Genomic DNA, 72089 nt, shown 5'->3' on the forward strand with positions numbered 1-72089 from the left:
GGTCTTCAATCTCGTTCGATCTTCACTCGAAGTACAAGTCTATCCATGTGAGAAATGTTCTGAAGTCGAACATGGAAAGACATCGCTTGATTACCAGCCAATGATGTAAGCTGTTAACAAGCGCGAGAGGAATCACCAATAATGATAATGACCCTCAAGGTACTGCAGTACAATTCACGTGGTGTGAATAAAGGACTTGGCGTCGAACACCACGCAAAATCTTTCGATTGAAGGTCATTGATGTAAACCTGTTACCGGAAGTGAGAAACTTGCCATTGAGGCATGCAAGCTTCAAAGTACTGAATGGGGTGTTCCTAGATCAACTTCTTGGATAATGAGCTGATGTCGACAAGAAGTGATTCGTCACAGGAGGGCCTTAATGAATCCCACATCAATGACATGGAACGGAGCAAATGATTTTAATAGAGGTGAAAATGATCTGGTGATATAGGGTTCAGGGTGGCGGTCATGAAAGAATGGAGTATAAATGTATTGTAGTGGGTGAGACACAGGTGAATTCTCTGAATGACTTCTCTTGAACATATCGACGACATTGACATGATGGATTGGTAGAATTAACGCCAAATGTGGATGGTATGATGGGACCATGGTGATGTGACCAGTGAATGAAACAACCCAACCCGACTCGGATGCGGAGTGGAAGTGTCATGTTCAAGAGCGACTTGCTACCAACAGAGTTTCTTCAAGTTTTCTTCCCAATTTTTCCCCGGTCATTGCTGATCAGTACCTCTTTATTTTTATCAAGCTTGAGGAGGATAACATATGCTTGTTCTATAATTTTCCCTTCGGGCAAACCCATCGCTATGTTTTAACAAGCTTAGCGATAGTGAAACTCGTTCTCGTCTGTAGACAAGTTTGTCGCTATTAAAATTTTAACGAGTTTAACGACAAAGATAACTCGGTCCTTTTCAATTTTAGAGAGTCTGAAAAGGAACATAAAGTAAACTCCAAAATTCATTTTTCGTCATCTAATCCCTTAAGTCTGAAAAAGTATAAAACAATACAGAAGGGATGAATTTTCGATACTTTTAACGAGTCGAACAAAACAAGCGCTCGATCTTTTTGTGTAATAATCTCTCAGGTCCAAAAAGATTAAAATTTAGAGGAGAGATAGCACTTCCGGTCCCTTTAACGAGCTGGAGAGGCCAATGGCTCGACAATCTTTTCATATTTTACGAGTCAGTTGAAAAGAGCTTAAAGGAGACTCGTCTTTTGAGGAACGAGTGATAAAATGGGTAGCAACTGATTCCAGGTAAGGTTTGGAATTTCGCAATCACGTCGGTGTTACAAGGGTGGCTAGTGAGATCACTCTTCGCAGCTGTTCCTCAAAATGGGTAAACAATCAAATGGAGGTGAATGATTGGCCAATGCAAAAGTGGAGGTGATGGTGCAAACACGACCAAGGCTTTAATGGCTGAAGTACTACATTCACGATGGTTATTTACCGGGGAATAGTTCATTTTTTAATGAGCTTAAACGCGGGGGGAAACATTTGCTCATGGCTTATGTTTATTTTTTAATGAGCTTGAACTATGTGCTAAAACTACTCGATTAATCCAGTCGTATAATAAGAATGTCTCATATAAAAACGGCAATTTTTAGAGTTTTGCCCCACATCCTTTCTTAATGCAAGTTAGGAAACGACCAATCCAAAAAATAGATAAATGATCGCTCTTTGCTTGCATGCCAAAAGGTTTGCATGCCCCCAGGTATAAAATAGAGTTTCAAGGTTACCCCTTCTTCTTTCCGCCAAAACATTTGTTTTACCGAGAGAGGTCTACCTCTTACAGGTTACCAAAGATTGTTCTATTCACAGTGCAAACAAAACACTTCTTTGGCGATGTCTACCGAAATAGACAAAGGTGAGTGGCGATGCCCGCCAACTCACATAACTTTGACAAGAGAATCTTATTCCAGTCCAACTCCCTCTTCCAATCACGGATGGGAGTACGGAGGTCATATACTCTTGCGGAAACCTACCCTATACCCGAAGTTTTCCTGCCGAAGCAGACGAGGATTCACCTGCCTTAGTCGTTGTCGTACTGGTTTGACATCTGGATACATCTTAATTTCGTATTCAACGATACTCGAGTCAATGCCTGGCATTTCACTATATGACCAGGCAAAGACATCTCTGAATTCGTGAAAAAGAGCGTCATATATTTCCAGTTCTGAAGGAGAACAACATTTTCCAACATAAATATTCTCTACAACATCTGCTTTGGTCGAGATATTTATGGTGATAGTATCTTCAATGTTGGACAAGTTTCACTCGGAATCCACCATGTTTACAGTATTTGATAGAAAATCAAATACTGAAGGATGATAAAGGTCATCAGGAGTATCTTCTTCGCAATCCAGAAGAAGGCAACGATGGTGGGAATCATTCCATGGTGCTCCTTCAACCAGGGAAAATTTTAAGAACCCCCCCTAAATTTATAAATATAATAAATGGGCGAATCTCCATGGTATATAGGAAAAATGGAAGGCGATTTTATCAATAATATAATATGTATATATAATTTTTTGGCGAATCTCTCACCAGGCATGGTGAATATTTTACTCAATTATAAAATCTTGTAAGATCTTGGCGAGTCTTTCACTAAATAATAAAACTTTGTAAAGTCCTAGTGAATCTTAGCATAGGCTACATGCTGGTTTAATTCCCCCATTTAAATAGGCTACATTCCAGGTGAATACCATGGGTCAATACCATGTGCCATTTTGGTGAATACCATGGGTCAATACCATGTGCCATTTTTAATTTTATTAATTCTAATATTAGGGTTAATAATGGTTTTTTGCATGGTATTAATAACAATCTAGTCCATGGTATTTGTCCCATAGTATTTTGGCCATAGGTTTCACCTAAATATAACCCATTTTTTGAGTGTTCGTAAATATAAGGTGACTTATGGAGTAAATATAAAAAAATGTTTTATTTGTTTACCATACCTCTCGTTTATTTATATTTTAATTAATTTACCATACCTCTTTTACAAATATGGTATTTGGCCCATAGGATTCACTTAAATAAAACCTCTTTCTTGAGCCTTCATAAATAGAAAGAGGGTTATGAACTAAATATAAAAATAGGTTTTATTTATTTACCATACCTTTTGAGTAAGTATAAAAAGACGTTTTATTTATTTACCATACCTCCACTTTACTTATATTTTTATTTGTTTACACCCTTGCATGTATATAAGGTGACTTATGGAGTAAATATAAAAAATGTTTTATTTATTTACCATACCTCTCATTTATTTATATTTTTATTAATTTACGATACCTCTTTTATAAATATGGTATTTGGCCCATAGGATTCACTTAAATAAAACCTATTCTTGAAAATGGGTGAATGGATTCACTTAAATAAAACCTATTCTTGAAAATGGGCGAATGGAAGGTTGTAAGTCCTAATTTCAAGGGCTAAATTTACCTTTTTTACCCTCTCCCTTAAAATAAGGTGGGCTATTTGAGGTGATTTGTAAAAATGTACTATGTTACAAAATATTCGCCCACTAAAAATTTAAAACCCCTTAATTTCGCCAAAGGGCGAACATTCGCCCCTAAAATTATCCTTGCCTTCAACTACCATTGATTGGACAATTCCTTAGTCGGTGACATGCACTCGCGACCAAGGACATGAAGGGGTACCATATTCCTCAGACCTATCTATCCAAACACTTGATGAGCATTGATATGGGTTTGCCATCCAGGCTAGAAACATTGATTGCTACAATATTTCTGTTGGGCTTGGAGGCAAAACCATTACATGATCCATGTCTTTATCGTTTTCTGAGACAGGGAAGCATTTCCACACTCAACTAGATTTGTTCCTGGATTTGGAAACGGATCAGTTAACACTGCGGAGGTTTTTGAATTCTTGAAGAATTTTTTAAGCTCAGCTCTGTGTGGACAATGTGTGGTCCAATGATCCTCATCGCATATAAAGCATGGACTTTTTGGTTTCCTATTTCCAGGAGGGTTTGCAAAAGATTTTTTAGGTGATGATTCTTCTTGTTTCTTCTTTTTCCCTTTGCCTTTCTTCTTGCCCCCTGGTTGATTGGTTTTTTTGCCTTTATCTGTCGATACAGCATTTACTTCCAAGGCAAGAAGTTCATCTTTTGTATTTTGACCTGAAATATTACGGGCCTTTTTGGATGTAGCCTTTGTCGATTTCGTGTCTGTTGTGCCAATCACGCCATCACTGGCATGAGAGTCATTGTTTGATTTAGGAGGGGGAGGAACTGAGAATTCCGGTCTAGGGGCGTCATGTATTTTATCGTAGAGCGTGCCAAACTGAGTGTAAATCAAGTCCAAATATTGCGCACGAGTGATAACTTGCTCTTCTGTTACGACTCCCCCTTTTGCCACATCTTCCGTGATGGAAGGTAGTAATGACTTGATAAACCATTCAGCTAAGAGCTGATCGGGAACATACGTTTTTACCATTCTACGACGATGTCGCCACTCATGTATATGATCAGATATGTGAGTGGCCGTCGTCTGTTTGAAGTTTGTAAGGAGTTTCGTTCCCATTTCGTACCTTATTGGTAATTGAAAATGGGTTAAAATGGTTGTGGATAAGGTACTGAAGTTGTCGAATGAAGCTCTAGGCAATTCGATGTACCATTTTGTTGCCGGACCAGTTAACGTCCTCTGAAAAAGGTGAAGCCTTATCAAATCATCATTTAGGGTGTTTGATGAATACCACAGATGAAAGGTCATCACATGATTCGACGGATCTTCACCCAGATTTCCATTAAATTTAGGAATATCTGATGGAATTTTATGCGGAATCGCTGTCCACCAAGGGGCGTAAGTGATTGGATCGTTTGTTAACCGATTTAAATCAGGTAACTCTAAAGTTGCCACAAAGGGTAACTGTTGATTCAGGTTAGGTGAAGCATACCCAGGATAAGATGGGATTGCCTGAGCAGTTGGTCTTTGCATACCGGCATAATGCATTTGATGCTGGTAACTTTGGTAAGGTTGGTGGGCATGGCCATTGTAAAATGGTTGATTTTGACCGTTTTGAATATACGGCTGTCCACTATTTGCAAAGATTTGTTGCTCAGAACCTTGGTATACTTGTTGGAATTGCGGTTGTTGGTATTTTACTAGCCATGGTTGTGAAGCCATGTGTTGTTGCCCGATATTAATAGTTTGACCAAGATGAGGGGTAATTGTACCCATCTGAACCTGTGTCATTCCACCAGTCAGCAATTGTGGTTGAGTTGCAGGGTCAAGGGGCTGTTGCATTACAACCTGAGAAACCTGAGGTTGGCACACAACAGGCAGCGCTTGAACTTGTGACACCGTCACAATAGCTAGCGTAGTTGGTATATTTGACATAGGTAGGCTTTGTTGCATCGAATATACAACTCTTGGTTGTTGAGGTAGTATCAGTACCCAACCGGTTGAAGTAATTCCAGCATAACCCGAATTTTGTTGTGAACTCCTGTATGGTTGTCCTCCCGGAGGGGATAATGAAAGGGCATACTGCCCCACATACGGTGGTAATCCAGAACTCAAGGGAATGGTTTGCCCTTGAGGGTCGGACTGCCCAAATTGACCTCCAAATGGATTGATTTGTTGAGACTCAACATAAGAGTTTCCGGATATTATTCCGGATGAACAAATAGGAACAGACCATACTGTCAAAATGGCCCCTGAGTGGGCTCCTTCTAGCGATTGAGAGCTAGTTAGGAAAAATGGTATACCGGCGAACATTGTTGGAGTGATAACACGGGGTTCTGCCATCGCTGTGTCAGACGACACAGTCCTTGATGTCGACGGTTGTTCAGACATTTCTAGTCTATCCAAAACAAGGATAATTTTAGGGGCGAATGTTCGCCCTTTGGCAAAATTAAGGGGTTTTAAATTTTTAGTGGGCGAATATTTTGTATCATAGTACATTTTTACAAATCACCTCAAATAGCCCACCTTATTTTAAGGGAGAGTGTAAAAAAAGTAAATTTAGCCCTTGAAATTAGGACTTAAAACCTTCCATTCGCCCATTTTCAAGAATAGTTTTATTTAAGTGAATCCATTCGCCCATTTTCAAGAATACCTTTTATTTAAGTGAATCCTATGGGCCAAATACCATATTTATAAAAGAGGTATGGTAAATTAATAAAAATATAAATAAATGAGAGGTATGGTAAATAAATAAAACATTTTTTATATTTACTCCATAAGTCACCTTATATACATGTAAGGGTGTAAACAAATAAAAATATTTAAGTAAAGTGGAGGTATGGTAAATAAATAAAACGTCTTTTTATACTTACTCAGAAGGTATGGTAAATAACTAAAAATATAATAAACTAGACCTATCGTAAATAAATAAAACCTCTTTTTATATTTAGTCCATAACCCTAGTTCTATTTATGAAGGCTCAAGAAAGAGGTTTTATTTAAGTGAATCCTATGGGCCAAATACCATATTTGTAAAAGAGGTATGGTAAATTAATAAAAACCATTATTAACCCTAATATTAGAATTAATAAAAATAAGAATGGCACATGGTATTCACCAAAATGGCACATGGTATTGACCCATGGTATTCACCTGGAATGTAGCCTATTTAAATGGGGGAATTAAACCAACATGTAGCCTATGCTAAGATTCACTAGGACTTTACAAAGTTTTATTATTTAGTGAAAGACTCGCCAAGATCTTACAAAATTTTATAATTGAGTAAAATATTCGCCATGCCTGGTGAGAGATTCGCCAAAAAATTATATATACATATTATATTATTGATAAAATCGCCTTCCATTTTTCCTATATACCATGGAGATTCGCCCATTTATTATATTTATAAATTTAGGGGGGGTTCTTAAAAATTTCCCTGATCCAAAAGATTACCTAGCAATTCTACAGGAGCTTCCGCTGGCGGTAGACTAACTTCTAATGACGAAGGATACAAAGTGATCCCGACTCCAAATTGCGATGGAGTACTAGATGGAGGATCTTCCACAATCTCTTCTATGGAAATCAGACCAGGTGGAAGGGGTAGACCGTCAGGTCCGTAAAATATTTCTGGTGCCGAAGAAGGTATGGAATCGGCAGCGACAGATGTTTGAGGAGCAAGACTCTCCGAACTGGTTGTAAATGGAATTGGTTCGGTAACAAAAGTGTTTACCCTCAGACTAGGATCAGTACTACTGTCCTTCTGTGGCTGCTAAACCTCTTCTATAGAGGTAGGGATTCCAGAAATGTTTGGAGTAACCGGAATCTCTGATGTTGTTGGAACACTTTTTATAACTTTAACAGGAGATTTGGAACCGGTTAAACGAGTTCGCTTTGTCCGTACTAGCTTTGATTCCGGAGACAAAGACGGTTGACTCGTAAGCCTCCGCGAATGATGGGGTTTCAATTGACTTTCTTCCACGATTGCGGATTACTCGATCAACTAAAAATAAAGGGGAAGTATGTTTCCGAATTAAATGAATTTTAGACGCTTTGACACAAATTGTTTTTTCAATTTTTAAGAGTCGAGAAAAAACAAAAGATGACTCTAGTCTCCTTCAATTTTTAATGAGCCTGAAGTGACAAGTGCTCAGATGGACCTTTTCTGTTAAAGAGTCTGAAAAGGAACGAAAGCGACTGCTCTGGAAATCTAGGTAGAGGGATTACAAAACCAATCGCAAAACTGCAGAATACTTTTTACGATACGACAGTCAATCTTCCCGAATGCTGTGTTCAGTGCATTGCGATCGATAGGGCGGCAGACATGGCTTCCTATGGATAAAGGATTAAGCCTATTGTGGTCTCCCAAAATATACTCGACGATACGTGGGAGCACAAGTCTGTACTGGCACTTATCACCTCAAAGTGGAGGAATCACCCAACCATCAGTGAGAACAACAGTTACCAGGCTTTACGACGCTAGAATACGTCTCTAGCCTAGACTTCTAAATGTTGTGCGTTAAGTTCCAAAGCGTTGTTAAATTCATTGAATTTGTTTTATAGTTGATCTTGTTTATGAAGTTTTCCTTTTAGGTTCACTGCGAGATGTAGATGTAATTCCTAAAATGCAATCTAAGATGATAAAAAATCTTTTTATCTTCTTTGTGCAATGAAAATCCTAGCTACTAAGGAAAGAAAGACAGAATCTTTTCACAAAGAGCAAAGAGCACACTCTAAATGCACTTTCCTAAATCAAACCAATCATATTGTCTATATGCAAATGCACATGCATGTATTTGTTTTCGACTTTCTTAGTATATGAATGATAAGAAGAAAGTTGATGCACAAATCTGAATTTCTTTTCAAGCGACAAATATCAACAAGTTTCTTTTCGAAATAAAAAATGGAGACGATCACAACACCTTACGATTTTGAGATGAATACTTGTTTTTGACACTAGAAAATTACAAATTCAAACCAAAAACAATAGTAATAGGATAATCGACCAACAACAGCAATCAAACTCTTTCCTATGATCGAAATCGACACTTGCGACAGTTTCAAATCAAAGGACGAGAGTACGATTATGCTACTTTTGCAAAGGAGAACTGAAAATGACTCAACAAACACACAAAAACATTTACAGTTCTTTTTTACAAAGGAGGCGGAATAACAGCAAGGAAAAGGGGTTTCAAATAGACATATACTAATCACAGGCAGCAAAATTCAGGAATAGAACTGGAAAGAATGAATCACAGAAACCAAAACTGCACAAAGCCTAGTCTGATCAGCGCACCTGTAACACAGGGAATTTGAAATGCAGCGCACCTCCTCCACTCGGGAAGTGCACTGAAGTTCAGATTCTCTAAACAGTACCTGCGCTGGGCCAGAAACGAGACTCTGTTTGGGTTCCGGGTCATAGTTTGCAGTTCAGTTCATGGGTTTTGGCTGAGCAAAAGGTAATCAGTAATGCAACAATCAGGGGTAGATCTAAGGAGGATCTAAGAGCTATCACAAGGGCAATCAGAGAGTTTGTGAATCAGTTGTTTAAATCATAAACAGATCTGGTAGATGGATTGAAGTAGCATTTTTGCATTTGATATGGCAAATGCAGTTCGAATGCTACCTGTAAGTTTATGAAATAGACAACAAGGAAGATAAACAAACAAACTAATTCGTCCCCAGTGGAGTCGCCATTTTGTTACAGGGAAAAGTGTCTACTCAGAACTTTTTAACCACTAAGGTGTGACAGCTGCCTTAGAAACAAACAGAGTAAAGCTACTTTCATTTTTCCTTTATGAATTATAGATAGAGAGGAACAGAAAGACCAACCTCTGTCTTGCGCTAATCTCCTGATTTGATTCCTCTCTTCCTTGATAGTCTTTCGCTACTTGTTCCCTTACACGCCCAGCTTCTCAAAGTACCTGTAAGATCACAGTAGCATAGCACTATACAAAGACATGGATCTATAATTATAAACAATCTAGGATCAGATGTAAATTGACCATTCAAATGCAGCAAACATGAATGACACAAAAGTATGGAGGAAAACTTGAATAGCTTTTATTGATAAACAAGAAAGAGCCAAGAGGAGTTACAACCAGTTGTTCTAACCCAGCATCAACATCTCAGCAAGGAAGCCCCTCTTCACCTCATACAAAGCTTAGATCACCCAACAATATGATGTTTGTCTCAAGAAACCAACAACAATTCCTTACAATATGTAAAATTCCAGCCTCTGGATCTCTGGGATGAGGGATCCATATATAATATCTGTAATGGAGATGAGTCAGCTTATGATTTGATTAGTGTCTTCCCTCTGATAGTTCTTGCTTCCACTTGGAGATTGATGATCTCTTACTCATCCTTGGTCGAATTCAAAGAGGCAAGTGTCACAGGAGAAGTTTCTGGAAGCTTCCATTGCCTCTCCACCTCGCAAAATGTCATTGCCATTTGTCATTTCTCACCCATCGCATTCCATAGAAGGGCTTTTTGAAATGAAACGCACCCACACAATGTATTTGGGTGAGATGCAACGCACCTGGCCTGTGGAGCAGCTAAAATGATCATGTTTTGACCAATTCTGAGTAGTTTTTCATGGAAAACTTCTGGGAGAAGCTGTAATCTATTGACCTTGTTCCTTTAGGGGTTAGAACAACACTTTTAGGGACTTAGGAGCCCTTGGTTTATGGACATTTCATGTTTCGGGTTGTAGTGCCCAAAAATGTCTATAACAAGGTGTATCCAGTCTGAAAATGTATGAAACATGGTACCTGGAGGAGAGAAGATTGTAGCCCAGTGCCTACGTACTAGTATCTTAGCTAGTACAAGAGCTAAGGGGGTGGTAGCTCCCTTCCAGTAGCAGTTGAAAACTTTGGAGCATTATAGCATGTAGCAGCCTGCGTACTAGTAAATGGATCGACTAGTACAAGAACTATGGGGGTTGTAGCTCCCTTCCAGGAGAGACTGGAAAATGAGAGAGAGTTGTAGCTCTCTACAGGTAGAAGCCTGCGTACTGGTATAAGACTAGACCAGTACAGAAATATTGTAAAAGGTTTTTCTTATTAAGAAGAAGATTGAGATGACTTGCAGTAGGTAGTTTTCACCCACATTGGGTTTCCACCTTACATCATAGTGTTCATGTGTGCTTCTTTTGTGTGATGATTTGTTCTGTTTTACTGCTTTGGTTTACTATTCATATGGTTAATAATGTTCTAATGCACTCATTGAGGGTCAACTAACTGAATCATAAGTAGTTGTGGAAGTAGCATATATGAATCTGAATATGGAAATGAAAAAGTTTTATTGATGTGATAATACTAATTCACCCCCCCTCTCAGTATTATTTCCAACATGTACTAGCTTTAAATGGATGTGATAATGTTCAAAAGTGTGCATACTTGGTAATTCTGTCAACTACCACCATGATGACACTCTTTCCCTTAGACTTGGGTAAACCTGTGTTAAAATCCATTGAAACCTCCTCCCAATGTTGGCTTGGAATGGATAAAGGTTGTAATAGATGTAAGGTATTAATTGTTTCAACTTTATTTTGTTGGAAAACCAAACGTTTTGCTACAAACTTTTGAATATCCGATTTAAGGCCATCCCAAAAAAATTCATTCTTAACCCTATGGTAAGTTTTTAAAAATCCTGAGTACCCTCCTAAGGGAGAAGTGTGCAATTCCATAAGCATCTTTTGTTTGAGTTGGGAATTCTTACATAGGTATAAGCGATATTTGTACCATAATGAATCATTTTTCTAGCTAAATGTATTAGATGTACTAGAATCTTGTTGTAACTTTTGAATAAGTTCCCACACTTCTTCGTCATTCTTCTATTCTTCCCTTGCTTCGTTTATCTAATCTAGTTGGATAATAGAAATGGCACACAACAATGCTTCCACATCCTCATCCTTTCTTAAGTGTGCATCTACCACAACATTTTTCTTCCCTTTTTTGTAGATGATTTCAAAGTGTTGGCATTATGATACAGGTATGATATAGGTGTTTTCCTTGATGGAAACTCACTCAGATGACAGATCATAGTGCAGCAGGTCAAGAGCAAAGAATTTATGATTAGAGAGAGGTTTACGCAGGTTAACCTTGATGAAAGTACATATACACATGGGTTAGTAGAACAAAAGGCGCGTATACGTACACACGCAGTTTCACAGAAGGAAAGGCGTGTACATGTTGGAAAACTAAGTTTTGGCCTGTGGTATTGGTCCATGATATTTTGGTACTAGTCCATGGTATTTGGTCAGAGGTATTAACCCCAGGTATTGGGTCCAAGGTATTGGTTCTACATGGTTTTGGACCATGGTATTAAGAGAGGCCTAAACCTATATAAGGAGAAGATCATTGGGCCAAGGGGTGCAAGTGTGCAAGTGATGAATATCTGATGAAGTGTGAGATCTAGTATGCTAGTTATGGGTCTATGATGTGTTGCTTGATCTAAACTAAGGAGGCACCTATACGGTTGATAAAGGTTGATGGACCAGGATCATGAAGACTAAAATGCATTATCATTATATGGTATAATCATGAATAGATCTGAATACTGATGCATGTCTTATCCTTTATATCTTATGTTCTGGGTATATCTGAAGTTGAAAATTGCAGCGAAAGTATAAGTAATTATTTTCAAATCTGTACACGGGTTCTCTCTGGTGAAAGGGCATATACACACTGGTTTGACATAGTCAAGTAGCGTATACATTATGAGACTTGATATTTCAAGTTGTTGTTGGTTCTAGTAATTGTTGCAGAGTTTTGGGCTCTAGTCTGTGTTCTCGTGACTGTGTGTTGATGACAGGGTTTCAATGATTCAGTTGTTGGGTGATTCAGAGTTAATGATTGTATTGCAGTGGTGATTGTTTTGTATTTATTGATCCAGTCTGAAATTTTATGAAACGTGGTCCCTAGAAGAAAAGAGAAGGTTGTAGCCTTCTGTAGGCCAGCACCTATGTACTAGTACATCAGCTAGTACAAGAGTTAAGGGGCTTGTAGCTCCCTTCTAGGAGAATCTGGAGAATGAGAGAAGGTTGTAGCCTTCTGCAGGTAGAAGCCTGCATACTGGTATAAGACTACACTAGTACAGAAACATTGTAAAAAGAAGTTTCTTATTAAAAGAAGATAGAGACGAATTGCAGCAGGTGGTTTTCACCCACATTGGGTTTCCACCTTATATCATGGTGTTCATGTGTGCTTCTTATGTGTGATGATTTGTTCTGTTTTACTACACCTATTTACTGTCTACATGGTTAATAATGTTCTGATGTACTCATTAAAGATCAACTAACTAAATCATAAGTTTACGGGATATACTCTAGTTACATTAAACATAGTTGCGTATACATGCGGGTTGCCTTAACTGAAGTAGCATATATGAATCTGAGTATGAAAATGAAAAAGTGTTTGATTTGCTAATACTGATTCACCCCCCCCCCCCCCTCTCAGTATTATTTCCAACAATTGGTATCAGAGCAAGTCCTTCAGAAGAAGCTTGATCGCTTGAAGGAAGATCCATCAGGATGAGTAATCAAGAAAGAGAGGCATCCATCAGGCCACCAATCTTTTGATGGGAACAACTTTGTCTACTAGAAGATAAGAACCACAACATATCTACAATCGCTTGGAATGGATGTTTGGGGAATCATGGAGGGAGGATATACATATCCATCAACAATTCCTATAGATACAATAGAGAGAAAGTGATATGAACTCAATGCCAAAGTTGTTACTATCTTATTGGGAAGTTTGTCACAATTAGAATTTGTCAAGGTCATGCAGTTCAAATCAACCAAAGAAAGATGGGACAAAATCATTCTTAGCTACAAAGGAGATGATTAGGTAAAACGTGTTAAGCTTCAAACTCTCAGAATACGGTATGAAACTCTTAAGATTCATAATAATGAAAGCATAGCTAATTACTTCCTATGTATAGATGAGATTGTCAATTGTATGAGGAATCTGGGTGAACAAATTAAGGAAGTTGTCTTAGTTGAGAAAGTTTTGAGATCCTTGTCTACTATATTTGAATTCAAAGTGTCTATCATAGAAGAAAAGGAGGATCTGCAGAAAATCACTATGACACAGCTTCATGGAATCTTAACTGCTTTTGAGATGAGAAAAGGAGGACCATCAGATATGAGAGAAGTCGCATTTAAAGTGTATGGAAAAGAAAAACTCAGTGAATCATGATACATTTCAAAAGAAGAATATGAGGTAAAGTTTGTCAAAAACCTTGAATGGGGATCTGGAAGTTTCAAAGGTAAGCTACCTTTCAAATGCTTTTCTTGTGGTAGAGTTGGTCACTACGCTACTAGATGCCCTCATAACAAATAAAAGATGTCTGAAGAAGGTAATAGAAGTTATTATACTCATGATAAAAATAATGACTCATCCAATAGTGATGAATACATTAGACTTCTCATGGCATATGAAAATAAGGACGGAGAAACAAAAGAAGTTACCAGATTAAAAGAACATCTAGAGGCAATAACTAGAGTAAGGGAGCAGCTGCAGGATGTAGTAAAATATCAGAGCATAGAAATTCAGAGACTTGAGTCTAAGATCCTCTCTCTAAAAGAGATCTTAAAGAATCAAAGAAGCAGAATAAAGAAGCTTTTGAAGAACAAGAACATGAAGTGCTCGAATTAAGGAAACAAGTGAAAGAAGGAAGAAAAGCTGAAGAAAACATAAGGATGCAATAAATGGAAAAGGAATAACAACATAAGGTTGAGGTAAATATCTTAAAAGGTAAATTATAAGAAAAGGACAAACTGTTATGATTTCAAGATAGTACTAAGATTTTGGATGATATTCTTAGTAGTCAAAGATCCCTTGCTATCAAAACTAGTCTTGGATTTTATGAATCTATTGAAGGTGAATCTAGCTCACAAGGTGAGCAAGGAACTCTAATGAGAATTCTAAAATTCTCAACAAGGATATGAGAGGAAAACCTCATCGACAGCCAAGGAAAGAAATTCCTCAAAGAAAATCTTTTACTCCTAACTATGGAATTGATAGATGATTATTTCCTCTGATGAATAATGTTGAATGTTATGTTTGTCATAATCTTGGACATGTTGCAGCCAGATGCATAAGTAGAATGGTTCAAGACCATCACACAAAAATATCATCACATTCCAAGTACTTCAAGGGATATTGTTTTTCTTGCAATATGTTTGGCCACAAAGCAATTGATTGCAATAGAAGGAACATGAAACATGTAAGATGTTATGCATGTAACAAGCTTGGACATAAAGTAAGGGAATGCAGGAACAAAATTTGAACTCCAAAGCAAGAGGATCATACATCATCACAATTCCAAATAGAAAGGTGTGGCATAACTCAGTTAGCTGACATAACAGACACAGGGGAAACTGAAAGTGTAGACCTTCAGAATTCCAATTTTCATACGCAGATATTATGAATATAAGTCGCATATATATGCGAGTTAGAGGCTGTAGAGTCGCGTATATGGAGCTCAGAAGAAAAAGCAGTAGAAAAGACTCAGGAAATGGTTCAGTCATGGTATATGATGGTTATCACAGGCTCAAGGGGAGCATATGCTTCGAATAATGCATTGTTGGCATTATGGTTAGAAGTCTTTGGTGATGATGCTTATTGACACATCTTGCTATTGATTATTGATTGGCCAAGAGAATGGATTGCAGGTTACAGATCTGGATGCTAGTGACAGATGCTTATAATATAGATCATATATGATGTACGATAGTTGCTGATGACTATCATGAATCAGAATGTGCTCAAGGGGAGCATGGACGGATTGGTACATATTGGTATGTACAAAGGGGGAGCTCAATCAGAGATTTCAACAGGTATTCAGGGGAGTATGGACAACAGAAGGTATATCAAGGAAGAGAATATCTTGGTCCGCCCTTTTCCCTTGATGTCAAAGGGGGAGAGTGACTTGGTGTGATTCTTGCCATCACGTCCAAAGTGGGAGATTGTTGGCATTATGATATAGGTATGATATAGGTGTTGTCCTTGATGGCAATTGACTTAGATGACAGATCATAGTGCAGCAGGTCAAGAGCAAAGAATTAATGATTAGAGAGAGGTATACATAGGCTAACTTTGATGAAAGTGAGTATACACACGGGTTAGCAGAACAAAAGGCGTGTATACGTACACACGTAGTTTCACAGAAGGAAAGGCGCGTACATGTTGGAAAACTAAGTTTTGGCCTATGGTATTAGGTCCATGGTATTTGGTCCGAAGTATTGACCCCAGGTATTGGGTCGAAGGTATTGGTTCTATGTGGTTTTGGACCATGGTATTAAGAGAGGCCTAAACCTATATAAGGAGAAGATCATTAGGCCAAGGAGTGCAAGTGTGCAAGTGATGAATATCTGATGAAGTGTGAGATCTAGTATGCTGGTTATGGGTTTGTGATGCATTGCTTGATTTGAACTAAGGAGGCACCTATATGGTTGATAAAGGTTGATGGACTGGGATCATGAAGACTAAAATGCATTATCATTATATGGCAAGATCATGAATATATTTGAATATTGACGCATGTCTTATCCTTTATATCTTATGTTCACGGTATATCTGAAGTTGAAAATTGCAGCGAAAATATAAGTAATTATTTCAGATCTGTACGCGGGTTCTCTCTGGTGAAGGGACATATACATGTTGGTTTGACATAGTCAAGTAGCATATACATTATGAGACGATATTTCAGGTTGCTGTTGGTTCTAGTAATTGTTGTAGAGTTCTGGGCTCTAGTCTATGTTCTGGTGACTGTGTGTTGATGACAAGGTTTTAGTGATTTAGTTGTTGGGTGATTCAGAGTTAATGATTGTATTGTAGTGGTGATTGTTATGTATTTATGGATCCAGTCTAAAATTTTATGAAATGTGGTCCCTGGAAGAAAAGAGAAGGTTGTACCCTTCTGTAGGCGAGCACCTACGTACTAGTACATCAGCTAGTACAAGAGATAAGGGGGTTGTAGCTCCCTTCTAGGAGAATCTGGAGAATGAGAGAAGGTTGTAGCCTTGTGTAGGTAGAAGCATGTGTACTAGTATATGACTGCACCAGTATAGAAACATTGTAAAAAGAAGTTTCTTATTAAAAGAAGATAGAGACAAATTGCAGCAGGTGGTTTTCACCCACATTAGGTTTCCACCTTATATCGTGGTGTTCTTGTGTGCTTCTTATCTATGATGATCTGTTCTATTTTACTGCACCTGTTTACTATCTACATGGTTAATAATGTTATGATGTACTCATTAAAGATCAACTAACTAAATCATAAGTTTACTGGATATACGCTAGTTGCATTAAACACAGTTATGTATACACACGGGTTGCCTTAACTGAAGTAGCGTATATGAATCTGAGTATGAAAATGAAAAAGTGTTTGATTTTCTAATACTGATTCAGGTGCCCCGCGCACCCCCCCGTCTTAGTATTATTTCCAACACAAAGACATAACCCAACATCTTTGTGACCCATTTTTATTGCTCTTTAGAGGATAATCTTTGTTCTAAAAAGTATTTAAGGCTATCATGATCTGTTTTTACCTTGAAGTGTCTTCTCATTAGGTAGGGTCACCATTTCTTAAGTGCATGTAGTATTGCCAACATTTCCTTCTCATAAATAGCTTTGTGTAAATACTTTGCCTTGATTGGATGACTTTCAAAAGCAATGGGTCTTTCATCTTACATTAAAATAGCACCAATTCCATTTCCTAAAGCATCACATTCCACAATAAAGGTTTTTTTGAAGTCTAGTGTAGCTAAGACCAGTGCTTGGCACATTGCCTCTTTAAGGTTCGAAGGCCTTTGTTGCTTCCGGAGTTCATGAAAATGCATCTTTCTTCAAGAATGTTGTTAGAGGTGCTGCTATTTTCCCATAATTCTTAACAAAATTTCGATAATACCCTATCAACCCAAGAAATCCTCGTAGATGATTTATGGATGTGGGGATTTTCCATTCCTTAATGGTTTTAATTTTTCTAGGGTCTATCTTAACTCCTTCATGAGATACAATATGACCCAGATATTCCACCTCTTGTACTCCAAAGAAACATTTGGATCTTTTTGCATATAATTGTTTCTCCTCCAATAGTTGTAGCACCTTGTCAACATGTTCAGCATGATCCTTCCAAGACTTGCTATAGATTAGTATATCATCAAAAAATGCTAACACAAATTTTCTAAGGAAGGGTTTGAAAATGGAATTCATCAAACCTTGAAATATAGAAGGTGCATTGGTAAGGCCAAAAGGTGTGACCAAAAATTCATAATGACCCTCATGAGTTCTAAATGTTGTTTTCGAAATGTCTTCAGTCTTCATTCGGATTTGAGGATATCCTGAATGAAGATCCAACTTGGTGAAGTAAATTGATCCATGCAATTCATCCAATAATTCATCAATGACGGGAATGGGAAATGTTAGTTGAGCTGGTGAACTTTGACTAGGTTGAATTATACCAGCCTCTAACATTTCTGCAACCATATGTTCAATTTCACTCTTTTGGGGGTAGGGATACTTGTACGGTCTGATGTTTGGAGGAACACTTCCTGGAATCAAATGAATAGCATGATCATGATCACGAATAGGTGGGAGACCTTTGGGAGTCTCAAATGCCTTGGAATGATTGTCCAAGACTTTTTGGAGATTTGGAGAAATAGATGATTTCGATGTGGAAACATCTAGCAAACATAATTGTGCAATTACACCTCGTTGTTCCTTTTTTAGAAGCTTTGTCATACCATTAGAGCTGATTATCTTTCTTGGTTTCCCTACAATACCCCTTAATTCAACTTCCTTCCTTCCGTAGAAAATTTCATGAAAGGTTCTTGAAAATTAAAAGCTATTGTACCCAAGAATTGTAGCCACTGGACTCCTAGTACAACATCAGCACCACCCATTGGAATGGAAAGAATTGGGCTATTGAATACATATTCTCCCATGGATAGCTTGATATTATGGCACTTCCAGAGAAATTTATGGTTCCTCCACTTGCAACCATCACTTGACACTCTGATGCTAGATATAGGAAGCAATTCAATTCTTTTGCTATCTTACAATGAATAAAATTATGGGTACTTCCTGAATCAATCAACATTATTACCTTTTTCTTCTTGATATGTCCTTCTATCTTGATAGCTTTAGGAGTGGTAATTCCAGCCAATGAATTACAAGATATGGCAAGATTCATTACTTCTTTATCTAGGGTTTGTTCCTAGACTATATTCTCTTCTTTTGACATTTCTTGTTCCTTTTATTCCTCCTCTTCACAATCTATGTAGAATAATTTCTTCTCAGCACACTTATGACCTTTAGTGTATTTTCTATCACAACTGTAACAAAGCCCTTTTGCTCTTTTTTCTTCCAATCGTTGTGGTGCAACCTTATGGGTTGTGGAAGGCTAGGGGCAACAACACTTCCATCTTTATAGTTGTGAGTGGTAGGCTTCCTGGTTGCCATAATTTTGCTTTCCATTTTTCTTGCTAACCTGAATGCCTTCTCCAATGAATCATGTTCCCAAAGGCAAACCTCATGTTGGATATTATCCTTTAAAGTCCCTAAGAACACATCAATCCTATGCTCCTCTCGAACATATTTTACCCTTATGTTCAATTTTTGGAAGTTGTCAATGTGCTCCATCATTGAACCCTTTTGTTCGAGACTTATCAATTGGCTAAAAAGGGTGTTTCTTTTTGTATCCTCATAGTGTTTTGTCATTTCTTCTGTAAAAATTGCCCAAGTGACAATATGTTTACGAGAAAAGCCATTGATACCATACAAACTGATTTGGTTCCAAATATAAAGTTGTAATACCTACCTTTTGTGTGTTTTGCACATTATGGAGATCGAAAAATTGCTCCATCTATAGTATCCATGTTGCGGGATCCTTTCCATCACACTTCCTCATATCAATTTTTGGAATATGGTGGTTCTTCGATCCAAAATTAGAGTCTATGAAATCATGATTAACATTTATTTTGTTCTCATTATGAGTTTACTTTACTACCCTTTCACCATTAGTAAGCATTTCTTGTAGAAACTTTATCAAATTTGTCTTCAAATCTTCCATGCATATCTTGAAATCTGTCTTCACATCTATCTTCAAATCATCCATCTTAGCTTCCACGTCATTCATCTTAGCTTCCACACCATACATCTTAGCTTCTACATCTTTCTTTAAACCATCCATCTTAGATTCTGTTACTTTTTGTGCGTGTGACATTTGTTGCACTTGGTCTCGTAATTTTGATATATCATGTTGCATTTCTTCCTCTTCTTCATGAGTCATGCTAGAGCTTTCAGGTTGCTTACTAGGTGTTTGCATTTTCTTTCCTATAGGCATCAATTACCAATAATAATTCTTTACTATGCCCTTTGAATGCCTTCAAACTAATTTTTCAAACCAAGCTTATGCAAAAATGAAAAGAAAAAAACCTACACACCTTTTTTTCACTTTGTAGGAGCTCGATATTGAATTTGATGTATCTCTGTAATTTCGGATCATCCAGTTCTAAAATTGCGAACTACAGTAGCCCTCTGTGTGTTCTTTCTAATGCCACCAGTCTGATCAAATTTAGATTCTCCAAGAAAGAGTTATGCACAATCTCCGAAGATGACTTGATTATATACCATTTTAGAAGAGCGAACTTGTATGAAGTGCCACGTGTCACTGTTTTGACCTTTGGATCTCAAAAATATACACAAGAAAATACAGTCCATCCTCTTTCTGTAACTTCTTACGAAATTTTAATCTTATTCTCAAAACCAAAGTTATGAGTATTTTACCCAAGTCACCTGTTTGGAATATAATTCAGAAGTTTGCAAAAAGGACAACTTCCTCAGATCATATCTCCGCAAATAAAGCATGAAAAGCTCTGAAATTCGGACTCAAGGTTTAGAACAATTTCGTCCCAAATGGGTTTTTGTTTTAGCATCTGAAATGTTGCAAAAGAAAATTTATAGCGCAAATACCATGATGACCTGTTTGGAGCAGTGAAACCCTAGAATCCAAAGCTCTGATACCAAATGTTATGAAACCAGCTCACAAAAAGATAGAAAAGATAGATCAACGCCTTAGAATTCAGCCTCTTCAAGGGGGAAACCTCCTTTCTATATATAGGAGTCTATGGGGTCACAATATAACCAAGCCGACATAACAATAATAATATAAAGGCACAAAAATAACAATAGAGAGATTCTATGGGGCACAGTAATAACAATATGGGGCACAACAATATTAATAAGGGATACAACTACAATAATAATGGGGGAATCACTAGTATTATAGGGACCTAACAAGGTCTTTACAAAGAGTTGGAGTTCTACCAGTGTGTTTCCAAGTGTTGTAGAGGCTACAACCACCCTCCAAAATTTTTCCTTAGTTTGTTTTGGAGCCTTCCTACCAACCTTACACAACACTTTTTCTTGCTTCATCAAGTACTCAAGCTTCAATGTTTTCCTTGCACAATGGCAGCCTGTCGATCACAGTTGATCCATTCACCTCACAGGCTGCTCACCCGGACTTGGTCCAGCTGGAGGCTGAGCAGCTTCCCCTTGAAAATTATGCATTTATGGATGGCAACCAACCTTACCTCCAGGAATTGCGCAATTCTCTCTGATAGCCTGTTGGGCTCCAAGATTGCACAATCCTACCAACCAACCCTCCCAGCAGGATTTGCACAAATTTTCCTAGTAGTAGGCTATTCAGCCTAGGATTTGTGAAAATCTAGGTAGAAGTCAGCTACTCTCCCTAGAAATTGCATAAATCTCATGGGCATCTAGCCCAAATCCCAGCCAAAAATGTGCATTTTTCTCCAGCAGTCAAGTTGTCTCTTGCATGTGCAGTTGAGTTGACGAATTCCCTCCGGGACTTAGAAAAATGGACTTGCATGCATGGGCTGCTTCTCCCATGGGATTTTCTTGAGCAAGGTCTATACAGAGGGTTGAAGTTCTACCAGTGTGTTGCCAAGTGTTGTAGATGCTATAACCACCCTCCAAAATTTTTCCTTAGCCTATTTTGGAGCATCCCTACCAACCTTACACAACACTTTGTCTTGCTTCGTCAAGTACTCAAGCTTCAGTGTTTTCCTCGTACAAAGGCAGTCTGTCAATCATAGTTGATCCATTCACCTCATAGGCTGCTCACCCAGATTTGGTCCAACTGTAGGCTCAGCAGCTTCCCCTTGAAAATTGTGCATTTCTGGAGGGCAACCAACCTTCCCTCCAGGAATTGTGCAATCCTCTCTGACAGCTAGTTGTGCTCCAAGATTGCACAATCCTACCAGCCAACCCTCCCAGCAGGATTTTCACAAATTTTCCCAGCAGTAGGCTATTCAGCCCAGGATTTGTGCAAATCTGGGCAGCAGTCAGTTGCTCTACCCAGAAATTGCATAAATCTCATGGGCATCTAGCCTAACTCCTAGCCAGAAATGCGCATTTTTCTCCAGCAGTTGAGTTGTCTCTTGCATGTGCAGCTGAGTTGACCATTTCCCTGCAGGACTAAGAAAAATAGACTTGCATGCATGGGCTACTTCTCCCAAGGTAGCATGCAAAGGCATCCCTTGTTTCAGGGATCTATGTTCAGCAATTAGAGGTTACATGCAAGGAGAGATTCTGAAACCTCACACCAAGTGTCGTTTCCTCCTAGATTCGTGGCATGCACATCATAACCTCGATGTTATCAAAACTCATCAAATGGATGTTGTAGAGCTCATTCCTCACATCAACCTTGCAGCTATGACATCCCACATCACATATAGGAGTAGTCGGCACATTCAGCTCAGTTGTTTTGGGGTAAGCCCGCTTCCCATGCCTTGTGTTGCATTTCTGTCACTTTTTGTGTTTAAGTTGTGGGAGTATTGTTTGCTTGATTTCTTTGAATGCTTGTTGTCATTTACATATATACTAGCTTGTCCCAGCTCTATTTCAGTTTTCATTTCTATCTCACTGCTATCACATGCATGAAACTATTTTTCACGGACGTTCGCCCAATCAGCGAACTACCTCACCCACATGCATGTTGATCTGTTTGCTAAATCTTTCATTCATGTTTTGCATGCACTGTCAATCACCTCTGATATCACTTAGTGTCACCATGCATTCATTGACTTACTTGCTTTCAGTTTCCCATCAGCGAGTCGGGCCAAACTCTGCCCAGGCTCTGCCTTCACTAAGGCTACATTGTGCAATATGGGAAAGGAAGGCTCATCTTCCTCTCCAGATTTGCACATTCCTGCCAGGACTGGCCTCCTGGACTGTTTTTCACATTTCTGGAGGACAGTGGCTACTTGGCCCAAGAAATTGCGCAAATTTGTCCCTAGGCTAGTAGTCCTTCCCAGCTGGAATTGCACATTGCGCAATCCCAACAGTCAGCAGACAGACTGGACTTTGCATTGTGCAATTCTAGTAGTTAGTCAGTCTCCCAGTAGTCCATACTATTCCTTGTTAGTCTTGGCAGTCAGTCTCCCGACTTCCCGACCAAAATTATGCAACCTTCATGATCATGCACCCAGGTATGTTGCAAGTCAGTTCTCATGTTCATTTTGGTTTCGACTGATAGATTTCTTGCCATGAGTGATGCCATTTATCCAAGTATCATAGGTGTTCATCTACCTCTCAGCAGTACATGTACAATGGTTTCTAGGAGAGCAGAGGTGAAGACACCGTTTAGAGAACACATGGGGATGCAACCAATCAAGTGTCTATGGACTTGCTTACCCATGAATACATCATGTTGTTCATAGACAAGGACATCAATATATGATATCAACATCATCACAGCGAGAAACATCATGAAAAGTAGTTGACGACAGCATATCAAATGCAACGAATGCAAGAAGAGGGTTGTTGACAACATGGAGGCAGAAAAAAAGCTCAAGCAGATCCAGTGATGATGAAAGAAACTTTGGAGACTCCGGCTATGAGGTGATGGCGTGAGATGAAGATCATGCGAAGATAGAGAATGGAACAAAGAAGTAGTTTCATGTGCTTAAGCAGCAACTCAGGAAGAACATGAAGCTGCACAGATAGACGAATGAATTGCAATAGGAATAGGAACAACAATGGGCGCAACATGCACTCACAGATGAAACTGCACCTGCACAAATTAGGGATCCATCCCAGCAACTGACATAGAGTAGACATGGTGAGAAGTGTTGTTGATCGCATCCAATGGATTCAGCAGCATGCATGTCAATGAGCGCACGCATGCAATCCAACCCATTCAACACACTCACCAAGGCGAAGACAAGAAGCAAGTTCAACTAGGGCTGAACATGTACTTCAGCAAGTTGATGCGTATGAACACCAGCACACACTTGAAGATCAACATGGACACTATGCATCAGTTTGTTGTTGGTTCAATCGCACCCAAGAAGACCATGAGCATTTTAGCAGATAAGTTGGATGAAGGGGTTGAACCAATGCACCAGTTGCAATCGAGGCAAGACTTCGCTTCAGTAAGATGTCATCATGAGTTGCATGCACACCATCACAGATGACCAAGCTTGGCATCATCTCACCACCTTCACCATCACAAACATGTCAAAGAGTTAGTCTCGTCACGTCTGACCGAGTGTCAATGATGTCTTGCAAGGCTTTCTCAAGCCATGTTGTCTCATGTGAGTACATGTGCATTGCAATGTTGTGTCATGTCAATTGTCAGTCAAGTGTCAATAATTGGATGTAATAGTCATAGAGTAGGTGAAGAGTCATGAGGGTAGTTGAACTGTCACAAAGGGGAATGTCAAGGGTCACCCCACCCTTTGCTATAAATAGTCCCTCATAACTCATTGTATAGGCTTTTGTTCAGCCAAGCTTCTACTAAGACTATCTTGAAGAATGCTTGGACAGTATTGTAACCCACCTTGGCTTCTTCACACCATGGAGCTAGTACATCTTTTTGGAGGAGCAAGCAGATGTGGCTGTAAAGTTCCACTATTGGGGGTAGTAGGTTTACATGGATGTATTGTATGATTGTGACTTACACTTCTTTATATAATAAGAGACATCACATTTTCATGCATATGTTGTTATTGTAGTTGGACTGCTCTAGTTGTTTTAATGATGTATGTTGTTTAACTTACATACTTGTGTATGAACTAATTCACATGAAATTATATGAATCTTGTTGTTAATGTGTTGCATTTGTTGTTAATGTTGTCACTGTCCATGTCAACTTCTCTGTCGAACATCAAACCGACCTTTCACTTGTACCTTGCCATAAAAACTGCCGCACTCGTCTTAGACTGATCCATGAGTCTTGTACATGTTATCTTACCTTATATGATGTGACAGCCACATTCGAGTGGACTGCTCCATCGGAAGCTGTGCATGTCCTTTGTGTGGTGTGTTCCTAGCTGAGTTGGGATTGATCCCTTTCAACCTGGAACTCACCTTCACCTCCTCCCCCCTTCATAGTGTTGGAACCTCTCATACACCTTTTTTGACTCACTACATCAATCACACCCTTGCTGCCGATAGATTTATTCTGCCTGCCTCTGTGCGACATCACGGTCAAGGCATTACCTTATGACCCACTTCTGGGACTCCTACACCAAACTGTCTGAGGTCTAATTGGGACTTCTTACTGGGGAGATCCCCTTGACATGTTTCTGGGTCTAGCACTGTCAACAAGTTGGTTGCTAACGAAGTATCTAAACTAAAAAGGAATTCAAGTGAGGCATCCACTAGTAATAAGTCCTTTAAGTCGTTCTTTAAGAAGAATACCAATCAACTAGACAAGTCTACTCAAAGTTCTAATGTAGTATACAATGTTGAGAACCTGGGTATCGAAAAATACTATACGTTTCATCAAGGAGTGCATTGTGAAAAAAGTTTCCCACAACTAAAAAATAATATGAATGTTTTGGTTGCCAATGTCTTGGAAAAAATTTCAGCAGAGGAATAGTCCAAACAAATCCAAGAGGATAATGAACTATCTCCACTGTAGCATATTACAAGTGTTAGTGATTCAATTTTCACTTTTGATCTTATTTTGAATAATGATAGATAAGGTGCTAGTGAGCCCCCAACAGGTGAAGCTCCTCTAAAACAACAGTCCAAGCCATGCAATTTAATGAGAAAAAGACCAATTCCTGAGAAGAATGTGAGGAAGAAATCGTTGAGGAAAATTTTACCTCCTAGCAATCCTTCTTAGAGCTCATAGAAGAAACCCAAAAGTGCTAAACCTCCTAAAAGCACTTCTGGGAATACTAAGAACAAGTCCATCACCTTTGAGGCATTGGATAAGGTTTCACCAACTACAACATTAGCACAAGCTACCAAGGATGAAGATAGTGTGTGTGTAATAGGCTATAACATTCTCAAAGACATGAAGAAATATCGTGCTAATATTTCCATTTATGAATTAGCAAAATTAGTGGGTTAATGAGAATTGATCATCCAAGCCTTCATCAAGCAAGACAGTCACTACTTCCAAAACCATGTTCAGTAAGTCAAATACTATACTTCAATATGTTTTTAATGCAGCTAATGTAAATCCAAGATATTCTTTCCCCCCTTTTCTCTTCACATTTGAAACCTTCAATTACAAATTCCATAATTTCCTTCTTGATTCTAGTGCATCCACAAATGTTATGCCTCAATTAGTTGCAAAGAAAATTAATACAAAATGGGATAATACTAACTCCAGAACCATACAATTACTTATAACACAAGTGCAAGAAATTGGTGAACTAAACAATGTTATAATTTGTTTATCTCTGATGATAGAATTCACCAATGCATTGACATTGTTATTATGGAAATTCTGGAGGCCTATGGGTTACTTCTGAGTAGAGATTGGTCTAGCATGTTGCAATGTTATTTTGCTACTGGCTAATCCCATTTATGGCTTCCCTACAAGTGCAATAACAATTAGATTTGAGTTGAAAGTGAATATTTTATGAAGTATATTGTAACTATGCTTGAAGCACATAATAAGCCAATTAGTTTTGAGCAAGAGATATTCAGAAATTTCTTTTTAGAAATTGATCTTGGATGTTACCTTACATAGCCTTCTTTCATACCACTAGACACATAGTTGGAACTCCTTCCTTGAAATCCAACCGGTGATAATGACCCATATATTATAGATGTAAATATTACTAGTGTAGAAACCCAATGTTAATGACATTTGTACTATGTATTTTGATGGTTTGAAGACATAGGAGGGCTCTGGAGCTAGTTGAATTCCGGTTGAATCTCAAAAGAAAAAACATCTAATTTCATGTTGATTAGAGTTTGAGTGCATGAATAACGTTGTAGAATACAAAGCACTCATACTTGCATTAAATAAATTCATAGACCTCAAATTAGAAGCATTAAAGGTAATAGGTGATTCGAATATAGTCACGCATCAATTATGAAACACTATTCACCATGTTTCACCTAATCTTAAAAATTGTCAAAAAGAGGTATGGTGACTTATATTTTCATTTCAAGAATTCGATATTAAATATGTTCCTAGGATTCACAACGCAGTCACAGACACTTTAGCTAATGTAGATGCTATGTTATCACCACTTAGAGATTGTTTTTCTGTTGAAATTATTTATAAGCCATCTATTCCTGATAACATAACTAATTTTCATTTGTTCAATGATGACCAACAGATACTGAATTTTATAATGAACTGTGATGTGTTTAAAGGTGCAGCAATCGATGAAGATGAGCACAAGAAGTTGGTGCAAGATATATTTTAAGCACATAATGGAAACCTCATGCCCAAGGGCATGGTGTCATTGGAAAATCTCTATGACCTATAAAATCATTTCAGGGGACCAACGAACATGAAAATGCAAAGTTCCACATTGTTGCAGGAACAAGTTAACTTGGGCACCAAAGAAGATCTAAAGTATGTGATCCTAGATACATGTTGTTCTCCTCAAGAACAACAAGCCTTTATTTGTCTTTTTGAAAATTTTCAATATATATTTGTGTGGATGTATGATGATTTGAAAACTTATGATACATAAATTATCTAGCACGTGATACCCATAAAAGAGGGGTTTAAGCCATTTCAACAAAATTGGAGGAAATTTCATGTTGTTCTTGAACCCTTGATATAAAAAGAAATAAGGAAGTTTTTGGATGCTCAGATCATCTTCAAAATTCATCATTCTGCCTAGGTATCAAACTTGGTTTCAGTCAGAAAAAAGTCCAGTGAAATACACTTGTGTGTATATTTCTAAAATTTAAATTGGGCTTCTGAAGAGGAAAATTACCCTATGCCATATAAGGAACATATCCTCTAGACGGGATCCAGATCAAAAATGTTCTCGTTGCTTGACATATTTTTAGGATACAACTAAGTTCTAGTACCAAAACCAGATAGATTAAAAAAGAAATTAAGAACAAAATATGGTACATTTTCATTTAGGTGGATGCCATTTGGACTTATAAATGTTGGAGCTACATTTCAATGGCCTATGGACATCACCTTCTGTGGATTAATTAGCCAAAGGGTGGTTGTTTATTTGGATGATGTTACATTGTTTTCAAAAAAATATCAATGGCATCTTCGACATCTAAATTAAATCTTTGAGCGGTGTCACAAATATGGTATATCATTAAATCGTAAGAAAATTATTTTTGGAGTGTCCGAGGGAAACCTTTTGGGACACATAATAGAAAAGAGTGGAATTAAAGTGGACCCAAAATGGATCAAAACTATTGCTCAGATTCCCTATCCCCTGAACAAGAAAGTCATGCAGTCCTTCCTGGGGAAGATAAATTTTCTCTGAAAGATTATCTCTGATTATGCATAGATTGTTAAAAATTTTCAAGTGATGATTAAGAAGGATGCAACAGATAAATGAGATCAAAGGGAAAGGATGCTTTTTACCATATCAAACATGCGATAGGTGAAGCCCTGACATTATGTAGTCCATACTTCAGTAAATATTTCTTTTTATATACCTTTGCTTCTGATGCTTCAATTGAAGTTGTTCTGATTCAAACAAACAATCAAGACAATAAAAAATCGATCTCATTTATGAGTGTTGGCTTATGGGGATCAAAATTAAATTATCCCACCATAGATAAAAAAAATTACGCAGTCTACAAGGTGGTGAAGCATTTTAGGACTTACCTTCTCAAATTTCATGTGATCATCTTTATTCCACACCGAGCAGTTAGGTCACTCTTTCTTCAACAAGAACTGGGAGAAAGAAGAGCGAATTGGATGACAATACTTTAGGAATATGATTTATAATTCAATCTAATTCACATAATCGAAGGACATGGTCTCTGCCATCTCATAGGACAAGCAATAAACTCACCAAAATAGGACTCTTCTACTTGGGAACAAGAAATAAATATGTACAACATTGATCACATTGCCCATACAAATGCAACCACATCTAGGAACACTGTGCAACAATATATGGAACAAGGTACCTTTCCCTTGCACTTATTAGCAAAATAGAAAATGGAAATTCATCTCAAAGCTTTATCTTATTAGCATGTTCATGGTGTGATTTTTCGAAAGCACCACAATTGTGTTTTTCTGAGATGCTTGGAATCTGTAGATTCAGAAATGATTTTAAAGGATATTCACGATGTGCCAACTAGTGTATATTACCTGGGTGATACTGCAGCACATAAAGTGACATGGGATAGATATTATTGCCCTACATTATTTAAATATCCACACAGCTATGCCTATAATTGTCTTGTATGTAGCCCAAGGGGCTTTGGATTGATGGTGAATGGGTGCACTGTTAAGGCACTCCTTGTGATAGGTCACTAGTTCAAATCCTTCGTGGGTGCTTACCTACCAAAAAAAAAAATGTCTTGTATGTCAAATATGTGTTGGGTGCGAGAAGAATTCAACTGCCCTATTACATCCTATCATTGTCGTAGAACCATTTCAACAATGGGGATTAGATGTTATCGAAGAGATCTTTCTACATTCATCAAAGAAACACCGATATATATATTAACTACCACAGATTATTTCACTCAATGGGTCGAAGTATTTCCATTAAGGCAAGTGAATGAGTAGGAAGTCATTCACTTCATCAAACATAATATCATTACCAAGTTTGGCACTCCTACATCACTTGTGTTTGACAATGCAACTTATTTTTCATCGTTAAAACTTTATGATTTTGCATTAGAAAACAATATTGTTTTAAATCACTCATCTAACTATTATCCTCAAGGAAATGGTTTGGTTAAATCTGTAAATAAGAATCTAATTCATATCATATAGAAAATTGATAACTCTGAGCAAAGGAACTGGAACAATGCACTCATGAATTCCTTATGGGTTGACTATGTTACCCTTAATCCCTCTCTAAAAACCTCACCTTACTTCCTCTTGTATGGAAAAGAAGATATCCTTCCTTCGAACTTGTACCTCTCGACCTTACAACTATCCCATGAATCATGAGGTAAACCATGCCTAGTTGTTCAGAGTGGGATAGACACCCTTCTCAAACTAGAGGAAGAAAGGAATAAGAAAAAGGAGAAGTTTAATGTGCACCAGAATCATATCAAATTTTGGTTTGACAAGAAATATGTGGGGAATAAAGAATTTGGTGTGGGAGACCTTGTCTTGGAATGGGGCAAGGCCCATGAAGAAAAGGGGAAACACACCATGTTCCAATATCTATGAATCGAACCCTTCACTATTCACGAGAAGCTTGGCCATCATACTAACTATCTCCAATCCTTAGATAGGAGGATTGACTCTCTTCCCATTAATGACCAATATTTGAAATAGTATTTTCACTGGCAACATCGAGTTTCATTTCTACCTAATATTTCTTTCATTTCCTATCCTTCGTCGGTATTTCCTATTATGCATCATGTTGTCTTCCTTCCGTTTTCATGTATATTTTCTCAGTTATTGTACATAAATAAAATCTTTTGTGAAAGTGTTTTCTTTTTACTGAAAAATTTAGAGAAAGTTTTGAAAGGGCATTGTGAAATTTGACAATGCTTGGCTAATTTTTGGTCCCTCTTCTCTGCTTGGGTCTAAATATCTTTAAGGTCAATGATGTTTGAATGGAAAATATGATTCACTCCAAACATAAATATTTAGCATAATTATGATGTCGTATCTATTTTAAGATCTCCATTCCTTGACTCGACATTATAATTAAATGGTGTTTTGACCTTCCAATCCAATCGAGTAGATAAGGGAAAGGAGAAAAACTTGAGTGAGAAAACTAATTTCAGAGGTATATATCATAGTCTCTACAAAACAAGGAATAACCTCTCTTGCTCATAGAATAAGTTGGGATCCCTCTTCCAACTTGGTGAAATAAAATACCTAATAAAATCCAAAATCATATTGAAAAATAAAATAAGGGGTGGAAGAAGATAAAATCTTCTTGCATAGAGAGGTGAAGCAAGCAACTTCGTCTAGGTATTAAACAAGCCTCCTAGTAGTGAAGCAATGCTTATGATTTGTTGAAGTGACTCTATCAAAGTATTGAACACTTCTGCTAGAAACAGAGCAACACTAAGACTATGACCATATTAAACCTATGAATATATATTATCCTTCTCCCTGATCGAAATAATTGAGATATGGCAAGTTTTGTAAATTTGTTTAAGCCAAAAGGGGGAATATAAGATACTACATCTTTAATCATGACAAGTAAATAAGCTGGGGTGATTTTCATGGTGAATCAATACTTCCTGAAGGGCTAGACTCTATGTGAAAAGTTTGGCCTAAATATAGATGTTGAGGTTCTTCCCGTGAATCATTAAGTGTTGTAATTGCTGCAACCCCCCTTCAATTTTTTCCCACATTCAAAATTTGGAGCTTCCTATTTATCGTGTGAATTTTCATCTCAAGTCATTAAAGTTGATCCATGTTTGTTGTTTGAGTATTCAAGTTCCCTCCTAATGAAATCCCAAGTGTCATCTTTTATTGGAGGCAGCTCTAGCACGCCTTCAAGAGGCATCTCTAATGACCCCTCTCTTGCATTAGTTGATCATATCTATCACAAGAACATGTGTTTGGCACACTCCCATGGCACAGTGCATCTTTTGATTGCAATTGACATTTATGTCATAAAGACTTGCACTCTAACTGTCACACTTGGAGATAAGTATATTTTTGTTGTCGTTTCAATGTATACATGTTGTTTTGGGTATTTTGAATATCCTTTTCTTGTGCTTTATTTTATATGTGTCTATGATGATGTTTAGGACATGTTTGTATTCTCGAACTCTCCCTCTCTCATCTTATTGATATCACACTTAGTCAATTTTGGAGTTTCTCCTTATCCTCACATCATGCACAATTTGTGAGTACATTCAACTTCCAGCCAAGTGATGAGCACATTGTGCACTACTAAGACTTAGTGATGAGACTCTTTTCTCCTAGACCTACACCCTGTGCCCATATTGAGGATAGATCCCTTCATTGTGCATTGTGCATCTTTAGAGCATAGTCACTCAACTCTTGATACTTAAACTTTCCCACTGTGCAAATTATTGATCAACCCTTACCTGTGTTGCACATTACAAACTCCTAGTGGATAGTAAGGTCACCTCAAGCCCCTTGTAGTGGTAACCTATGCAATACCTAGAGTCTCCTCCTCAATCATTGTGCACTGTGCATCCTCAAGCCTCAAGTTCCTAGCCACTGTCTCATGTACTTTCCCTTTGTGCCCAAGCCTTGCCTCTCTATATTTCCATTATGCATTATTCACTTCCAGTGCCTATACCTTCACCTCTTACCTCATGAACCTATGATCTACACCAAATAAGGACTGTATCTTAGTCCTTGCACATTTTTCCATCACAGTTAGCATCTTGCATGAGAAAAAAAAGTAGAATAGGTGATTTTGGGATTGATATTTTCTTGCCATGAGTGAACTCCATTTGTAGGTAATATCATCCTAACATAGAAGATGCTTTTTAAGGAGGTCATCAAGAAGCAGTTTCAAGAAGATGCTTGTGGAGATGAGACATAAATATGCCATCATACTGGAGAAAAGGAATCTTGGACTATGACAAATAGATTACGACTCATGATGAATTTGAAGGTTCCAATATTTACCCAAACCCTTTGGAGGTTAAAGATGAAGCAAATTTCATATCATGAAGAATTGAAGATATAACAACAGAGAAATAACTTGTCATTGACACATCATAATGAAGGCTCATGTCATAGTCACCAAATTGTAGCTTCACAATGTGAACATGAGTGTTATTTTGTTCTATGTATTTTCACCACATTATTGGTAGAATGTAATTACATAATTTTGAAAATGTTGGTACAAAAATGAAATCAAGGAAATACCTTTTGGGCACAAGAGGCCAACAAGGGACTGTTGTAGTCTAAGACAACATCGAAATTTTCACCCTAGCCCAAGGGGTAAGGAGTCTCACCCGAGGCATGTCGTGACAGAAACTAAGAAGGGTTCAGAAGGATATCAAGGATGTCGCAACCATTATTCTATGTACAACTTAAAGCATACATTCATCATGGAATTGTATCATTATAGAAACCACATTCATATGAGGAAAGACCTTCAACATTAAAAACTTTTGTGCAAACCTATCAATCACGACATTACACATAGATAATACTATGCAACTGTTCCAAGTACTCATTCATATTAATTCAACAAAATATCCATTACAATACATCTTCAGCATGAAGCCATGGGTAAATACATAAAATACCATGGCATAATGCTCCAAACCTCAGATCGAGCCCTGCTCTGGTCTTCCTGCACTGCTTTGTCTTCTTGTCAAGTTCCTCTGCGCTCCGGGGCCCCTTGGATATCAATAACCCTTCTTCATAATGTTCTCTCATTTTTATCTTTTCCTTCACTACTCGAACTTCCAATTCCATTTGGTTGTCTATACCATCAGTTGCTTCTCATCCTCCTCCTTGTTCGCTCAGTTGTTTCTACTTGTTCCTGACACCTTTCCACAACTGTCCCACAACTGCATGGTCTTTATCCCTTTCCCAGTTGTCTTCGCCGCAACTTGACCATTGCTCCTGCCACTTGTTTTTCCCTCTTCATATATTCAAAACTTTCAAAATTAAAAATAAAGGCCCCAACAGGCCCTGACCACAGTTCCTTGACTCGTCCCCAAGTTAATCTATCTCTAGTGTTGTGGGTCTTGTTGTTATGTCTGCGGGTATTTCTTCTTGCGGTTGCTCCTGTTCTTCCCTCTGAGGGACTATTGTGTCATCTACTTCTTCTACAATCTATTGGCCTCCTTCTCCAAATGAAGACCCCAACTCAGGAAAAGTTGTTGTCGTCTCTTTCCTAAACCTGTTATATTCACTCAATGTTGTTTTCCTTGTTATGGAGTCAACCTGTTTGATGAATTCCTTTGTTGTGATGGATGTTAGCTGACTCGGCCTATTTCTTTGTAGTTTGTTCCAATGATCTTTGTTGTTGTTGCATACTTCTTTTAGGGCAAGGACGTGTTGGCAGACCGGAGGTCTGAGGTCTCTAATTTTCTTCTTTTTTTTTACAGATTCTTCCTCTATCTATTTATCTTGGGCCTCAAGTGTGGCAATTTCTTCATCGATCTTTTGTAGTCGGATGGGATCTGTGCATCTTTTGTTGTTGGCAAGTAATACTTGGATTTGTTCTCGTAGGGGGTAGAGATGTTGATTCTTTATGGCTAGGCTACCTAACTAGTCATCTACTTTACTCATTAGGGTAAGCCCATCAGACAGCATTTCAGGGAGTGATTCTTTTGCAGCAGCGACGGTGATGATCTTCTCATCTATTGTCCTGGCATATGTCTCAGTCAAATTAGGAAACGTGAATCTAACTGTCTCCAATTTTCTCTTCATGTCTACATTCGTGGCTACTAAACTTGAGCACGCTACCTGGATATGGTCACAGCAATTCACCAATGTCCAGGATGTAATATCCTTGGGAGCTTCTACGACGACACCTGATATGGTCATCCATAATGACCAAATTTTATTTGTAACTTGATCTACCTGGGCATGTAGATCACTATTTGTTTGTTTCAACTGACCTCTTTCTTTAGTGACCTCCTGCAATTGTCTTCTTTGTTGTTCATGTTCACGAACAAGGTCATCATGTAATTTCTCTACTCTCCATGTAGCTTGTTGGATGAATCCAAACAACTGCGTCAATGACCAATGCTAGAATGTTTTTTGGATCTGGAAAATTACTTTGAATGGGTAGGTTGTTGGAAATAGACTTGTCTAAGTAGATGGGGGAGAGTTTTCTTGCTGTGAAGATGGGGTGAACTGAGGTGCAGCTGGAATAATGGTAGGGTTTGGGATCAATGGGAAATTTATAGGAAATGCGGTCTGGTACTACTTAGTTCCCATTGACTGTGGAGTAGAAACCATAGGCTCATCTCTTGGTAGTGGGTACGACCCTAAAAGTAGGGATACCAGTGAGGATGTGTGAGCGTCATTGCCTTGAAGAGGCTCACAATACTACTGGGTAGAGTCCACCTCCATCTCTTATGTGGCTACACACGTACTAGGGGCGATTATTTCAGACAAGGTCACGGAGGTGGAGGTTGTATTCGGGGATGGATACCGCAACCCTGGTGAGATTGTGGATGAGGTTTGAGGATTTTATTCAATGATTGTGAATGTGGGTACAGACTGATCAGCCTCACCAGTGAGGTAGACAATTGGGATTACAGTGGTTGTCTTGGTCTTCTTGGGGACCGATTTTTAATTCGCCTTTTCTGATTTGGCTTTGTGATTGTTGGCCTTGGGATTGTTTTCCTTGATTGTGCATGGGGGCCAATGGTGGGAATCATTACAGCTAAAGGAGTGGTTATTATTGGATTAAATAGAGTGGAACCTTGAAAAGCCACAGATTGTGTTGCCTCACCTAAAGGTTCAGTGAAGTTTGCAATTGTTTGCTTGATAGACAACATTCGCTACTCCATCTGATGAACCATCGGCTCCAGGTCATCCTCTACTTGTTGCTTCCTGCTGCTCCCTATTGCTTCTCCTATTTTTTGTTTTGGCCTCATCCCTTCAAAAAAATACATGTATTTCCCTTCGGTGATCTCGCATGCAACCCCCGGCTAGAAACCAACCTTGTTGTGGAATGTTACTTTCAACAAAAAAATCTTTGCTACCTCATTTGAAATGTTTCAGGGTGGATGCATCTCGGCCTAATGTATGTGTGTCCATGTGTAACCCCAAACCAGATATCTTGTGAAAACTCATCCAGTAGTTGTCTGGGTATTCTCTGTGTCATCCTAATTGTGATCAGCATTAACCCATACCATTCAGAAAATTCTGCCTCATTAATTTCTTTATTGTTGGGGTCCCTTAAAGCTCGCCATGGATCATATTTGAGCACTACGGGTTGTTCCTCTCTTATTTGCATCATTTCTCTTCCTCTCTACGGTCACCATTTCCACATTTCTAGATTCATCAGTATGTATCCAAATATCAAATTCATTCTCCTTTTGTAAATGTCCTCACAGACTTCAAATAGCTCATTCAGTACAAAGGTTGACCAGTTCAGCACCTCCCCTTGGCAGAAGTGTTTCGTAACCAAAACTGCGTCTAAGGTACATTCATTCTTGGAAAAATGTCTCATTGTTTTCCTTGCTATTATGTAGCAGTAAAACCTAATTTCATCTTTGGTGATAAGATCAATCCTCACGCCTCTTCCCCCGTGCTTGATATTGTATTTCTCGTAATAATTCTTGTTTCCTTCTTTCTTCGCTCTCTTTGTTCCTCCTTGGAACATTGTAGCCACTACATTTCCTCTTGCCAAGAGTCCTGTCAGGCAATGGATTTCATCAACATGAATGGGATATTCTTTTTCAAGCTACAGTGATCCCCCATGCATCCTGTTGGCTAATATCTTTGTGCATTGCATTGCTGCCAATTGCATGCCGAAAACAAGCAGACTCCTAAGATTTATCATCATCAATTGCTCAAGGCCTTTGAAATATTCTTTAATCTTGGTTCTGATTATGTCATCTCCCTTTGGCACATCTTCCATGTATACTTCCCACTTCAACAATGGAAATTGGAAACAATCCAAGAGATCATTATACACTAGTGTTTCTTTGTCATACTTTCCATACAGATTATCTACCACTATAATTTTCTCATCCAATTGATCGTTTGGGACTGAAATAATAGCTTTTGTCATCTTTGTGCATCTCTGGTAGACAAAAATTATCAGAGGTTTGGAGTCTTTGCCTATTTGCTGCTGTTGGTTCTCAAAGAAAACTTGAATTTTCTCTATCACTTGCATTTGAAATTCTGAAACTCCTTGCATTTCCATGCAAATTATGTAGACAAAATTAACACAACGTTTCTGAGTGGACTTGATAACTAATTACTACAACAACTTTCACTATGCTTCTTAATCGTGTTATGTCACTGTCTGCTGACCTGGGTCTGACTGGTATGACGTAGCATGGGAAAGGGCAAAGTGCACCACATAGTTAATAAAGTTTCCATAATGGTGTGTAATTATTAGCTGATTTATTCCTCAATGGGAAAAGATTTTACGGAACTCTATCTAATAAGTGTATTATTGCCTACTTATTATGGAAAAGACTTGTAGTGCAGTAGAAAAGACTCATGGAACATGTGACTATCACCACCCCGTACCACAAGTGGGTTGTGGTGACATGATATGATTGTCGCAACTAGAATGACATGTTCTATTTATTTTTGAATAGCAAAAATGAAAAAAGAAATGAACTGTAAAGGAGTATGCTACTAACTCATGTGACTCACTATGCATTTATTTTAGACGGCCTATGTATTATTGACTAAAACCTACTTGCGGGTTCGTCTCTGAGACCCCTTCAATTTGATGATGCAATTGTGAATTTGTAGAAAGGCTTTAGGTGTGTGTCATTCACCCATTCAGGAAATTGTATCCCATCCAGTTGTGCTAACTTCATCGCCCCAGAATCTTTAATCTCTGCAACTATGAATGGCCCCAACCAATGCATTTGAACTTTTCCTGAAAACTTTTGAAACTTATTGTCGTATAGTAGAGCATGATCCCCTATATTGAAGGTTTTCTTTTTGATGTGTCTGTCGTTCCAAGCCTTCTATTTCCCTTGTTCAACTGATTGGTGGAACTCTGGTAAAAACCTCGATTCATCCAACTCCATCAGTTGTTCCATTCTCTCTTTCAATGTTGCATCATCTATCATTTTGGTGGCTTGTGAGATAATTATGCTCAGGATAATGAATTCAGCTAGTACCACTGCCTCTCTACTATATACCACTTGGAATGGTGTTTTCTTGTGTGTCCTCTTTACTGTCGTTTTGTAAGCTATAATGTTGTTGGTACCATTGATGGACCTCTAAATTAGACATAAAGTAAGGCCCATGCCTCTAAATTAAAACATAAATTTAGGCCTATGACCATCCTTCAACACATTAAACCTCTCTTTCTACACTAGATAATTTATTTTTAACTTTAATATATTCATTATGAAGGTTTATGAATAATTGGATATTTGTGCCTAATATTATTTATTTTTGTGGAATATTATGAGAATATTGTGCAGGTTATCAAGATTTGGAGGAGGAGATAATTTAGGGACTTGTTCCCTACTACAGGAGGATCAATAATAAATAATAAATCAACAAGATATTATGGAATTATGGCACAAATTGTGGAACTCTAATGATTGAGAAAATATAGGAATGTTAAAGAGAGATTCCATACACGCTGGCAGAATTTTTTTGTTAATGGAAAAAACCTGTGAGCAATTTATGAAACCAACGTTTCGGACTAGCTAGGTGAGTCCATCATCAGGGCAATGAGATCTGTATTTTGAGAAGAGAGTCGAGAAAATTATGAAGCTATTAATAGAAGAATAGAAAGATATCTTTTAGCTTATGATGTCGGCCTGATTGATTTACACTTATTAATTAATTAATTAATTTTTTTTTAATTAATTTTTTTTTTATTTTTTTTTATGTATCAAAATTAAACTAAATTAATTAATAAATTTTATTTAAGAGACAGTTTGATGTTAATTATATATTTTTTTTATTAATATTATTATTATTTATTTATTATTTTTTTTTTATTATAATTGGCTTTAATTTATTTATTCATTTATTTATTTATTTCTATTTAATAGTATTATTATTATTTTTTTTTTTTTCTTTCTACTACTATTATTATTATTATTATTATTATTTTTTAAATTAATTAATTTATTATTATAAATATTATTTATATCCTCTCTTTCTTTTTTTTCTCTTCTTTTTTTGTAACTTCTCTTTAGTACAATTAAATCATTATTCTTATTATTAGTTATTTATCAGTAATCTTATTATTGTTATACATATTATTATTATTAATAAAATCATCACTATTATTATTATTATTATTATTAATATTATAATTATTATACCTATTATAATTATTATTCTTATTCTTTATGATTATCAAAATTGTTATTATAAAGATATTGTAATTATATATATATTTATGTTATTTAAAATTATGTGATATGTTATATAAATGAGTTATTTGTTTTGAAATAATTTAAAATGGAAGAAATTATTATTTGCATTTATTTATTTAATTAATTAAATAAATTTTGAATTGTCAAATGTTGTCACAAGGGAGTATTACATTAGTTTAAAGTTTTTTTCATTTTATTTAATAAGGGTTTCCAGGTACTACTTAGTTTAAGACCATCATCCCTATTCATATTATTGGAGGATTTCTCAATTTCAATTGCCTCTTTAATTCTTCTTTTTAAATAATGGTCTTCCTTATGGATTAATTTAGCTTGTACCATACATATATAGTGAGAAGAGGAACAAGCGAGCTATGCTAGACCAGATTTATCCGACCTATTTTTAGTAATATCATTAATGTGTTCTTTCAATCTTTACATGGAACACTTTGAGCAAATGGCCCTTAGGTCTTTCCCCTTTACCCCTGAAGAATGGAAACGATATGTAGATGACATTTTTGCTAAATGGAGCCATGGTTTGGATAAGTTGAAGGAATTTTTATCTCATATAAATAGCCTCTCTAAACACATAAAATTCACCATTGAAATTGAAAAAGACAACCAGCTCCCCTTCTTAGATGTCCTCCTTACCAAGAAAAATGGCAAGCTAAGCCACCAGGTCTTCAGAAAGCAGACACACACTGACAGGTATCTTCATTCAAACTCCCACCACCATCCAAAGCAAAAAGTTGGTGTCATCAAAACCCTAGCCACAAGAGCCTCTAGAATCTCTGACCCTGAACATTTAGAAGAAGAACTTGTCCATCTCCATGAAGTCTTTTTAAACAATGGCTATCAAAATCACACTATCCATAAAATAATTAAAGATTCCATAACCAATAAACAAAAAAGAAAATCTCTTGAAAACCCTAGAATCTCCTTACCCTATATTAAAGGAACGACAGATAAAATTGCCAGAGTTCTCGCTAAGCATAACATTATGGTTGCTTTCACGCCCCCTAACACAATAAAAAACATGCTTGAGTCTGCTAAGGACTCAATAGACCCTAAAAATCACAAAGGAGTTTATTCGATTCCCTGTTCTTGCGGTAAAGTTTATATAGGTGAAACAGGGAGATCCTTTGGAGTAAGATTGAAAGAACACTTTAATGATATTAATGCTATGACAACATTTGACAATTCAAAATTTATTTAATTAATTAAATAAATAAATGCAAATAATAATTTCTTCCATTTTAAATTATTTCAAAACAAATAACTCATCTATATAACATATCACATAATTTTAAATAACATAAATATCTATATAATTACAATATCTTTATAATAACAATTTTGATAATCTTAAAGAATAAGAATAATAATTATAATAGGTATAATAATTATAATATTAATAATAATAATAATAATAATAATAATAGTGATGATTTTATTAATAATAATATTATGTATAACAATAATAAGATTACTGATAAATAACTAATAATAAGAATAATGATTTAATTGTACTAAAGAGAAGTTAAAAAAAAAAGATAGGATATAAATAATATTTATAATAATAAATTAATTAAATTAAAAAATAATAATAATAATAATAATAGAAAGAAAATAATAATAATAATAATATTAAATAAAAATAAATAAATAAATGAATAAATAAATTAAAGCCAATTATAATAAAAAAATAAAAAAATAAAAAAATAATAATAAAAAAATAAAATAAAAAAATAAAAAATAAAATAAAATAAAACAAATAATAATAATATTAATAAATAAAAAATATAATTAATATCAAACTGTCTCTTAAATAAAATTTATTAATTAATTTAATTTAATTTTGATACATAAAAAAAAAAAAAAAAATTAATTAATTAATTAATAAGTGTAAATCAATCAGGCCGACATCATAAGCTAAAAGATATCTTTCTATTCTTCTATTAATAGCTTCATAATTTTCTCGACTCTCTCTTCTCAAAATACAGATCTCATTGCCCTGATGATGGACTCACCTAGCTAGTCCGAAACGTTGGTTTCATAAATTGCTCACAGGTTTTTTCCATTAACAAAAAAATATAGGAATGTGTTCCACTAATCAAGGGACAAGATCCACTAATCAAGGGATTTTCATGGGGAAAGCTTCCTCCATTCATGGGGAATGATTCCTAATAATTTTGTATAAGTACCAAGTTGAATTTTCCTCTAGAGATAGAGTTTCATTAGTGTTCTTGGGGAGAAAACTCATATTTTTGCAACTCCATCGTATTTTCTTGCAGGGATGTAATTATATTGATGAAATAATGAAGATTGGTGTCATGTTTAACTTCTAAATCTTGTTCTCCTTCATAGGTATCTGAGTTTCCTTGGGCTTGGCCATCCCAAGAGCTGCAGATCCCTTTTGTATCATTTTCTTTCCTTCTTTTCACTTCTCATTCACATGCATCTCTTGTTTTTATTTCATTCTATTTCTGCATTTAGTATTAATGATTTCTTGTTGTAAGATTGATTTAAATGGTTGATGTAAGTTCTTTTGCAAGACCAAAAGCATTATTTCATCCTTGGAAAATATTTGGAAGTTCATATTAATCATTGAGCTGCTTGGATTAGTCTTCTTATTCCCAAATCTAAATTGTTGGACCTCCTTTTTAGTAAAGAATAGTAAATTTCTGCTATTTTTTAGAGAATGCTAACAATATTCAATGTTGGAAATAATACTGAGAGGGGGGGGGTGAATCAGTATTATTAAGTCAATAATACTTTTTCATTTCCATACTCTGATTCATATATGCTGCTTCAGTTAAGAATACCCGCGTATATTCAGTAAACTTATGATTCAGTTAATTGATCTTCAATGAGTGCATTAGAACATTATTAACCATATTAACAGTAAACAGGTGCAGTAAAATAGAACAGATCATCACACATAAACCACACACATGAACACCATGATATAAGGTGAAACCCAATGTGGGAGAAAACCACCTGCTGCAAGTCATCTCAATCTTCTTCTTAATAAGAAAATCCTTTTACAAAAGTTTTGTACTAGTGCAGTCCATTACCAGTACGCAGGCTACTACCTGCAGAGAGCTACAACCCTCTTTCGTTCTCCAGTCTCTCCTGGAAGGGAGCTACAACCCCCATAGTTCTTGTACTAGCCAATCCATTTACTAGTACGCAGACTGCTACCTGGTACAATGCTCCAAAGTTTTCAACTGCTACTGGAAGGGAGCTACACCCCCTTAGCTCTTGTACTAGCTATGATACTAGTACGTAGGCGCCGGCCTACAATCTTCTCTCCTCCAGGTACCACGTCTCATACATTTTCATACTAGATACTCCTGAAGCACAACACATAATCTGAAAGGCCACGTTTCATCCAGTTTTCATAATGGACCCATTAATATCATTGAAGCACATAATCAATCAATCTTCTGAATCACCCAAACACCGATAAATCATATACAAGGATAATATGTGAGTTAGAAACTAGATCTAGTCCATCAGATCACATAAAGATAAGTCATTAAGAACTTGATCCATTCAACCATCAATACTCAAGCTAAACATAATCATGCTGTTATCAGAACTCAATACCAGTAACCAGACATCAATTATGCACCCAGAACCCTCCAGAATAGTCAAAGGCAGTTAAAACAAATTTCAAGCAAGGTCCGTAACTTCACCAATAGACATCTGCGAATATCCGTGCCCATGCTGCTTTCTGATATGCGGGTATCCGCACCTGCACAGTCTTCTTATCTGCGGGTATCCACACCTGTGCACTCTTTTGCTTTGCGGGTATCCACACCTGCACCGTGTCGCACCTATGGTCCTGCGGCTACATCCGCACCTGCGCAGTCTTCTGCTCTGCGGGTATCTACACCTGCACTGTGTCGCTCCTGCGGTCCTGCGGGTAGATCCGCACCTGCACACTCTTCTGCTCTGTGGGTATCTGCACCTGCACTGCGTCGCACCTGCCGTCCTGAAGGTATAGATAGTTTTTCAGTCTTCAAGCATACCCCAGACTATCAAATCTATAGATCTAATCATGTGCCATGGAGATCTCGACCCATTCAGATCTAGCTATCACTCAGATCTAGCTATCACTCACCAACCGATCACAAGTATTTCAGATCTAGCTCACCTTAAGATATTCAACCCATAACTGTGCAGCCAAATGATCTCCTTTCCTTTTTATAGCCTTAGACCTTTCACAATACCACGGACCAAAAACCATAACAATTCAATACCATGGACCCAATACTTCGGATCAACACTTTTGGATGCAATACCACGGACCAAAACCATAGGATCAAAAACTGTCGGATTAATACCATGAACCAATCATGAAAGTGCATGATCTTTTCTCTACATGAAAGAAACTTTTCTCTGCATGAAAGTGCGTGAAATTTTCTCTACATGAAAGAAACTTTTCTCTGCATGAAAGTGCGTGAACTTTTCTCTACATGAAAGAAACTTTTCTCTGCATGAAAGTGCGTGAACGTTTCACCATATGAAAGAAACTTTTCTCTGCATGAAAGTGCGTGAACTTGAAAATAACTTTGCTGCGCTATAATTTATCATCTATGTGATTTGCCATCAAGGACAACACTTGTCTCATAATTCCAAAAATATCCCCCTTTGGGCTTGATGGCAAAGCTAACCTGAGAACTGTCATCTGATTCCTTTGAGTTGTCCGGCATCCCATGCACTCTGTCACATCTGATATCTCTTCTGTAGATTCATCTAGATATATATAAGTGAGTTGATCTTCTACGAGTTAGTTGCCATCAAGTACAACACATGCATCATAATGCCAACAATCTCCCCCTTTGGACTTGATGGCAACAATACCAAATCACTCTCCCCCTTTTACATCAAGGGCAAAGGGCAGACCAAGATATTCTCTTCCTTTGTTGTCCATACTCCCCCTGAGTACCCGCTGAAATCTCTGAATGAGCTCCCTTTTTGTATATGTCATGGTGCACCAATCTGTCCATGCTCTTTCTGAGAACATTCTGAAATCTCTGCTCTACTGAAATATGCTTGTTCATGCTCCCCCTGACTATAAGCAAGGTCTACAAAAAGATGTTCTACAAGAAGAACATGACTCTATACATCGTAAATTACCTTCCTATCACCAAAGACTCATACATACATCTATCTCCCATCACAATGGTGATATACCAAAAGTTTACATATGATAACATAACAAAATAACATCATTCATCCCAGGCATAGTGGGGAAACCAACATAGGCCGTTACATGACCTGAAGAGATCTCATCAAATGACTATAATAGATAGAGACACACTATTACATCATGAGTCTTGATATGACCTTTACATCGAATGATATACATGACATTTATAACAGAGACCAAACACCTAGATAAGATCATGATAAACATCAGCAACGACACTGTATGATCTGCTCCATAGCATCTGTCAACAGCAACTAGACCAGCAACATGTATTAGTGCATGAATAATCAAGGTATGTCCGTATCAACTCATCCTTTTGAACAGAATTCTGTATATACAGAATCATTCACATTCTATCATATGTGAGAAACACCATAGCCATCCAGATCTGCATGAACCAAGTATCATCAATTGGGAATATCTGCATCAATCAACATATGTACGAAACAACCTATCATCATATAGGTAAGAACTCATCATCATCATGTCTCCAACAATGCAACTTTGAATAATCTTCCATGTATCCAACCAACAATCCTCATCCATATATGTGCCAAGAACAATAGGAATCCTACATCATAACTGTAATATATGATCTTTATGCATATGACAACAACAGCATATGAGTAACTCATAATCAAGTAAAGAAGATGTGAATTCAAGCTATGGACTTCTCCTTATCCTTATGAAGATCACCATGTAAGCACCATTAGAGAATCAACCACAAATTTGATCTAAATATCAACTATGTAACCCCAAGAATCATCTGAACAACTCATAACCATATCATAGCAAGATGAATCATTTATCCATATAAGCATCATCATCAAGGACTATTAACCATAATGCCAACAATGCATTAAAAGCATATGCTCCCCCTAAACCTGTGCCATCTTGTTTACTGTCAGATCTAATCATGCATATCAGCAAGAAGTATCAATACATCACCATTATCAAGTTAGAAACAAAACACTTCTAACCATGAAGTCATTTCCACAAATCATCAGCAAATTGTAACCATTATTAAACAACGTAAATAATAAACCGAATCATAACTGATCCTTTTCCTGAACCTGTCCCTACTACCTTTCCTCAAACAATCATATATGCGACTATGCCATAACCAACTCGCGTATATACGTGACTTCTCTTTAAGAAACTTGCATATGAGATTTAGGACACTGAAGTTTTACACTTCCAGCTCCCTTTGATTCTGTTATGTCTGTATGTTGTGCTGTGCCGCCTCTTTCTGACTGTACTTCTTTCTTCTTCCACATCTTCAAGTGTGATGATGATGTTTTCTCCTTTTGGTATGGTGCCCATACTTTGTTCTTGCATTCCTTAGCTATATGTCCAAGCTTGTTACATGTGTAACATCTTACATGTCTCATATTTCTTTTATAGCAATCAACAGCTCTGTGACCAAACATATTGCAAGCAAAGCAATATCCATTAAAGTACCTTGAATGTGATGATCTTTTTACATGATGGTCTTGAACCCTTCTTCTTCTACATCTGGCTGCAACATGTCCAAGATTATGACATACATAACATTCAACATTATTCATAGGAGGAGTAAAAGATTTTCTTTGAAGAATTTCTTTCCTTGGTTGATGATGAGATTGACCTTTCATCTCCTTATTGAGCATTTCAGATTTTGCAGTAGAGTCCCTTGTCTTACTTTGTGAACTAGATTCACCTTCAATAGATTCATGAAAACCAAGACCAATTTTGATAGCAGAAGACTTTTGACTATTAAGAATATCATCCAAGACTTTAGTACTATCTTTAAATCGTAAAAGCTTATCCTTTTCTTCTAATTTACCTTTCAAGATATTTACCTCAACCTGAAGTTGTTCTTCCTTTTCCAGACATTGCTTCTTCAAAATTTCTTCAGAATTTCTTCCTTCTTCCATTTGTTGCCTTAGTTTGAGAATCTCCTTTTCTTGTTCTTCATTCAGATCCTGTTGCATTTGACAAATTCTGAAGGCACATTCCAGTTGAGATTTTAAGCTGATAACTTCGTTTTCCTGTTTTTCAATAGCTTGGAGTAGATCTTTATTTTGCTTCTTTGATTCTTCAAGATCTTCTTTTAGTGAGAGGATCGTAGCTTCAAGCCTTTCATAATAACTAGATCTATCTCTCAGTTTCTTGATTGTTGTGCTCTTTTCATTGACTTCATTTCTTACAGATGTCACTTCATCTTGCAGCTTTTGACATTGATTTTCCTTGTCCTTGAATAACTTCCTTACCTTGTTTCCTTCCTCTAATTGAGCTTTAAGTTTGGTAGTTTCTTCTTTGCAGACACATTCCCTTTTGTTCAATAGATCTTGTTGATCTCTAATTTTATCTGTAAGCCCTTTAAATACTGCCTCTATTCGATATCTTTCTTGTTCACCCATAAGGGAAAATTCAGTTATTTCACCATCACATTCATCATCTTTAGATGGATAGATATCTTCGAAGGATAACAAGTTCATACCTGATAGTTCATCTTCATTCTAAAGTGATTCTGAATCTGAAGTGCTTCTTCCACATAATCCCCAATCGATTCTCCCACTGTCATAGTTCTTCTAAGATGTCTTCTTCTTCTTAGGCGCTGTCTTCTTAAGATTCTTTCCCATTATTCCACGGATCTCCTTCAAGAGATCAAGCTTCTACCAAAGGACCTGCTCTGATACCAATTGTTGGAAATAATACTAAGAGGGGGGGGTGAATCAGTATTATTAAGTCAATAATACTTTTCATTTCCATACTCTGATTCATATATGCTACTTCAGTTAAGAATACCTGCGTATATTCAGTAAACTTATGATTCAGTTAATTGATCTTCAATGAGTGCATTAGAACATTATTAACCATATTAAAAATAAACAGGTGCAGTAAAATAGAACAGATCATCACACATAAGCCACACACATGAACACCATGATATAAGGTGGAAACCCAATGTGGGAGAAAACCACCTACTGCAAGTCATCTCAATATTCTTCTTAATAAGAAAATCCTTTTACAAAAGTTATGTACTAGTGCAGTCCTTTACCAGTACGCAGGCTACTATCTGCAGAGAGCTACAACCCTCTTTCGTTCTCCAGTCTCTCCTGGAAGGGAGCTACAACCCCCATAGTTCTTGCACTAGCTGATCCATTTACTAGTACGCAGGCTGCTACCTGCTACAATGCTCCAAAGTTTTCAACTGCTACTGGAAGGGAGCTACCACCCCCTTAGCTCTTGTACTAGCTAAGATACTAGTATGTAGGCGCCGGCCTACAATATTCTCTCCTCCAGGTACCACGTTTCATACATTTTCATACTGGATACTCCTGAAGCACAACACATAATCTGAAAGGCCACGTTTCATCCAATTTTCATAATGGACCCATTAATATCATTGAAGCACATAATCAATCAATCTTCTTAATCACCCAAACACCAGATCAATACATATACAAGGATAATATGTGAGTTAGCAACCAGATCTAGTCCATCAGATCACATAAAGATAATTCATTAAGAACTTGATCCATTCAACCATCAATACTGAAGCTAAACATAATCATGTTGTTATCAGAACTCAATACCAGTAACCAGACATCAATTATGCACCCAGAACCCTGCAGAATAGTCAAAGGCAGTTAAAACAAATTTCAAGTAGGGCCCGCAACTTCACCAATAAACATCTGCAAACATCTGCGCCTGTGTTTCTTTCTGATATGCAGGTATCCGCACCTGCACAGTCTTCTTATCTACAGGTATCCGCACCTGCGCACTCTTTTGCTCTGCAGGTATCCGCACCTACACCGTGTCGCACCTGCGGTACTGCGACTACATCCGCACCTGCGCATTCTTTTGCTCTGCGGGTATCCACACTTGCACCGTGTCACTCCTGCGGTCCTGCAGCTAGATCCACACCTGCACACTCTTCTGCTTTGCGGGTATCCGCACCTACACTACATCGCACCTGCGGTCCTGCAGGTATAGATAGTTTTTCAGTCTTCAGGCATACCCCAGACTATTAGATCTACAGATCTGATCATGCGCCATGGAGATCTCGACCCATTCAAATCTAGCTATCACTCAGATCTAGCTATCACTCACCAACCGATCACAAGTATTTTAGATCTAGCTCACCTTAAGATATTCAAACCATAACTGTGCAGCCAAATGATCTCCTTTCCTTTTTACAGCCTTAGGCCTTTCACAATACCACGGACCAAAAACCATAACAATTCAATACCATGGACCCAATACTTGGGATCAACACTTTTGGATGCAATGCCACGGACCAAAACCATAGGATCAAAAACTGTCGGATTAATACCATGAACCAATCATGAAAGTGCATGATATTTTCTCTACATGAAAGAAACTTTTCTCTGCATGAAAGTGCGTGAACTTTTCTCTACATGAAAGAAACTTTTCTCTACATGAAAGTGCGTGAACTTTTCTCTACATGAAAGAAACGTTTCTCTGCATGAAAGTGCGTGAACTTTTCTCTACATGAAAGAAATTTTTCTCTGCATGAAAGTGCGTGAACTTTTCACCATATCAAAGAAACTTTTCTCTACATGAAAGTGCGTGAACTTGAAAATAACTTTGCTGCATTATAATTTATCATCTGTGTGATTTGCCATCAAGGACAACACTTGTCTCATAATGCCAACAATCTCCCCCTTTGGACTTGATGGCAAAGCTAACCTGAGAACTGTCATCTGATTCCTTTAAGTTGTCCGGCATCCCATGCACTCTGTCACATTTGATATCTCTTCCGTAGATTCATCTAGATATATATAAGTGAGATGATCTTCTACGAGTTGGTTGCCATCAAGTACAACACATGCATCACAATGCCAACATTCAATTGAGCTTGTTCCACTTGAATTAGAGCACAAAAATACTCTAGTTCATAACAAAAATTACCCCAATTCATTTTCATTTGATTTGGTTAGGAATTTTTTAGATTTACTAGCTCACTAGTTCTTGAATTTCTAGATTTTTGACTAGTAATGCTTTTCGATTTTTTTAGCATGGGTTAACAGAGTTATTTTGAGTGATTGCACTTGGAATGGGGACCTAAGACATCCTAGTTAATAAAAAAAATTGTCCCATCCAATTTGGATTTGATTTGCTTGGTCATTCGATGAATTATAGTAAATATGTACATCTTGTAGTAAATCACTGTAGCATTTGGTAGGAAAGCCTGTTTTGAGCCCGAATTGAGAAAAATCATCATTGAAGCTGGGATTAGGCCTCTACTTGACCTCCATGCCATCAAGACCATTTTAACCCTCTTGATCCTCACTTAGGCCAACATTTTTCTAGTTTTCAAGAGTAGGATTTCATTTCGATTTCTTCTATTTTCAGTCTTACATTAGATCTCATCAATGATTTCATCTTATTCTGCAAATTTTCCTCATGCATGAAGTAGACAACTAACTCTTTAAACTCTATTTTTCTAGCTTATTGAAATTCTTCTTGTTTACATTATTTTTGGGCAAATATCATTGTCTGATGCTATGCAGGTGTTTCAGAAGTAGAGAGAGATCTCATAGCAAACAACCTCCTTCCAACTTCATCCTTCCATGATCATTCCTCAATTTCACTAAGACCCTCACCAATTTCATCATTTTTCATGGAAACTCCTCCAAGCATGTTGAGAAAATCCAACCATCTCCCAACCTTGGTTTTGAGTTTTGAGTGGTCTGAGGTAGTCCCTTGCCTCATCCCATCCACCAAACACCTTCCCTAAGCTTTCCATCACCTTCAACATCCATCCTTTTTCTCTCGGCTGTATCCTATAGGTTTTTAGGATATCTCATAGGAAATCCTATAACATCTTGTAGGAAACCCTGTTTTGAGGCCGAATTGAGGAAAAATCCTTCTGACCATTCACCATCATCTTCAAGCCACTTGCCGCATCACCAAAAGAGATTATCTTTCACACTCTCACATGAAAAAAGACAAAAAGAAAAACATATTTATTTTATTCATTTACATGCACAGCAATAGAAGGTTTGATGGTTTGAATCTACATGCTTAGGATGGCAGGATTGCATACATGTTAAATTAACATTCTTTTGAAGCAAAGCCTCTTAGCAGTTAGTTAGAAAATGGTGTGTTTTAGCATTTGATTTCAGTCTCTTTACTTGTACTTTCTTTCTTTCAATAGGTTAAGGTTCCATTTCGAACATTTCATTTTCTGTAATTCGTTTATGATTTGACTTTAGTACATGCACTCCATTACATCATGACAGCAAAGGAATGATAGTAAGCTGCACATTTAGTGTTGATACCTCTTAATTTTGTACGAACCCCAGGTTGATAATTAAAGTTGGTATACTTGGGAGTTGCAACATTCTTGTTGCAATACCAAGGCTCATCACTTTTTGGCATCGTTGTCGGGGAGGTGTCAAAGTATGCATTGTTTTCTTCCCTAGTTGATTCATTTATTTTTACTTTTTGCAAAAAAAGAAAAAAAAAATCATTAGGCATATTTCGTTTCAAATAGAAAATTGCATTGCATTAGTGTTTTCATTAAATCATAAAAACAAAAACAAAAAAATTCTCCAACACCAACCCACCCTCCCATTTGATCACGTGGTGCAGTAAGATCCACATCACCATTCACTTTTGCAGGTAGAAGAAGAAGATGGCAAAGAATGTAGAAGTGTTACACAAAATATTATCAACATGACTATTTGCAGTTAATATGGGTCTATCATCATTCATACTGTCCTCCTAAGCAAGTCTCAAACCTCAGCTCTTCATGTCAAGCTTTGAAAATGAGAGAAAGACCTTAAAAATCAATAAAGCTCTGGTTCCGTACTTTCTCTCACTGTTTCCTGCGGTCCCGCACCCCTTGTTCATGTTACCTGCTGACCTGCTTGCTCTGTCTCTAAAGGAGTGGGTGCAGACCGCTGTGAAAGTCAAAAAGGCGCAAGTTTATTCTAAAAAACTCACTTTGGGTTAATTCTAGATTATTCTAGAAGGAATTTTGACGTGGATGGTTCGCTCTTAGGTGGTTCATGCATCCCAAAAGAGAAGGAGCTAATCCCTTGATGAGAGGAGATATCCCTTTGAAGGAGGGCGTTATCCCTTTGAAGGTGGACCTAGTAACTTCCCTCCATTGCACTATAAATTAAGGCATTGGGCTAGTTGCTAGGGAGGTTACAAGCTGAACATTTTTTAGGGTAAATGCTGGTGGAATTGAGACTTCCTAGTTAAGCTTGAGAGGAGAGATCACATACCTTTTGGCTTCATTGGGAAGAGAGTGAAACTTGTCAAAGTAGAGGAGACTTCTTGTTGGACCCTGGGAGGAGCTTGTACAACATCAAGGCACAGGTTGTAAAGTTCTTCGTTGATTTGAATTAATACAATCGGATTCATTTTTCTCAACAAATTGTCTTATGTCATTTGTTTCATGAATTCCTTGATCATCATGATAAGTATGCTTTATTATATTTGCTTTTCAGGTGCTATTTAATTTGTGTGCTTGTTTGTGTATGCAGATTTGCTACAAGAGAGCTCATTTGGATCAAAGGAGCGAGGCTTCCACAAACTTGCATTGGACCCAAGGTAGGCCTAAAACACTTATTTGCCTTTGTTTATAAATTGCATATTTAGAGAAAGATAGATTTTGATTGGCTTGCTTGTCACTAGATATCATTAGATACTAGGGAGGTCGGTCTTGTCCGCAAGAACGACTCATTCTGTGTGACAAAATGGCGACTCCACTGGGGACTTGATTTTTTTATTTGCTTTACTTTGACTTGATAAATTGTGTTTTTGTTTCTGTTTTTGGCTTGTTGTGTGTGGAATTGGGTAGATTTAGTAGATATTGGATTATTTTTGTTTTTCATACTTTTGGGAGAGGACTGCACCCTCTGCTTGTAACACAGTGCGGACCTGTCCGCACTTTTGTTTTACACACAGAGTGGTACCGCACCTGTGTGGACTGCGGGCCTACGGACCCTGTCAAAATTTTGAAAAACTTAAGATTTTCTCTTTCAGTCAGCTTAGAATTTGTTTAGGTGTTCTTATCCCCTGCCCAGACCTGCATGTGACTTGTCAGGAACTTTTCTTAGGTTAATTCTATTGGTATTAGGGTTTAGGTGAAATTCCTAGAAGTTTTGGTTGTTGGGCTTGATTTTCATTTTGGTCTTGTAGTAGCTCAGATCTTAGAAGCCTTAGAAGCCTCAGATCACCTTGGTTTTTACTGGCCTTCTTATGAGTCTGACCATTTGCAAAATCTACCTTTGTTGAGGAATCCATCTTGTTTCTCTTTGCGAAACTTCGAAAAGACTTGTGTTAAAAGTTTTGGATTTCATTTTTAGAAAAGAAAACAAAAATTGGTTGTTTTTTGACTGATTTGTGATTCTGGACAAATTAGTCCTTAGTTTGCTTATAGCTAAGTAAAACATCCTTGGAAATAAATCTTGTAAGATTTTACTTCAAATAGTTTTTAAAATTTATAGATCTCAAGATTAGATTTTTCCATAGTTTTGAGTGTTTTATGAAAATAAAAAAAAATCTCTTTTGAAAAAGTTTGTTTTTGTAGTGTTTGAGTGTTTGAAAGAAAAGGGAAATTTTTGTGAACATAACTATTTGTCTCGTTTTTGAGTGCATTGGAAAAGACAAAAAAAATATCTTCTTTTGATTTGTTTGTTAAGAAAGATTTGTTTTTACAAGCATTTGCATTCTCAACTCTTTCCTAGCTAGAAATTCATTGAAGGGAAAAGATTTCTTATCATCTTAAGTGCATTTTTTAGTGATTTCGAGTCGAGTCTTCACACCATAAGTTTCATCTCCGCACCTCTTGACTTAAAGAAAAACCAATAAAAATAACGCTTAAAGTAAAATCTATCTAGTAATCTTTTTATTTCTAGGGCTCTATTACACCAATATAGCTTAGGCTAGTATCTTGGAGTAGGGAGTAATTAACTCTCCAAGATAGTAAAGAAAACAAGTAGCTATATCTTGCGGTAGGAGAAAAATCCAATTGTTACATCTATGCTCTGGGAAAGCTCCTCTTAAAGGAGAAGTACGAGATTGTGTCCGAACCAGTGTGGGAATCAATCCTTCCTCATTGGGAACAACGCTAGATATTCACGTATTAAAAACGGTAGACCTCTGATTAACCATTGTCGAGGAGCCTGGGGTCACTTGTTGGTAAACCTTGGATTATGTCAAGGAGCCTTCAAGGGGATTGAGCTTGTTATTCTTCCCTTGCGTGCGTATTGGATCGTAGACTATTCCCCCAGGTATATTTGTTTCCGTTGGTAACCATAGTGACCATATTCTATAGGATTCTTTCCTAAGGTGATAGTGGAGGGAAGATCCCACTGTACCTGGAGCAGACGTCGGCTAGACTCACTTGGATTTTCTGGGGGGTTCTCTTTACTCGAGACGGTTTAGTGGAGAAACTTGTGCCAATCTATTCATTAAGTAGGTTGCCAGGGTAACTGTTCCAACCGCCATTTCTGTATTGAACTCTGCGACGTTGGATTTCATCACCAACTAGTGTTTTCAGTATGAAAAGTTATTGTTTGTGTGTGGTTTGATCTCCTAGATTCTTTAGGCGTGTGATTCAAAATTTTTTGGTTCTTTAGAGGCTTTAGGGGGTTTCCATTGAGATTTTTCTTTGTTTGCGTGTGAAGTAGTTAAAATTTTTAATCGCGGCTGAATTACCGAGGAAGTCCCGTAGACTTCGGGGCCAACCTCCTAAGTTTTCACCGAGCCAGCCTGAAGGGTTACGAGCCCTTGTAAATCCTAGAGACACTAGAGTTGGGTCACCTAAAGAAGGAGAATCTTCTTTAGTGGTACATCCTGATTATCAAGCTCTAGTAGCAGATTATAATCCACAATCTGTTTCTGTTTCCGAATTTACTGGTACCTTTTCATCTACTAGTGATTTAGGTGAGGAACCTGATATATCTGAACCTAAAACTGAATTTGCTGCTATGCCAACATCAGGATTTGCTCTCCATCTTCTAGTGGTCCTGGTTCACCCAGGGTAGAAAGAATAGTTACCCAAAATCTTCCTTCTGGACTTATAGCTATTGAAAAACTTGCTACTCCGGAAGAAGAAGGTATCCCTATCCCTGAAAATCAACCTGTTATAGAACTTAGGGAGCGTGAATCAATTTTTTACAGTTCACCTAGGAGAAACGCTTGGTATCTTTCATTGACCAATTTTTTGGAAAACCTGAGACTAAGTTTTTCACCACCTCGCATTCCTTTTCACCCAACACCTAGGGGTTACTATCCTCCATTAAATATGTCAAGACAGTCATCCATGTTTTCTCAATCTCCAGAAACTTTTTTATACGGCGGTCCTTCTGTTCCCTCAGGGTATCAGTCACTTACTGGTACTTTTTTGAGAGCATCTCCTCAACCTATTGAACAAGGGTTATTAACTGGAAATAATGGAACTAAGCCGTTAAGTGTAGAAGATATTCTTATGATGTCAGGTACTATTCCTAATCCTCAACCTCAAGGTGGCCAGTTACCGCGTGGGGGGCAACCTCAAGGACATTACATACCTACGGGACAGTACGTTCCTCAAGGTCAACCCCAGACTCAATATGTACCTCAAGGTCAACCCCAGTATCAATATGTACCTCAAGGTCAACCCCAGTATCAGTACGTGCCTCAAGGTCAGTACCCAACCCAAGGTTTCCAACCACCTTTCGGTCAATCATATGTCCAAGGAGTTGGAAATGTACCTTTGAATTATCAACCCTACCCTCAACCTGGTTATGGTCCTCAATATCCTCAACCTGTTATGGGTCGTACCCCGGAATGAACTTAGTGTGGGATCCATCTCAATCTCAATAGGTCTTGCAATCGAATGTACAGTTGTCATCTCAAACTGGACAACCCTTGGTTTCTGGTTCACCCCAGCAACCTGTCCAGTCTACTATTCAAACTTCTACACCTTCTGTAGTTTCTCAATCTGGGCCTAGTACGCCTCATACTCCGCCTCAAACAACTGCTGCAACATCTGTTCAATCTACCCCACCTACTTCTGGAGTATCGACAGCTCCGGTTTCTACTGTTCCTGTATCAACTCCTCAGACATCTTTACCTCAGTCTGGATCCACAATTCAGACTTTGGTTCAAATGCCTGTAGGACAACCTGGTCAAAGTACGGTTGTCACAAGTCAACCTCAATTTACTTATCAACCGTACCAGGGACAGTACCAATACGGTCCTATTGTGCAGTAGCCATTCTATCAGTATCAACCGTACCCTGGGTATACATATCAACAACCTCAACAACCCCAGTATGGTCCGGTTAATCCTGGTTTTTTGGGAGGATATAATATCTGAAATGCAATTCCAATTCCTAGTTATCCTGGATATCCTCCTCCTGGGGCTGGTCTCATGACCCAGGGTTTCAGGGACCCTAATCGTCAGTTACCGTTTATTGCAACTTTGGACTTGCCTGACTTGTCGCGCCTTACGAATGATCCAATTAACTATCTTCTGTTTTGGCCGCCAATGCCGAATAAGTTTCCTAGTGATATTCCTAAGTTTGAAGGCAAATCAGGAGAGGACCCGTTGAACCATGTGATGACTTATCACCTCTAGTGTGTGTCTAATTCTGTTTCAGATGATTCAATCCGTTTAAGGCTTTTCCAACGCACTCTAATTGGTCTTGCGGCCAAGTGGTACATTGAGTTACCGCGAGCCACTTTTTATAACTTTAGTCAGTTAGCTACTTCGTTTTTAACTCATTTTCAGTTGCCAGTCAGATATGACAATGGCACAGAATTATTAACTTCATTAAAACAATCAACATCCACTTACATTTCAGATCACATTCATGAATGGAGACGTCGACGGCGTTTAGAGAAAATTTTTATTCTGGATCAAATCTTAGCCGAATGGTTTGTAAAATCTTTATTACCGAAGATCACTGAGGATCTAGCTAAGGCCAGAGTCGTTACTGAGAGCAAGTAATTTCTCAAGCTCAGTACCTTGACCTAGTTTATACGCAGTCAGGTACATTACACGAGAAAATCCCCGATCTTCCTAAACAAAATCAAATCACTGCAGCTCCTTCAGGGTCTCATGCCACTGATGGTATGATTGGTACGGTTAATACCAAAAGTAAGAAGAAATCTTCTAAGAATTCTTCTCCTATCATAACTTTACCAGATTCCCCGACAGGAGATTCTTCCGCGGAAATTTCCGCCGATATTCATGTTGTAGAGTCATCTACAACTAAATCAAAATCCAGCGGTAAGAAGAAAGGGAAGAAGAAAAATAAAACAGATAAAAATTCGAAAGAGAAACCAGAAAAAGTGGAATCAAATGATGAGAAACGCAAACCTCGTTATCCTTGTCTCGTTTGTGATGAAGAGCATTTTACAAGAGACTGCCCTCATCGTGCAGAGGTTGCGCAAATTGTCAAAGGTTCCCAAACGCCTGCTGTTTTGAAGGATCCTTTTCCTAGTCAAGACAGTAAGTTGATAGGTTCTTCCTCAAATGCCTCTGAAGAACCCATAATGATGATGTCCCACATTAGGATTGCGACTCGATCGCATGATTATGGAAGTAAAAGTCCTGTTGATGGTAAGGAAGCAAAATCTTCTCATTCGAACCCATCAACTTGAACTCCCGGTTCCGATCCACTACAGATTGAGAAACCTAACCCAGACTTAGTAATCAAACCGCCCGCCAAGGGTATACTTCGAAAGTCAGCTTTCAATCCACATGCGAGAGCGGCCTAGAACTATAACATTGTTGAAGATTTGGCTGTTTCACCTTCAGCAATGTCGGCTTTGGAAGTGCTGCAATCATGTCCAGCAAAGTGCAAATTACTATTGTCGGCTATAGGAGCTATTGAAGTTCAGGACTCGAACCTTATAATTTTGGATCTAGAAAATAATACACCACGCTTACCTCATCAAATGGCTTTCAGATCCCAGTGTTAGTCAAAAACAGACCTTGTTATAGGACTGCGATTGATGAGGGAGCCTCAACGTGTATTATGTCGATACAGTGTTGGATATCGCTTGGTTCTCCTACGCTAAATCAATCCCCGATGATTCTAAAGGCCTTTGATGTCCATGGGTTTCATCCTTTTGGCATTCTACATGATTTACCTATAGGGGTTGAAGGCAAAATTGTTAATCTAGATGTGGAGGTGGTTGATACCCCTCTAGATTACAACCTTCTCTTGGGTGGTAGTTGGTCTTACGCTATGACAGTTGTCGTTTCATCGGCCTTTCGGCTTATAAAGTTCCCTCATAATGGAAAGATCGTAACTATAGACCAGCTGACTTACTTTTCATCCCACCTAGTGTCTTCTGAAAGCATTCAGCATGTCGCCAAAACAACTATCCCGTATAAGGATGTTGGAGTAGGACTAGTTAAAGATTCTGGTTTACTAGGAACTTTTCCTTTTCCTCCTATCAACGCATCATCTTCTGTTGCAACCATTCATATGATTTCGTCAGACACTATTGTTTATGATGATCTTTGGATTGTACCTTCCGAATCTGAAATAGACTCATTTGGTGATGTTATGCCTTTGAGTCCATATGAAATTGCGTATCAGGCCGTGCAGTCATTTTCCGACCCATCTTCAACCAAAATTGACTTTATGAATGTGGTCCATGAGGAATCACTTTCAACATCAAACTCGGATTCAACAACATTTTCTGAACTTGTTCACACTGATGAGCAAATTCGTGAAATCCTATGCGTCGATGATTTACCATGGGAAGATATTCATCATAGATCTTCGATTTTACCTGAGAGTGATCGTTTTGAAAATGATTTTTCATCTATTTTTATGACTGAATATGTCAAGGAACCTCAGAATCCAATGACAAATCCTGATTCAGAGTTAAATTTCGGAAACATTTCTCGAACTATTCCTATTGATATTTCGGTTAAGCTTGGAATTGTTGAAAACATTCATATAGGTGCCTCGTGTACAGAAGATGAAATTCAAACATATAAGGCCCTATTTCAAGAATTCCGCGACGTGTTTGCCTGGTCATATGAGGAAATGCCAGGAATTGACCCAGCAATTGTTGTTCATGAAATCAAAATTTACCCGGATGCTAAACCCGTCCAGCAACGTTTGTGTCAGATCCACCCGAGAAAAGCTACTGCTATTAAAGCAGAAGTTGAAAAATTACTCAAAGCAGGTTTCATTTAACCGATTCCGTTAACGGATTGGGTATTGAATATTGTTCTGGTTAACAAAAAGTAAGGGACAATAAGAATATGTATCGATTATAGGGACATTAATCGAGCCTGTCCAAAAGACAATTACCCAACTCCCTATATCGATCAAATCATTGATGATTGTGTCGGCAGTGAAATATTCTCCTTCATGGATGGTTTTTCCAGATACAATCAAATCAATATTCTACCTGCTGATCAACCAAAAATGGCTTTCATTTGTCCATGAGGGACATTTTCTTACTGCAAATTACCTTTTGGGCTCAAGAGGGGCAACTTTTCAAAGAGCCATGTCTTACGCGTTTCATGACATCAAGCACATTGTGCAACCCTATCTCGATGATTTGCCTGCTCATTCATTACATCGAGTTGATCATCTCATCCATTTACGAGCAATATTTATGAGGTGTAGGCATTATCGAATTAGGTTGAATCCACACAAGTGTGTTTTCTATATAGAAACAGGTCGGTTACTAAGGTTTTTTGTTTCGAAAGCCATCATTCTCGTCGACCCATCGAAGGTTGAAGCTATTGTCAAATTGCCTCCTCCTTCTAGTCTTCGCTAACTCCAAAGTTTGCAAGGGAAAGCAAACTTTTTACGTCGATTCATTCCTAACTATGCCGAGATCACAAAGGATTTTACCCGGTTGTTGAAACAGAATACTCCATTCTTTTGGGATGAGATAGCTGATAAATATTTTGATGCACTAAAACACGCGTTGACCCATGCACCGTTATTGCATCCTCCCAACTACAATCAGGACTACTTCTTGTATCTCGCCGCCATCCATTCCACCATCGAAATTGTGTTAGTTCAGGAAGATGAATTCGATACTAAACATGTGATATATTACCTTAGTCTAACTTTAAATCCAACTGAGCTAAAATACTCACATGTGGAGAAATTGGCATTGGCCGCTGTTCAAGCTATCCAACGTTTTCGTCATTACATTTTACTACGTAAAACTATAGTAATTTCTGATTGCAACCCTATGATCTATATTTTGACCAAACAATTGCTAGGGGGCAAGTAGTCCAAATGGATTGTGATCCTGCAGGAGTTCGACTTGGAATTTGAAAAGTCTAAGTCGAAGAAATATTTAGTTTTTGCAAAGTTAATGTGTGACTTCGCGCATGCTGACACGGAAACTATGGCGGAGGAGCCCATTGCGGATGAATCCTTGTTTCTAATCAGCACTTTAGATCCATGGTATGGAGATATCATGGTTTATCTCCAGACCCAATCCTTTCGGCCAGAAATTTCAAGGTCAGAACATCGAAAAATACAATTCCAGTCCCAACAATTCAAAATTATTGGAGATACACTTTATCGTCGTGGGGCGGACTCTGTTTTTCGACGTTGTTTAACTCATGAGGAAGTTGAAAGGGCTCTAAATGACTATCACTCTGGAGCGTGTGGCGGTCATATGTCTGGGTTTGCCACAGCCCAAAAATATTGCACGCTGGCTACTTCTGGCTGTCTTTGTTTAAAGATTGTATTAACGCGGTCCGAAAATGCCACAACTGCCAAATTTTTTATCAAAAGATGCGCGCTCCACCTGCTCTTCTCCACCCTATAATTGCCGTCGGTCCTTTTGCAAAATGGGGTATCGACTTTTTTACATGTAACCCTCACTCGGCTGGGGGGCATGCGTATATCATCCTTGCGGTAGATTATTTTACCAAGTGGGCCGAGGCGATGCCTACATTTGAGGCAGACGGTAAAACTGCTACGATTTTCGTGTTCAATCATATAATTGCTAGGTTTGGTGTTCCACAAGCGATTAGGGCGTCATTTTCGAAACATTATGATGATTGAACTTACAGGCCAACTTGGCTTGTGTCGCGACAGTTCAACTCCATATTATCCACAGGCTAATGGTCTGGTTGAAGCCATCAACAAAGTTATAGTCATCATGATCCGACGAATCATTGGGATTCATAGGTCGAATTGGCATAACATGTTATTTTCAGCGCTTTGGGCGTATTGAACCTCAGTAAAAACGTCAACCCGGTTCACTCCTTTCCAACTAGTTTATGGTCTGGAAGTTGTGTTACCCATTGAATGCGAAATCCCGTCATTTCAAATGGCCATCGAGTTACTTCTAGCCACTTCCGAAGAGGAAAAACGTTTGTTATACTTGGCTCAGCTAGATGAGAATCGACGTGATGCTGCATTAGCAATCGAAACTCATGCCAAACGTATTAAAGCTCAGTATGATCGAAATGTTACCCCTTGAAATTTTTCGGAAGGAGACCTAGTCTTACTGTACGATCAAGCAAATGATAAATTAGGCCCTGGGAAATTTGTACCCATGTGGCATGGTCCTTTGTTGTTAATCGAAAGCTAGCAAAAGGGGCCTATGAGTTGGTAGACTTTGACGAGGTCTCTTTAGGTAAACCCAGAAATGGTCTTTACCTGAAGAGGTATTATGCTTAAATTTCGGTGTGGAGATTTTTAGTTAGGATAGTTTTCTTTCTAGCTGGTGTGTTTTAGATTAAAAAGTGTGCTTAGCTTAGAGAGTGTTTTTCGTCATTATTCCTGCTTATCTTGGTTTTACTCTTGATATTGCAGATGTCGACGCCTCTCCAAACATACATTGGTTTTGCTGATGGTGCTTGTCGTAACATACGGAACATTTCTTCCGCAGCTTTGGTTATCTATTCGCCCTCTAACGAGTTGGTATCTATGCATGGGGTAAGCCTCAATCAAACAACGAACAACATTGCCGAGTATAGTGCAGTGATTGAGTTATTATCTGAATCTATTTCATTTGGGATTCAGAGTTTGATAGTGAGGTTAGATTCTGAACTCGTTGTATTACAGCTTAATAGAGTATATGCCATTAGAAATCCAGTTTTATTGAGATTATTTTTTAGAGTGCATCTCTTGGAACGTGAATTTGATTATATTGAATATCAGCATATTCCAAGATATTTAAATACATTAGCAGATGCAATCGCTTCTCGAAGGTTAAGTAGACATTTGCAATAATCATACAAGTAAATTTAAAAACATTCCATAACATGTTTTACAAGATAAGCCGGTAATAGTGATATAGTATAATATAGGAGTGTGTCAAAATATACATCGTCTTCGATCATAAGTTGAAAAACACCTTATGATTGGCAAAAATGATAGTACAAAAAGCAAAAAATGTCATATGTGTCTACAATAGGCGATCATCCTATTACTAGTGATGATCTCGATAAGAAACCACTGTATGGGCCACCTTACAAAGGAACCTCCTGAAAGGTCCTCGGACCCCAATCACATAGCGCTGTAGCCTAAGAGGAATGTCATCTATGCCGGTCTCCGGAATGTCTCCTGTCAAACGCTCTAGATGGCTCTCGAATTCGGCCAAGGTCTCTACTGATTCGTCCTGTGGGACTGGTGCCGCTGCAGCTGGTTGTTTCCTCTCATAGGGCTAAAGAGCGACTGGTCGCCATGGACCTACATCTGCATTTGAAACTTTTACTATCAATTTTTGGACGAGATAAAAAAAAAAAAAAAAAAAAAAAAAAAAATTAGGAAAATGTTGAAAATGATTTTACGTGAGTCATCCCATTGCTCTCCTGGTGGAAGAGCCATGTCTGGGTCACCACGAAAATCTACCCCAGCGTAAGGAGAGTCCTGAATAGAAAAAACCTGGTTTTCCAACCAGTGGAAATACTCAGGAATGAATCAAACGACTTTTGCCCCCTCCTCAGTATGACAGGCCATAACTGCAACCCATCGCATCAGTTTGGGCTCTTGAGGAAGTCCAGCTCCAACAGTGAGGTGCCGTGGGACCAACATTGGGACCCTCTCTAGACCAAAGCTCACGACTAAAGCACCATATCCAATGGTCTTCAGTTGTCCGTTCTTTGCTCTAGTCAGTTGGCCTTTTATATTAGCCAACACAGCATCACACCAGTTGAAGATGGTGCCTCGAAAGCAGTCAACTACCATCTACATCTGGGATCCAGTGGCTACATGTAGTGCTGCGCTCCCACAGAGCCTGGTAACAGTAAATGCAATTACCTTAAGTTCAGGAAGGGATATGGTTTTGATATCTATCCCTTTGTCTCTAGTCTGGTTGTTATAGGACTCTAGCTGGAGGTTATCGACAGACTGGCCACCTGGCCTAGTCCCAAATAGAGTCAAGTGTTCACCTCTCTTAGGCAAACCAGTCAAAAAGTAAATGTCTGCCGGCTCCATTTTGAGTTGGTGACCACCAATGAAGAATCGCTGGTCCTGTATGCTCCACCTGTCTACCAGCCACTGCAAGAAGTCCACCTGGGCCCTCATGCCAAGTATGGCCTAAAATTTGTATAAGCTGCATGCCTTCAATGCATCAATCGAAGGTTGATGATTTATCGCGGCGAGATCTACGTCCTCATGCTCCCGTTCTCGCCAATCAAGCATGATGTATACTCTACATTCAACAAAAAGGCGAATTAGAATGTCTGAAAGCAAAGTTTTTGGGTGAATTTTGAGAATTTTAGGTTTAAAAACCCTTGCTGCGGGGACCGCACCCTCTCTGTTAGAGACAGTGCGTGGGTCCGCACCTTGCCTTCATGGCAGGTGTGGACCCCTGACTTTTTTCCCATTACGAAAAAGTTGGGGTCCGCAGGTTACCTGTGCTGTGCCTGCGGGCCCCCGCGCGCGGGTTTCTAATCTAAGAATCCCTTTAAAAATGAAATTAAAGCCTAAAAACAAATTTGAAATGGATGAAATTAAAGAGTAGGATGATTTAGATTACCTAGAGGTGGCAACGCTCGATTCCAACGGACGGATTTTCCTCAATCTTCACGGGAAGTTTCTGACCAAAAGCTCTATTCTCTCTGTTATCACTTAGAACTAAAAATTGATACATGTAATTTTCTGTCCTAGCCCGATGACAAAGGTCTGTGCTACTTTAATTTCAAATTTTCATTTTTAATTTTCTTCCCGTAGGATTCGGAGTTTTTAAAAGAGTTTTTAACTCAAGTTGTTCTAAACTCCCATTGGTTCCCCTCTTCCCATCATTATTCTATAGCCACCTCTTGTCTTATGTGAGTCACCGTGCCTTTCCGTGATTTCGTAAGCGCTATTCCAATTCGCCAATTTCGTAGCGCAATCATAATTAGGCAGTTTCGCAGTGCATCATTAAAATTCAAAACTAACAGCGCTGCGAAATCATGGATTCGTACATTCCGCAGCGAATCTTTCCCGAAATGTCAAGTCCGATAGGTGAGTCATCAGCCATGTCTTCTCATGTCAGCTCATATACCTTTCTTATCACATTTTAACGCTCATTGCCACTATCACCACCACTAGATCTGTTGATATGCAAAAGTTATTATTCCCAAGAAATTTTACCGTGCATAAACCATAATGATGGCCGTAGGTCCTGCATGAATGACAAATTTGCAAGATTGTATCTTGAAAGGTTTTAAACGGAAGAGTTGAAAATTCAAGCGAGGCTGAAAATTCAAGCGAGGCTGAAAATTCAAGCGAGGCTGATATCCAACCGGAGCTGGTAGTCTTTGTGTGCGAAGATTTTGAAGAATCCATGGAGAAAAAAGAGCACAGATCCGGCAAATGTCTAAGGACTGAACCCGAAGGCCTAGATATAACGCTGAGAAATGAAGAGGTGAAGAAAGCGTTTAAAAAGGCCGGGTGCTGGAACTTTTGCAAGAAATTACAAGGAGGACATGCACAGGTAACTAAGGAATTCGCAATTAACTTCACTGGTTTGAATACAAAGGTAGCCATGTTAGAAGTGCAGGTTTCTCCAGAAGTAATATCTGCTGTGACAGAGATCCCAAGAGGACAAGAGGAATGGTTCAAAAATTTTAAATTTGACATGAATCCTTGCAAGGAGTTTTTGAAGGATGGTTATGTAAATGAAGATTTAAGTAAGGCAGTGCCCAGGAATTATGTCAAAGAACATTATGCTCTCTTACTCACCTGCATACAGAAATATTTGACTTGTGAAGGAAGGTATAACAAGGTTTATTCTTACCATTTCAAACTACTTTTGCATTTCACAGGGAAAGTCTCCATAGACTTACCTTTTTATCTGTTCCGTAGTTTGAGTAAGATGTGTGATAAGGTACAGCTGAGGAAAGAGGACTGTGAAACCTCTTTGTTTCATCATGGTTTGATTAAACTACTGGTTTTAGATGGGCTTCAAAAGATAGACAGGGATTGGAATTCATTCATTTTTATGGCTGGTTTCAAAAGCCAGACTGGCCTCACTCCCCAACCTGCCAGGGATTTTACAATAGCTGAGCTTCAAACAGAAGCAAGAGCTAAAAGAGTTACAAAGTCACAAGTAAGATCACAAGTAAGAAAACCAGTGAAGCCACTGAAGCCACTCATCATCCAAGATCAAGCTCAGCAATCAACTAAAGAAAAGGTTCAGGGTAAAAAGACTGTACCTGAAACAAGCACATCTGAAGCAGTCTCAAGGGTAAGAACAAGAAGTCAAATAATGAAGGAAAAAGGTAAAGCTATAGCAGTTGAAGAAAGTCCAGTGTCCAAGGCAAGTTTAAATGATTTATTGCAGGCTATTGAATTTGAGCAATCTATACCAGTTCAAGTCGAATTGATGCAGTCAGAACAAGAAAGCACCAAGAAATCCAAGGCCTCAAAAAGGCTTAGATTTGATGTGCCAGCTGAAGAGTTCGTTTTTAAACCAAGAAGACCTATGACAAGGAGATTCCAGCAAGTACAGGAAGCACTGCCAAGAACAGAGGAAACAGGGGAAGAGATACAAAAAGACACGGGCAAAACAGTCATTGCATCTCAAGAAGATAATATAGCAGCCATACAGAGACAATTGGAATCAGCTAAGTATGAAATTGCTAAATTGAGGAAAGCCGCTAGAAAACATGCAGCTATACATGCAAAGTATTATAAAACTTTATGGGAAGAAAATGCTGCTGTAGAAGCTCAGCTGGATTCAGTGGTTGATGGCCATTCACAGTTTCATACATGGACAGTACCAGCAATCAAAGAAGCCAAGTACATCAGAAGGATTAATATGCAATTGAGAGCTGGGAATAAGGCTATGAAGAAACAAATTGGAGATCTGAAGGCACAGCTAAGTCAGCTACTTGCTAAATGAGTTTTCATGTCAAGTAAGATTTTGTTCTAAAATTTTGAAAAATTCGCTTGATTTAATCTCCCTAGGAAATATAAATCCCTGTTCGACATGTGGAAAGTGTAAGGGAGTTTTTGGCAATCAAATACTCAATTAATAAAGGTCTCGGGTCAAAAGCAAGTTGTTTTAAAAAACTCAGCAGTTTCGTAGCGCGCTACGAAACTGTTGAAGGTGATGATTTTTACGCAATTCAAGCAGTTTTAATTATAAGCGGGAATTTTGAAAGGAAAATGTCCAAAGGGCATGCAAGACATCATCTGAAGCTGTCAACAGTCAATTAGGTCAAGACAGGTGGACGCTTAAAAAGGTTTAATATTCAAATCCAATTTTTGTCGTAAAGTGAACACCTTTACCACAGTTCAGGGTATATCAAGCGGTTTGCCTGTAAGAAACTTTTGCTTGCACACATGTTCATGGGAAAAGATTACAACGCATCAGGGACGTGGCAGTCTTCTACATTTGGGTAATTAAAGGCTAAATATCATGCTTCTGTGCATTCGAATATTTTGGGGAAAACTGAAGCCGAGAAGCAAGGGTAATCTCCTAATATTTCTGAGTAGTTAAAGAGATTCAGCATCCAAGGTCAGCATGGAGCATTAATATTAAACACCCATCTCAGCTAAACTAAAAGAGGGCTAGATGTCGAAGAACGACGAGAAGCCATCATGCATGTAATATGGAGTTAGAGTCATAGTTGATTTAGATCTCTTAAAAAACTCCAGTTAGCACTTTCTTGTATTTATTAGTTAGTTAAATGGTTGATAGGTGTCATTAGAAGTAGTTTTCGAATTCCCCTCATGCTCGAGGAGGAATCTCGATCAGTTAGAATAAAAACTCTATATATAGCTGAAACAACAATGTAATCAGGGTTGGAAAACTTTATAACAGAGCATAGTATTTGGCTTATGTAAAGACTCACTTTCAATAATATAATTTTGATTTTACTTCTCAGGATTCATAAAGGATTTTTCATATTCAGAATGTATGATGTTGTCTTTTTCTTAGTTTTGTTTACAGTGGTATGGATGTATAATCACTCAGAATTCACTGAATGTGCTCTGATTTCCTGTATGCATCTATAAACTGTGTGGTTCCTTATGAGTGTATATTCTGAATATTTAAATGCTGAATGCCCTGACTTCCATGTAAGGTCAAGATCTTTGTTGTATTGAAGTGTTGTTGACTCCATAGGCCCAATGGATACTTGTTTAATGTATTTCCAGCATTCATATTTGTCACAGTTGTTCTACAAGAGTTAGCCATCTTAGTTTTAATCAAAATCATTATTACACCCAGAGAGAGCCCTCTCAGGTTGAGGAGGCTAAGCCTCAGCCTAAAGTAGGTCAGAAATAGTTACTTAGAGTCAACTTGACCAGCAGCCTATCAGGGGCATGATTTTGAGATAACACTCTCACCCAAAACTCAAACGGTAAAAATGAATTTACAAAAGCCCTTTTTATAAGTTTTTTGAATAAATGAGTTTTTAATTTGTTTATGTTTCACTTTAAAGAGGTAACTTTTGAAGTATTTTTATCCATTTTAAATAGGTATGAGTAATGTTTGAGTTTTTGTTCAAGATAACGGATTTCTCAGGCGAAATCGTTCATTTTCGACGAAAAAACATTAAAGTCACCTTTAATCTCTTTTCTGACTCCTAAAACATGAAAATATCGCCGAGTTTTTTTTTTAACTCATTAAAACATAATTGAAAAGATGGTCCACTTATAGCTCTTTTTCTGACCGTAAAAATATGAAAAGATTGTCAGGTTTTTGTCGTTTCAAATTCGATATTGGTTATAAAACGACGTGTCATTGATCGCTTTTTTACTTTTTCGGATCAAAGGCACTAATTACAAAAAGTACTCCTTGGTCATAATGATCAAGCAGTTCTCTCAAGTATTATTTTATATTTTTTTGGGCTTGGGAGACACAAATTTACGAAAAAGGACAACCATGGAGTCTTCTTAAGTTTTTTCAAACTCTCTAAAATTGAAAAACGCCAAGTTTCTCCTATACTGGACTCGTTAAAATTTAACAGTAAAGGACTTGTTCAATTACAAACAGGAACAGACCACTCCTTCTTAGGGTTCGAATTTAAACTAAGTTGGACTCATCCGAAGGATGAGCTTATAATCAAGCAAATGTTATCCTTCTCAAGCTTGTCAAAAATAAATAGGTACTTGCCAGAAATGGTGGGGGAAAAGAGAGAAAAATGAGCCTGTTTGTCATACTTTGTAACCACTCTTGAACACGACACCTTTATTCACCTGGGTTGGGAAATCCTTTGCATAACAGTTGTTTAAACCATATTGAAAGTCTTCAGCTGGTTTCTGGGTATTAACTTTGGGTCAATTGTCACCAAACCATCTGTTGTGTCATTATGTGTTCAAGAGGTCAATGGAAATAAGCCATTTATCTGCAAAATATCTGTCATCCATCTTGACCATCCCTGAGTCAGTCCTTGCAACTAAATTTCTTCAAACTTGATCTATGATTTTGTGTTGTGGGCTTGCCTACGACAGATCGCTTTCTATCGACCTTAGCTCATTATCTAGAAAGATGATCTAGAAATCATCAGTACCTTGGGATCTGCATGCCTCAATGGCAGGTTTCTCGCCTTCGACGATAGGTTGCATCATTGACCTTCGATCAAAGTATTCCGTGGCATGTTCGACATCAACACATCTATTCACATCTCATGGATTGTACTGAGTACTTTGGGAGCCATTGACATTAATGGTGGTTTCTCTCACACTTGTTAACAATTTACATCATTGACTGGTAATCAAGTGGTTTCTACCATGTTCGACTTCAACACATTCATTCGCGTGGATAGAATCGTACTATTTTGGGGAGTAGAACTAAAGACTCTGGATCTAGTTTCCACCGTCCAGGCTGCGAGGAATTTTGTATTCATTATACTGTGGACTATTCATAAACAGATGGTTGCGTCCATACTGTGTCTACATGTGTCAGAGCAGTAGTTAGTTTTCTAGTTAGTTTTGATTTGAGTATGGGAATGCCTACCTCAGCGATGATATGATCTCATATATATATTTTGCATTGAATGTTTTTACAAGTTCCAACGGGGCTCTCCACAAGATGATACTCGAAATGATAAAGTACTTCATTCTTCCTAGATGATAAATGAAATCCTCATCTACTACAGACTTCGCACTTTAGGGGGTAATCTGTTACACAAAATATTGTCACCATGACTATTTGCAGTCAGTATGGGTCTATCATCATTCATACTATCCTCCTAAGCAAGTCTCAAACCTCAGCTCTTCATGTCAAGCTTTGAAAATGAGAGAAAGACCTTAAAAATCAATAAAGCTATGGTTCCGCACTTTCTCTCACTATTACTTGCGGTCCCGCACCCCCTGTTCATGTTACGTGTGGACCTACCCGCTTTGTCTCTAAAGGAGTGGGTGTGAACCCTTGTGAAAGTCAAAAAGGCGCAAGTTTATTCTAAAAAACTCACTTTGGGTTAATTCTAGATGATTCTAGAAGGAATTTTGACGTGGATGGTTCGCTATTAGGTGGTTCATGCATCCCAAAAGAGAAGGAGCTAATCCCTTGATGAGAGGAGCTATCCCTTTGAAGGAGGGCTTTATCCCTTTGAAGGTGGACCTAGTAACTTCCCTCCATTACACTATAAATTAAGGCATTGGGCTGGTTGCTAGGGAGGTTAGAAGCTAAATTTTTTTTAGGGTAAATGCTGGTGGAATTGAGACTTCCTAATTAAGCTTGAGAGGAGAGATCACATACCTTTTGGCTTCATAGGGAAGAGAGTGAAACTTGTCAAAGTAGAGGAGACTTCTTGTTGGACCCTGGGAGGAGCTTGTACAACATCAAGGCACAGGTTGTAAAGTTCTTCTTTGATTTGAATTAATACAATCGGATTCATTTTTATCAACAAATTGTCTTATGTCATTTTTTTCATGAATTCCTTGATCATCATGATAAGTATGCTTTATTATATTGGCTTTTCAGGTGCTATTTAATTTGTGTGCTTGTTTGTGTATGTAGATTTGGTACAAGAGAGCTCATTTGGATCAAAGGAGCGAGGCTTCCAAAAACTTGCATTGGACCTAAGGTAGGCCTAAAACACTTGTTTGCCTTTGTTTATAAATTGCATATTTAGAGAAAGATAGAGTTTGATTGGCTTGCTTGTCACTAGATATCATTAGATACTAGGGAGGTCGGTCTTGTCCGCAAGAACGACTCATTCCGTGTGACAAGAAGAAATGGATGGAGATGACAAGGAAGATCCTCTCAGATTTCCCATTCAAGATATTGATGGTAGTGTGCACATGAAGAACATCCAACATCTTTTCTTCCAAAATTTCATGATCTAAGGTCAGAGGATCCATAAACCTTTCTCTTTGAATTTGAGATTGTTTGTAGATCATATGGTTACTTATTAAAAACTCAAAAACTGAGATTGTTTTCGGCAACTTTGAAGGATAGAGCTCTTAAATGGTTCATGAGTTTAGGAATTCAATAAGGTCATGGAATGATATGCAAAAGATATTTATAGAAAAATATAAAGATCATGATCTTAAAGAAGAAATATTTAGAATGAATCAAAGAGAAGATGAGAGCCTAGAGGATCTAATAGAGAGGTTCAAGTACAATGTTAAGAGGGGAAAATTATATCATTTAGGATCTGACACACTAAAAACCGTCTTACTTAGAACAATCATGGATGAATGGATTGATCTCCTTAATCTCATGAGTAGAGGTGATGTATATCAATTATCATTTGAAGAAATTTGTAAAACATGCAAACACATATCAAAAGGAAAGACAAGAGTAAGTAAATCAGGATCAAGATCGGTATGTCAAGCTAAACTTGAAAATTTGTTTGACGACTTTAAAACATAAATTCTTAGCAATCTAACCAAACAAGTAGAAATGTTAAGAATACAAAATGAGAAAAAAAATGATGTTTGTGTTGTCCATGCAGAATCACATGATGTTAAATATTGCTCCTCATTACCAAGGTTGAAGGAAGTTCACCAAGAGGACAATGGAGCAAGCCAATTTCCAATGCAAGTGATGTGCCTCAGTATTGCAACAAGAATGTTGCAACTCCCAAGGCTAGTGACTTTAATTATCAACCCGAGGTTCGTACAAACTTAAGAGGTGTGGGAACTATATGTGCGGCATGCAATGTGTCCTTCATTTTCTGTCATGATATAATGGAGTGCATGTAATGAAGTAAAATCCTAAACTAATTGCATAAAATGAAATCTTTGAAATGGAAACTTAACCTATTGCAAGAAAGAAAGTACAAGGAAAGAGACGTAAATTCAATGCTAAATCACATCATTTCCTAATTAACTGCCAAGAAACTATGCTTTACAATAATGTTAAATTATTGTGAACCAAATGCTACTATCTAAGCATGGAAGTAAGAAGCATCAAACATCACTAATGTGCAAGTAAAGAGACTGAAATAAATATGTTTTTGTCTTTTTGTCTTTTCATGCAAAATCAAGTATGCAAACTAATTTCCTTTGGTGATGTAGCAAGTGAATTAAGGATGTTAGAGGTTGGATGGAAGGGTTAGGAGATGGTTGGATGGTGTGGGAGACCCTTGGGAGGCTTTCAGTGACTTCCTAGAGGTTTTCTCTCAATTCGGCCTCAAAACAGGCCATTTCAGGAAAACCTACAAGATGTACTAGAAACTTACAGGATCCCCTCAAAACCTAGAGGATACAGCCGAGAGCAAAATGGAAGGTGTTGGAGGTGATGGAAGGCTTAGGGGATGTGGTATATGAGTGGAATGGAGTGATAAAATGTGTAGGATCACTCTGAACTCAAAACCAAAGTTGGGAGATGGATGGATTTGCTCAAAAAGCTTGGAGAAGTTTCCTACAAGATGTATAGATTCACTATAATTCATCGAATGACCAAGCAAATCAAATCCAAATTGGATGGGACAAATTTTGTTATTAACTAGGATGTCTTAGGTCCCCATTCCAAGTGGAATCACTCAAAAATACCTCTATTAAACCATTCTAAAAAAAATAAAAATACTAGTTGAAAATCTAGAAATTCGAGAACTAATGAGCTAGTAAATCTAAAAAATGCCCAACCAAATCAAGTGAAAATGCAATGGGGTAATTTTTGTTATGAGATATAATTTTTTTTTTTATCTAATGCAAGTGGAATCAAGTCGATTGAAGCTCGTTAGCATGCTCTAAAAAATAGCAGAAATTTATTGTTCTTTGCTAAAAAGGAGGTCCAACAATCTAGATTTGGGAATAAGAAGACTAATCCAAGCAACTCAATGATTATTATGAACTTCCAAAGCTTTTCCAAGGATGAAATAATGTTTGTGATCCTACAAAAGAACTTACATCAACCATTTAACTCAATCCTACAACAATAAATCATTAATACTAAATGCAGAAATAGAAAGAAATAAAAACTAGAGATGCATGTGAATAAGAAATGAAAATAATGAAAGAAAATGATACAAAAGGGCTCTGAGGTTCCTGGGATGGCCAAGCCCAAGGAAACTCAAATACCTATGGAGGAGAAAAAGATTTAGAAGTTGAACATGACACCAATCTCCATTATTTTCATCAATAGAATTACACCCCTATAAGAAAATACAATGGAGTTGCAAAAAATACAAGCTCTCTCCACAATAACATTAATG

The sequence above is a fragment of the Pinus tabuliformis genome, chromosome 9 (genome assembly GCF_031772625.1).
Source record: "Pinus tabuliformis cultivar Carrire ecotype Pingquan chromosome 9, CPIR1, whole genome shotgun sequence".
Taxonomy (NCBI): domain Eukaryota; kingdom Viridiplantae; phylum Streptophyta; class Pinopsida; order Pinales; family Pinaceae; genus Pinus; species Pinus tabuliformis.